Source organism: Heptranchias perlo, chromosome 4, assembly GCF_035084215.1.
Source record: "Heptranchias perlo isolate sHepPer1 chromosome 4, sHepPer1.hap1, whole genome shotgun sequence".
Lineage (NCBI taxonomy): Eukaryota > Metazoa > Chordata > Chondrichthyes > Hexanchiformes > Hexanchidae > Heptranchias > Heptranchias perlo.
This window is the reverse complement of record NC_090328.1, coordinates 135,583,282-135,655,370: the sequence shown is the minus strand read 5'-3', so window position 1 is coordinate 135,655,370 and position 72,089 is coordinate 135,583,282. Positions and strand designations below refer to the sequence as shown.

At 44.6% G+C, this 72,089-nt stretch overlaps 1 protein-coding gene across 1 annotated transcript; it reads right to left on the bottom strand.

Annotated features, from left to right (window-relative positions):
• Window positions 1-29,381: 29,381 nt before the first annotated feature.
• LOC137321290 (5,6-dihydroxyindole-2-carboxylic acid oxidase-like) lies at window positions 29,382-65,644 on the bottom strand. Its single transcript, XM_067983656.1, has 6 exons — window positions 64,865-65,644; window positions 56,977-57,181; window positions 49,650-49,817; window positions 35,343-35,522; window positions 32,380-32,526; window positions 29,382-30,073 (listed from the first exon to the last, which is right to left on the bottom strand). The coding sequence occupies exons 1-6, from the start codon at window positions 65,555-65,557 to the stop codon at window positions 29,901-29,903; spliced, it is 1,566 nt and encodes a 521-aa protein (XP_067839757.1). The 5' UTR covers window positions 65,558-65,644; the 3' UTR covers window positions 29,382-29,900.
• Window positions 65,645-72,089: the final 6,445 nt, after the last annotated feature.

Genomic DNA, 72,089 nt, shown 5'->3' with positions numbered 1-72,089 from the left:
CAGTGCAGAATGAGTTGGGGGGTGGGGGCAGTGATGTGGAAGACAGAATGTAGGAGAATGAGTAAGTGTACTCACTTTTGCTGACCTAGTTAGGTCATTGAAGCGCTTCCTGCACTGGATCCAGGTGTGTGAGATGTTGCTGCTGCTGGTAACCTCGTCTACCACCTCGAGCCAGGCCTTCTTGGTGGAAGAGACAGTCCATTTCCTCTCTAAAACAGATCCCTCCTCCTCCTCACCCCATCCAGTAGCACCTGGAGTGAGGCATCGCTGAACCTTGGAACAGCCTTGCCCCTGTGCTGCTCCATTGTGCTGTGTGGGTGTTTGCTCCAGGAGCAGCCATTGGGGGACTTCCCCTTTAAATAGGGCTCCTCCAGCTGACAGCCTGTGATGCGGGTGCGCAGTCCGCCCACTGCGCAGCTTTCGGATGGCAAACCCGGAAGCCACATTAGGTGGCTCCAATTGAATCGCGATCACGTGGGAAATGGACATTTTTTATTGGTTGGGTTACCCACGTGCCCATTCACCCCCCCCCCCCCACTGCCATCCCACCTCCACTTGATTGGCCCCCCATCCACCACCCTAAACATTCACTCCCTTCACCACCGGCGCACTGTGGCTGCAGTGTGCACCATCCACAGGATGCAGTGCAGCAACTCGTCAAGGCTTCTTCAACAGCACCTCCCAAACCCGCGACCTCTAACACCTAGAAGGACAAGGGCAGCAGGCACGTGGGAACAACACCACCTGCACGTTCCCCTCCAAGTCACACACCATCCCGACTTGGAAATATATCGCCGTTCCTTCATCGTCGCTGGGTCAAAATCCTGGAACTCCCTTCCTAACAGCACTGTGGGAGAACCTTCACCACACGGACTGCAGCGGTTCAAGAAGGCGGCTCACCACCACCTTCTCAAGGGCAATTAGGGATGGGCAATAAATGCCGGCCTCGCCAGTGACGCCCACATCCCATGAACAAATGAAAAGAAACCTCTAATATCGGGGCCAATGTGTCCGCATCAGGCAGAATTCTATATCACACTTCTGATTAATTCCACCTCAAATCAATTTTTTTTTCTACCTGATTGGCTGAGATGTAAAGTTATGAATTCAGATTCAAATTTATTCATTCTAATTTGGCCATAAGCACATTTCTAAGAAAGGAGCTAGAGCTCCATGCAAATCAAACCAATTGCTCAATGCACTTATTTTTCCTTTTTAAAATATTTTCAACCTAGCCGGGAGACCTGGGGCCAGCCAGAAATTGGGCCAAGGGCCTCATTAACATTTTTGGCAGCTCACGCATTTTACATAGAAGAATATCGGGCCACTTGCCTCGCTGGCACAGGCCTGAAGGTAAGTCCTGGGAGGGGATTGGAGTGGGGGCGGTGGGGGGGGCTGCCATCGTGAGGACTATGGAGTCAGGGGGGGTGCACTTCTGCTTCTCCTGGCTCCACAGGAAGGTTTATCAAAAATGTTGTTTAAAAAAACCTGACCTTTAGTTGGGGGCACTGCTTAGGGCACAGCTCGTCGAAGAATCCTGAGGCCCAATTTCTCTGAGGGGACCTAAAACCGCCGTTACGTCCCTCATTTATATACGATGGGGATCTAATGCTATTTTAGGCAGCCGCCAAGGTGGGTCTGAAAAATGGCCCGATCGAATTTCGGTTCGGACGTTGCTCAGGCATCTTTGGGGCACAGAACATTAATCCCTTAAATTGGGCCTTGTTTCACCCATTTACACTTGTGAAACAGGCGCAAAGAGGTCCAATTTCTATGCCAAGCTGTCCCTCTATCCTGCACTCCAACCGCAGAAGAGCCCCCCTCCTACACCAGTGTAGCATTAGAAACAAAATAAAATTGAAGGAAAGGGCATATAAGTCCTATAAGAATGATAAAAATGATAAAAAAGGGGAGTATATCAGAAGATAAGAAAATATGTTATGAAAGGGATAAGGAAAGCAAGGAGAAAGCATGAGGAGAGAATCTCAAAAAAAATTAAAAAGAACGGTAAAGTATTCTACAGATCAATCAGTAAGAAGAGAATGGTTAAGGATGAAGTGGAACCCCCTGAGAGGAAAGGGTAGTGAGGTGAGCTGAGCTTCTGACCCCATATCCTCTCCATCACCACTTCCACCTTCATAATATCGCCCATCTCTGCTCATAGAGTTAGAGTCATAGAGTTATACAGCACGGATAGAGGCCCTTCGGCCCATCGTGTCCGCGCCGGCCATCAAGCCCAGTCTAATCTAATCCCATATTCCAGCATTTGGTCCGTAGCCTTGTATGCTATGGCATTTCATGCCTCAGCCCATCTGCTGCTGAAACCCTCATCCAGATTCGACTACTCCAATGTTGTCCCGGCACCATCTTCCATCCTCCGTAAACTTCAGCTCATCCGAAATGCTGCTGCTCGTATCCTAAATCATACCAAGTCCCATTCACCCATCACCCCTGTATTCGCTGACCTGCAGTGGCTCCCAGTCCAGCAAGGCCTCGAATTTAAAATTCCCATCCTGATGTTCAAATCCCTCCATGGCCTTGCCCCTCCCTATTCCTCCCTATCTCTGTAGCCTCCTCCAGCCCTACAACCCTCCGAGCACTCTCTGTTCCTCCAATTCTGGCCTCTTCTGCCTCCCTGATTTCCTTCACCCCATCATGGGTGGCTCTATCATCAGTTGTCTAGACCCTGAGCTATGGAATTCCCATCCTAAGCCTCGCTGCCTCTCTACGTCTCTCTCCTCCTTTAATACGCTCCTTAAAACCTACCTCTTTGACCAAGCTTTTGGTCACCTGTCCTAATATCTCCTTATGTGGCTCAGTGTCAAATTTGTCTGGTAACACCATGGGGCATTTTGCTCCGTTATAAATGTAAGTTGTTGTTGTTAGTAGAGAACAAGTGAAATTTGGTGAGGATACTTAACAAGTGCTTTACAAAAGAGAAGGCTATCATGGAGGAACTAAATCCTGAATCGGTTAAAGTAAATTTCTGAAAGTATTAGGGAAGTTAGTTAAAGTAAACGAGGACAAAGTGTCGAGATACATCCAAGCATCCTGAGGGAAATGGGGAAGGAAATAGTGGAGGTCCTAGAAATTATATTTCAGGATTCTTTTTAGATTGGATGTGTGCTAGGGGCTGGAGAGTGGCTAATGTAATATCCATTTTCAAAGTGGGAGACAGAGATAAGCCAGGTAATTACAGGCCTCTTTAACATCTGTGGTAGGAAAAAATTTGGAATCTTTAATTGAAGATGAAATGACTAAATAATTGGATGAAGAGGAAACAATTAAAAGTAGGCAACATGACAACCTGATAGAGTTCTTTGAGGAGATGACAAGTATGATGGATGGGGGAAATGCAGTGGATGTGGTGAACATGGACTTTCAGAAAGCCTTCGACAAGGTACCACACAGGAGGCTATTGGAGAAGATAAAGGGGCATAGAACTGGGGAAGGTAGCAAATTAGATTAAAAACTGATTGGAAGGCAGAAAACAGAGTGGGAGTTAAGGGAAGTTTCTCAGTGATTGGAAGTGGGTAGCAGTGTCCCACACGTTCTGTTTTGGGACCACTTCTATTCACTGTGTACATAAATCACTTGCATATAGGGATAGAGGGAGTAATGTGAAAATTTGCAGATGATGCTAAAATAGGCGGCTTAGTAAATAATTCTGAGGGCCAAAGGAAACTGCAAGGGGATATTGATAAAATAGTGGAATGATCAAAAAAGTGGCAGATGGAATTCAATGACAATAAATGTGAGGTGGTACGGTTTGGTCAAAAAAAAAGTAATAGTCATACTTTGAATAGGGGAAAGCTGGGTGTTGTGGAGGTGCAGAGGGATTTGAGAGTTCAGGTTCACTACACATTAAACACAGCATCTCAAGTGGATGGGCCATAAAAAAAAAACAACTAATGGAATACTGGGTTTCATGGTAAGAGATGTTGAATACAAAAGTCAAGCTGTAATGATGAATCTATGTAAAACCTTAATAAGACAATTGGTACTGTGTGCAGTTATGGGTCCTACACTATGAAAAGAATGTGGAGGCAACAGAGAGGGTACGGCAAAGATTTGGTTGGATGCTGCCAGAAATGAGAAAATACAAATACTTGATACATTGAGGCTGTTTCCATGAAGTAGAGGAGAAGACTTAGGAGTGAAGGCATAAGACAGGATGGATAGAAGCAGATTGAGGGGGTCTAGAACAAGGGGACATTGATATAAAATTAAATGTAAGAGATTTAGGACAGAGAGCAGCAGAAAATTTTTTTTTACACAAAGCGTTGTGAGGCTGTGGAATGCAACTATTCGAGTTAGTGATTGAAGCTCAGATCATGTCAATACTTAAGTACAGGTTAGACAGGCAATTGGAGGAAAGGGGAATAAAGGGTCCTGGCGACAGAGTGGGCACATGGGATTAGGACTATTGCTCATATGGAGGAGAAAGATATGCAGACTGGCTGGGCAAATTGGCCTACATGTGTGCTGTAATTCCATTTCCTGTATTAACCATTCTTAGGCCTGTCTTTTTGACATTGTCAATTTGTGCCAAATTATGTGCTGTCGGTCCATGCTAACTCGGAACTGAATTGAAACTGCCCAAACTCATTTCACATAAAATACTTACAGTTAACAGAAGAGACTTTTATACCTTTAGCCTCAGCTGCACCCAGGTTCCAGAGGTGAAAGGCCAGCATCTGCACTGCACCCCCGGTCAATACCCATCTTTAAAAATAAATGGCCATTGTTTTTTCTCTCAACTAGCTGACTACAGCCAGGTAGAAGAACACAATTTATAAAATGAATAACATGCAAAACATTTGCAGAAAATATTTTAGCCTAATCATAAATTTTGCCCAACTCCTGTCGGAAATTAATCTATTAAATTTCTCCCCGAGGCCACCCTCTGTTAGGTGCTTGGAGATTGAATTTATTCTGAATTGCTGTGATCTGATCCTAACCACCCTCCCCCACCCTGACCTGCCGTGACCTGGGGTGTTCCTGAGTGCTGGCCTGAAGCTGTTATATAATGCTTTAGTAGAGAAAGAAACAACTTATATTTATACAGCACCTTTATAACCAATGGATTACACCATTGTTATGTAGGGAGACACAGCAGCCAATTTGCACACAACAAGATCCCACAAACTGCAAATGAATGAATGACCAAAATGATCCATCGTTTTGCTGGTTAAGGGAGGAATGTTTTCCAGGATACCAGACAAACCCCTATTTTTCTTTGAATAATGCCGTGAGATCTTTTATGTCGATCTCAGCAGGTGGAAGAGGCTTCTGTTTAACATCTCATACGACAGAACTTCCGACAATGCAGCATTCCCTCAATACTGTATTCATGCTTTAAGGTTATACATGTACCAAAGCCCAGCATACCACCTGCTAAATATTACAAACCTTCCACACCACTAATGCTAAGGTCCACATGCCTGATCTTTAAAAAAGATACGAGTAGGTAAAGGAGCCAATAATAATCGAGGCCACTCATTTATGGTTCTCATATTTATGGACAGAGTCACAGAATTCCATCCCCAAAACAGAGATAAAAATTACAGAACACAAGTACTCCCAGAACCTGGGACCCCATCCCAGTACTCCTGGACCCCAGAAAACCCTCCTCATGTTTCCAGTCTCTGGGATATCTCTCCCAGTATTGCCATTCCTTGGGACATGCTTCTTAGTGCCTCCAGATAGCAGGGTTCCTCCCAGATGCCAGGATCCCTCTCGCAATATTGAAACTAACAATGCCCCCAGACTCCGCCCCCTTCCCACCATAAACAGCTTCCAGAGTCTAGGACCTTTTTCCACGTGCTGCAAGACCTCACGTTGCAAATTAATGTGCCCAGACCTGTGACGTCCCTCCAGTGCTGCCAAAAGCCTTGACCTCACTCCCGTAGCTTACTGACTCCAAGAACCCTGTGCTTCCAGAATTCAAGATTCCTTCCTCAATCCTCCTGGACCTTGAGACCCACTTTCCTAGTACTCCAAGCTCCCCCAGTACTAGCAGATTCTGGGACTCTTTCTTCCATGGCTAGCAGACCGTGCGACCGCTTTCCCCCAGTACATGCATGCCCCTAACTCTAACACACACAGCCCCCTCCCTAATACTCCAGACCCTGTCAGCCACTGCTGCCACAATCCAGGACCCTCCACCCCCATTTTGTTGACAACCCCAGTACTTCCCCCTCCCCAGTGCTACCAGACCCTGGGATCCCATCGCCAACTGTGCTGCCACACCCCAGACCCAACAAACTGCTGCCAGATACCACGAGTCCATTCTGGAATGCTTTCAGAACTAAGGATATTGCTCCCAGGCTCCAGAAATCCCCTACTCCTTACACAACTTAATATCTCCCTTAGTGCTCCAAACACCATCACTCTCCCCACTGCTTCTACACCTTAGAACCTTTCACCTCCCGTGCTGACGCATCTTGGTTTGCTTCCTTCAGTGTTCCCAGACTCCAGCATTCTGAGTCTGCTCCCACACCCACTCCTCCGCTGTTGCTACACCCTGGGGCTCATCCCCAGTGCTGTCAGATGCCAGGAATCACCCCCATATTTTTCTCATCAGTGTTACCAAACCCTCTACTGTACTGCCCACACTCAAGAACCAGCCCAATTCTACCAAAGCCCAGCACCCCCATAACTACTGCCAGACCTCACAAAGTTACCTCCAAACTAGAGTGCTTTGGTTATCTTCCTGTGCATTTTTTTTCATTCTCGGGATGTGGGCACCGCTGGCAAGGCCAACATTTATTGCCCATCACTAGTTGCCCTGAAAAGGTGATGGTGGGTCTTCTTCTGTCAAGCAGTTTTTGGTACAATTGAGTGGCTTATTAAGCCACTTCAGAGGGCAGTTAAGAGTCTCAACCATGTTGGTGTGGGACTTGAGTCACATATCGGCCAGACCGGGTAAGGACAGCATAAATCGATAGTCCTGATCATACATTCATGTATCGCTTGGCATAACACCCACATTTTTATAAAACAGTGTAATCTCCAATTCGCCATGACTGATGCCACAAGAGATTGCTAATGTATATAATGCCTAGCATGTGCTTTGTCCTTGAAGTTGCAGATCCCTTGTCACATCCTGCCATCATTTCTATATAACTACATTTTTCACAGCTGATTAGCTCCAATTTTTAATTCATAAAACAACAATAATTCACATAGGCAGAGAATATACAAATCAAACAGAAGGGAAGTAGGTAGATAAATTTCCAATGAGGAACTAAAAAGACACATGAATAAATGAATCCAAGCAGTAACAGTCGGGAAAATCCGCTAATAAAGGAAAAGAAAACTAGAAATAAGATTTATAATGTAATGCAGACATAAAAATTACCAAAGGAGATGATTACATATCCCCATCCAGTAGCATGTTATGCATTTGAAATGCCTGTAACAATGTTTTTCATCAGACACAATGTTTTTCATCAGTGCCAATGTGAGAAGTCAGCCTCAAGTTTATGCAGGTTCCCAGACACATCACTGTCAATTGAAGAGCCTCAACAGGGTAGCAAGGTTCATCTCCCATCTCTCAACCTACAAATTGTAGAACTATTTGTGACATAAACTAAATGATACAATTCTAAAGGGGGTGCAGGAACAGAGAGATCTGGGGGTATATGTGCACAAATCTATAAAGATGGCAGGGCAGGTTGAGAAAGCGGTTAAAAAAGCATACGGGATCCTGGGCTTTATAAATAGAGGCACAGAGTACAAAAGCAAGGAAGTCATGATGAACCTTTATAAAACACTGGTTCCGCCACAGCTGGAGTATTGTGTCCAATTCTGGGCACCGCACTTTAGGAAGGATGTGAAGGCCTTAGAGAGGATGCAGAAGAGATTTACTAGAATGATTCCAGGGATGAGGGACTTCAGTTACGTGGATAGACTGGAGAAGCTGGGGTTGTTCTCCTTAGAGCAGAGAAGGTTAAGAGAAGATTCAGTCATGGCTTTCAAAAAGGAATTGGATAAATACTTGAAGGGAAAAAAATTGCAGAGCTATGGGGAAAGAGTGGGGAAATGGGACGAACTGGATTGCTCTTACAAAGAGCCGCCACAGGCCTCCTTCTGTGCTGTAACCGTTCTATGATTCTTTGATTCTATGATATGTTAGCTGATATTGTTAATGGTTCCCTCTGCTCAGATACTCATCCCTTCCCGTTCAATCTGCCGCCATCACCCCTCCTCAAAAAACCCACCTTTGACCCCTCTGTCCTTGCAAACTACCACCTCATCTCCAACCTCCCTTTCCTCTCCAAAGTCCTTGAATGTGTTGCCGCCTCCCAAATCTGTGCCCATCTTTCCCACAACTCCATGTTTGAATCCCTCCAATCAGTTCTCTGCTCCTGCCACAGCACTGAAACGGCCCTTATCAAAGTCACAAATGGCATCCATTGTGACTGTGACCGTGGTAAACTATCCCTCTTTGTCCTTCTCGACCTGCCTGCAGCCTTTGACACGGTTGATCACACCATCCTCCTCCAGCACCTCTCCTCCGTCCTCCAGCTGGATGAGACTGCGCTCGCCTGGTTCCATTCTTATCTAGCCTCGTAACCAATGAATCACCTGCAATGGATTCCCTTCCCGCTCCCGCACCGTTACCTCTGGAGTCCCCCCAGGATCTATCCTTGACCCCTCCTATTTCTCATCTACATGCTGCCCCTCGGCGACATCATCCGAAAACACAACATCAGGTTCCACATGTACGCTGACGACAACCAGCTCTACCTCACCACCACCTCCCTCGACCCCTCCACTGTCTCTCATTTGTCACACTGCTTGTCCAACACTGAATAAGCAAATATTTGCTACAACTAAATCCTTGCCACAAACTCCATTCCTTAGCTATCGATTCCATCGCTCTCTCCCTGACCACTGTCTGAGGCTGAATCAGACGGTTTGCAACCTTGGGGTCCTATTTGACCCTGAGATGAGCTTCCGACCACATATCCGCTCCATCACCGAGACCACCTACTTCCACCTCCGTAACATCACCTGACCCCGCCCCTGCCTCAGCTCATAGAATCATAGAATGGTTACAGCACAGAAGGAGTCCATTCAGCCCATCAAGCCCCATGCCGGCACTTTGTTACATCAATCCAGTTAGTCCCATTCCCCTGCTCTTTCCCCGTAGCCCTGGAAATTTTTTCCCTTCAAGTATTTATCCAATTCCTTTATGAAAGCCAAGATTGAATCTGCCTCCACCACCCTTTCAGGCAGCGCATTCCAGATCATAACCACTCGCTGCGTGAAAAAGTTTTTCCTCATGTCGTCTTTGGTTCTTTTGCCAATCTGTGTCCTCTGGTTCTCGACCCTTCCGCCAATGGAAACAGTTTCTCTTTATTTACTTTATCTAAACCAGTCATGGTTTTGAACACTTCTATCAAATCTCCTCTTAACCTTCTCTGCTCTAAGGAGAACAACCCCAGCTTCTCCAGTCCATAAGTAACTGAAGTCCACGCATTTGCTGCTGAAACCCTCATCCATGCCTTTTTTACCTCTAAACTTGACTATTCCAATGCTCTCCTGGCCAATCTCCCATCGGCAGATGCCCTGCTCCAGCAAGTTATGGCCCATTGAGACTGAAAACCTCCAGGCAAACTATTTTAAAAAAAGATTGGAATTTGTCTCTTTTTATTGTATAATACATCAAAACAGTTAAAGAATGAACTCTTGAACTATTTATGAGATAACTTTGAAAGCAAAATATATATATTAGCTGGTCGCCTACAACTACAGTCAGCAAGTATAGTAAGAGAGACAGATAAATACAGCTGAGAAGAAAACTGGCAAATGGGGAAATAGTGGAGTGGGAATGACTCAGAGCTGGTCTTCATATTTTCTAATCTATTCTATATATTTAATCCAGTTGCATTTATTTTATTTATATTGATACTCAAAACTAAATAGACAGTGGCAACTTCTAGAAAGGCAATATCATTGTTCAGGTTTGGAGGGAGGTTCTGAATAATAGTCCTGAAATTAAATATTAATTTAACTTATTTTAGGTAACGCTAAGTATTTTTGAAGAGATATTTGATAAAGAAGTAAAGATGCAAATTAGTTTAATCTTTTAATATGTCGTTAAATTGCTTGGTATTTGCTATAAAAGCCCATATTTTCTTCTGTTTTAATTCTGATGAAAAAATAGACAGCATACACAGAGAAGCAAGACTTAGGGTGGAGATAAAAACAGATTACGAGTCCTGAAGTATAGCTCGTGAAGTGTCACCACAGCACTGACATCAGTGAATGCAGGGGGAGATTTCCGCCTCTTACCATGGCTGTAGTGGATATTGCCAGGTATTGCTCACTGAGGCAGGAGCAGTTAGGGCAGGAGTTCAGACAGCACCAAAGGATTAAGAAGTACATGACTCCAGAACAACTGTTCCTGGCAACAAGGTTGCTACTTGGCATGATCGAGGAATAATAGTTGGTGTGGCTGAGAGTCAGCAGGGAAGCTGTGATTGAGGTATGCCACCTAGGTCCTGAAGATCTGTAAGGACAGTAAACCATCCACCCTGTCTTGTCACTAGCAATGGATGTCATCACTGCCTTGAAATTTTATGCCAAGCATCTTTGCGGGTGCTCAAAGGGGACACCACAGGAGTTAGCCACTTTGCCATGTATTGCTCTATTAAGGAGGTAACTGAAGCCCAATTCACCACGCGCCCACCTACATATACTTCAGCAGCGACCAGCAACAGTAAAAGCAGCTAGTTTCACAAAGTGGCATTACTGACTGCACATGTAGCAATTTGTTACCTCATGACCATCTTATGACATAATTTAATTGGAAAGGGCTATCATTATATCAACAGACAAATGCAATGCAATTCCTCACAGAAAATACTGTATGCTTCCTGGGGCATACAGTGCCCCACTTTCTTTTTGAGGCAGTCAAACATGATGCAGCTCTTTGAAGGAGAGATGGAAGGTTGGACAAGCTGGTTTGTTGGAAAAATGGCTGTGCGGATGGCACCTCTGTATAATTTCTGTACCCCAGGAGAAATTAAATACAAAGAGGCTCAAGGTTCCTCATTGAGCAGACACTTAGGGTGCTAAAGCAATACCTTAAATGCTTGGAACAATCAGGGGAAGATTTGAAAATATGCTCAGAGAATGTCAGCACCAGCTGCCAGCAGAGGGAGACAGGCATGTGAAGCTCTTGTTGCTGGCTTATTCCAGTAAGCTCTGCAATTGGCTGTCATTACTTTCCATTGGACATATTTGCAATCATGGAACTGGTGGTAATTTTACCTGTTTAGTTTTTCCAAGAACTACGTATGTTACGTTTTATTTGACACTTTCTTTCCTACTGACAAAACAAAGACAGATTGCAAGATGTATTAAAGATTTTGAGGGAGGAAGGGGAACAGCCAGAAGTCATGGTTCATGTGGGAACCAATGATATAGGAAGAAAAAGGGTTGAGGTCCTGCAGTCAGAGTTTCAGGAGCTAGGGAGGAAGTTAAAAAGCAGGATCTCAAAGGTCGTAATCTCTGGATTACGCCCAGTGCCACGCTTTAGTGAGTATAGGACTAGTAGGATAAGACAGATAAATGCGTGGCTGGAGAAATGGTGCAGGAGGGAGGGCTTCAGATTCCTGGGGTATTGGGACCAGTCCTGGGGCAGGAGGGAAACTGTTCAAGATGGACGGGTTGCATCTCAACAGAGCTGGGACCAATGTCCTCGCCGGGAGGTTAACTAATGCTGTGGGGGAGGGTTTAAACTAATTTGGCAGGGAATGAGCACCAGAATGAAACATGAGAGAGGAGAAACAAGGTGCACAGAGAACTGGGAGCGACAAGTAGCACTAGAGCAAAGAATAGTTCAGTAATAGGAGGGATCAGACAGGGGAGCAAATGCAAGGCAGTCTAAGATGAGTTTAGAGTGCATGTGTGTAAATGCACGTAGTGTGGTAAATAAGGTTGGTGAGCTGCAGGTCAAGTCACCACATGGGACTATGATATAGTGGCTCAAAGAAAGGGAGGATTGGGAACTGAATATTCCTGGCTACAAGGTATTCAGGAAAGTTAAGGAAGGAAAGAAAGTTGGGGTTGTTGGGGTTGTGGCAGCATTGATCAAATAAACTATTTTAACACTGGAAAGGAATGATGTAGTTAAGGGGCCAAAGACAGAATCTATTTGGTTAGAATTAAGGAACAGCAGAGGAGCTATTACGCTACTGGGTGTATACTATAGACCACCAAATAGTGGGAAGGAGATAGAGCAGCAAATTTACATGCAAATTACAGAAAGATACAAGAACTATAGGGTAGTGATAATGGGGGACTTTAATTATCCCAATATAGACTGGGACAGTAACTGTGTGAAGGGCAAAGAGGGGGAGGAATTCTTGAAATGCGTACAAGGGAAATTTCTTGAACAGTGTGTTTCCAGCTCAACAAAGAAAGAAGCAGTGCTGGATCTAGTTCTGGGGAATGAAATGGGGCAGGTGGAGCATGTTTCAGCAGGGGAACAGTGATCATAATATCATTAGCTTTAGAATAGTTATGAAAAAGCACAAAGAACAATCAAATGTGAAAATACTAAAGTGGAGAAGGGCTAATTTCAGTGAGTTAAAAAGGGATCTTGCCCAGGTGGATTGGCAGGCAAAACAGTAATTGAACAATGGGAGGCCTTCGACGAAGAGTTGGTTTGAGTACAGACTAAACACATTTCTACAAGGGGGAAAGGAACGGCATCCAAAACTAGAGCTCCCTGGATGACGAAAGATATAGAGATTAAAATGAAACAGTACAAGGAGGCTTATGATGAATGTAAGGTTCATAATACAGTAGAGAACATGGCTGAATATAGAAAGTACAGAGGAGATCAAAACAGGGAATTAGAGGGGCAGAGAGAGAGTATGAGAATAGATTAGCGGCTAACATAAAAGGGAATCCAAAAGTCTTTTATAAACATATAAATAGTAAAAGGGTAGTCAAAGGAAGGGTGGGACCGATTAGGAACAAAAAAGGAGATCTTCTTGTGGAGGCAGAGGGTATGGCTGAGGTATTAAATGAATACTTCACATCAGTCTTTACTAGAGAAGAGGATGCTGCCATTGTAGCAGTAAAGGAGGAGGTAGTAGCGATATTGGATAGGATAAAAATAGATAAAGAGGAGGGACTTAAAAGATTGGCAGTACTCAAAGTAGAAAAATCACCCGATCCAGATGGGACGCATCCTAGGTAAGTGAAGGAAGTAAGGATGGGAATTGCAGAGGCTCTGGCCACAATCTTCCAATCCTCCTTTGATATGGGGACAATGCTGGAGGACTGGAGAATTGCAAATGTCACACCCCGTTCATAAAGAGGGAGAGGGATAAACCCGGTAATTACAGGCCAGTCAGCCTAACGGCAGTGGTGGGGAAACTTTTAGAGACAATAATCTGGGGCAAAATTAATTGGCACTTGGAAAAGTCTGGGCTAATAAATGAAAATCAGTATGGATTTGTTAAAGGAAAATCATGTTTGACTAATTTGATTGTGTTCTTTGATGAAGTAATGGAGAGGGTTGATGAGGGTAGTGTGATTGATGTGTATATGGACTTTCAAAAGACATTTGATAAAGTGCCACATAATAGGCTTGTTAGCAAAATTAAAGCCCATGTGATTAAAGGGACAGTGGCAGCATGGATACAAAATTGGCTGAGAGACAGAAAGCAGAGAGAAGTGATGAACGGTTGTTTTTCACACTGGAGGGAAGTATCCAATGGTGTCTCCCAGGGGTCAGTATTAGAATCACTGCTCTTTTTCATATACATTAATAACCTGGACTTCGTTACAGAGGATATAATTTATAGATGATATCAGTTTGCAGATGATGTGAAACTCGGAAATGTAGTAAACAATGTGGAGAATAGTAACAGACTTCAGAAGGACATAGATAGACTGATGAAATGGGCAGACACATGGCAGACTTGTGCTCCAGAACTAGCTGCGTCTCCAGCCAAGCTGTTCCAGTACAGCTACAACACTGGCATCTACCCGACAATGTGGAAAATTGCCCAGGTATGTCCTGACAACAAAAAGCAGGACAAATCCAATCCGGCCAATTACCCATCAGTCTACTCTCAATCATCAGTAAAGTGATGGAAGGTGTCGTCGACAGTGCTAACAAGCGGCACTTACTCACCAATAACTTGCTCACCGATGCTCAGTTTGGGTTCCGCCAGGGCCACTCGGCTCCAGACCTCATTACAGCCTTGGTCCAAACATTGAATAAAGAGCTGAATTCCAGAGGTGGAGTGAGAGTGACTGACCTTGACATCAAGGCAGCTTTTGACCGAGTGTGGCACCAAGGAGCCCTAGTAAAATTGAAGTCAATGGGAATGAGGGGGAAAACTCTCCAGTGGCTGGAGTTATACCTAGCACAAAGGAAGATGGTAGTGGTTGTTGGAGGCCAATCATCTTAGCCCCAGGACATTGCTTCAGGAGTTCGTCAGGGCAGTGTCCTAGGTCCTTCAGCTGCTTCATTAATGACCTTCCCTCCATCATAAGGTCAGAAATGGGGATGTTCGCTGATGATTGCAAAGTGTTCAGTTCCATTCGCAACCCCTCAGATAATGAAGCAGTCCGTGCCCACATGCAGCAAGACCTGGACAACATCCAGGCTTGGGCTCATAAGTGGCAATTAACATTCGCGCCAGACAAGTGCCAGGCAATGACCATCTAACCACCTCCCCATGACATTCAACGGCATTAGCATTGCCAAATCCCCCACCATCAACATCCTGGGGGTCACCATTGACCAGAAACTTAACTGGACCAGCCATATAAATACTGTGGCTACGAGAGCAGGTCAGAGGCTGGGTATTCTGCGGCGAGTGACTCACCTCCTGACTCCCCAAAGCCTTTCCACCATCTACAAGGCACAAGTCAGGAGTGTGATGGAATACTCTCCACTTGCCTGGATGAGTGCAGCTCCAACAACACTCAAGAAGCTCGACACCATCCAAGATAAAGCAGCCCGCTTGATTGGCACCCCATCCACCACCCTAAACATTCACTCCCTTCACCACCGGCGCACTGTGGCTGCAGTGTGCACCATCCACAGGATGCACTGCAGCAACTCGCCAAGGCTTCTTCGAGAGCACCTCCCAAACCCGCGACCTCTACTACGTAGAAGGACAAGGGCAGCAGGCGCATGGGAACAACACCACCTGCACGTTCCCCTCCAAGTCACACACCATCCCGACTTGGAAATATATCGCCGTTCCTTCATTGTCGCTGGGTCAAAATCCTGGAACTCCCTTCCTAACAGCACTGTGGGAGAACCATCACCACACGGACTGCAGCGGTTCAAGAAGGCGGCTCACCACCACCTTCTCGAGGGCAATTAGGGATGGGCAATAAATGCCGGCCTTGCCAGCGACGCCCACATCTCGTGAACGAATAAAAAAAAAAAAGACCCTCCAAACATATGCTCAAGAGGCAGTGGGAGGCAGCGGGGGACGAAGTCAATGTCAGGTGCACAGCACCATGAACAAGGATGCAGTGCAGGAAGAAGTTCAATGCTTTGACACAAGTGCTCAAGGTGAGTGAGGTCAACTGTCAAGTGACAGCTCCTACCAACTGCACCACTAGCCGCATCCACTGCTCCACACACAACATTCCCCATCACCCGCCTACCAACAAACTCTTTCAATCAGTACTCAACTCTTCCAATCAGATACTTCCTCTCACCCTCACACATGACCACTCTTGCAAGCTGCACACCCACAACTCCCAGGTCACATACACTGGCGGCTATTCATCCATGATAGGCTCATCACCCAAACATCTTGCAGGACACTCACCAACACACGTCCCGCTTTCTTGCAGGAGAAGGTGGTGCACAACAGGAGGCAGCAAGTGGCAGTGGTTCCATGGAACATGAACCTGCTGTCCTCTCTCAGGATGACAGCATTCCCGTCCCACCCCTGCCACTCTGCCAGTGCCTTTGGGGTTGCTTTCTGTCAGCCAGCCAGCCCACTCCCTGTAGAGTATTGAAACTTTATTATAGGAACATAGGGAGATAGGAACAGGAGTAGGCCATTTAGCCCCTTCAGTCTGTTCCGCCATTCAATGAGATCCTGGTTGATCTGTGACCGAACTCCATATACCCGCCTTCGCTCCGTATCCCTTAATACCTTAGGTTAATAAAAATCAGATTTAAAATGAACAAGTGAGCTAATATCAACTGCTGTTTGCAGAAGAGCGTTCCAAACTTTTGTCACCCTTTGTGTGTAGAAGTGTTTCCTAACTTCACTCCTGCAAGTCCTGGCTCTATTTTTTAGGCTATGTCCCTGCTCCTAGTATCCAAGTATATGAGACCTCCAAAAACAGGTACAAATGCATCAGCAGCCAGAAGCAATAATCCAGCAACTAACCTGTAAATCCTGCATGATCCCTTTAAATAGCGCTGATCGGGGGTTCCTCCATGCTGTTTACAACCTGTTCAGCTGTGCGTGGTTAAGACAGTGCGTTGGCTGGAGCATTTAGTTCCAAAAGCGTATCTGTGCCTTTAAATCAGTGTGGGACACTGATCTAATGCATAGTCTCCTTACTTTACAAGCTGTCGGCGTTCGTAATCTGCTCGTGCGCAAACGCCTTTACCATGATGGCGTCTGGCGACGTCATGCTAGAAGCATACGCTCACATTCCAGATGCCATTTTGGATCCTTAGGAGACAATGTAGCGCCTACAAAACGGGCGCTGTGTGGCCTAATCTATAGCCCATAGAGTACAAAAGTAAGGAACTTACGCTAAGTCTTTATAAAACACTGGTTAGGCCTCAGCTGGAGTATTGTGTTCAGTTCTGGGCACCACACTTTAGGAAGGATGTGAAGAAGAGATTTACTAGAATGGTGCCAGTAATGGGGGACTTCAATTTTATGGAAAGACTGGAGAAGCTGGGGTTGTTCTCCCTAGAACAGAGAAGGTTAAGAGGAGATTTAATCGAGGTGTTCAAAATCATGAACGGTTTTGACAGAGTAAATAAGGAGAAACTGTTTCCAGTGGCAGAAGGGTCGGTAACCAGGGGACACAGATTTAAGGTGATTGGCAAAAGAGCCAGAGGAGACATGAGGAAACATTTTTTTAAGCAGCAAGTTGTAATGATCTGGAATTCACTGCCTGAAAGGGTGGTGGAAGCAGATTCAATAGTAACTTTTAAAAGGGAATTGGATAAATACTTGAAGGGAAAAATATTACAGGGCTGTGGGGAAAAAGCAGGAGAATGGGACTGACTGGATAGATCTTTCAAAGAGCCGGCACAGACACGACGGGCCGAATTGGCTCCTTCTGTGCTGCACCTTCTATAATACTATGATACTATGAAATAATTTTATTCAGCGTTTGAGTGCATATGGTGTTTGAGTGAATGTGGTGTATACGTTTAATGTGTTTCTCTCTACCCACTGTGACTTGTGATCTTCTGCACAAGCCTTGTATATGTGCCTCACTCCTAAGTGCTTCCCTAGCTGAGGGATTAGCAGGATAGGCAGCTGTTCAGCCAATTGGTAAGCAGCATGGGATAGCAAGGTTCAAAGCTATGTCTGTTATTAACCCTGAAAAACCTGCTTCTGTGCCAGGAATCCCCTTTGCTGCAGTCACTGTGGGCAGCATCTACAGTCACTCGTGCACAGAACTGCCACTGGCGTAAGTGGCAACTGCCTACTGCTGTGCTTCTTCATACACTCTACAGGTGGATGGAACGTCCTCCTGAGCCCCATTTATCTGTGTGAGCACAGAACACTGGGCATATATGAAATTTCTGAATCCTTCTCTCATGGTCAGTAAATATTCTCCAAGTGAGTTGAAGTCAGCTTAGGCTGCTTGTTGTTATTTCAACCCCAAACTATCCATGCCAGCAGTTTAGCATTCGTTAGAGCTGTTCCTAGTACAATGATTGTGGTTTGCATTAGTGAAGTTGGCACTGTTGTTGCCCCCTACCCAATGGCAGATTACGGTGCAGACGCCTGTTTATCCAATCTCGTTATATTATCTTGCACTGCTGTGTGTATGGAGAGAAGTGACTGCTCAAAACAGACTATATGTTGTAACATCATTAAGGTATATATCCCAGGACCTCTGCCCCACACATGCTGGATCCTCAACAACCACCCCTCCCCTTCTGCCAACCTTCCCCACCATCGTGCTGTGCTTCACTGGGTAGTTCTTCAATCACATCACTATATTAGCTGTGAAGTATCTGTATCTATGCTGCTGCTTATGCCAGGTGTTAGTGATGGCGGTTGGCTTTCTGGTGACTGTTCTTCTGCAGCTGCCCAGCAAAGTCCATCGTTCTTGCTTTCTGAAAAGAGCAGACAGCAAGACTGCCTGTTGGGGATTGCAATTGTGTAAAGTTGGCCCTTATAAGCAAACTTATCCATTTGAGCATTGTATTATCATTATGTGATTTATTGTGCACTTACACACAATCAGTGTGTATGGACACATTCATGTAACATTTAATGTGAATTATGTAACATATGAGGCTAGACGTTCTGGATATTAGGGGGCAGAACTCCAGCGTGAATCTGGAGAGGGGATGCAGTTTGGGACAAAAGCCAAATCTGCCAGGTTTCCTCCTCACTTAAATTCACCCACAATATCCACCCCCCACCCCCTACAATGGGTGCATCTTAAGCTAACCCGTGTAATGTCAAAGAGTAACTTTGGGGTGAACCCAGTGTGTCCCAGGAAATCCACCCAGCTTGTCCCTAACAAGCCCTGGGAGCAGCATATGCTCCATTGTGGGCCTAATGAAGGCCTCATCAAAAGCCATAGACCAAAAGCACTCACCGTTACTCATGTGCAAATTGGACAGTAACTTCCGGCGAATGCACATGCAGAAATCAGGAAGTTGCTGTTTGAGACGCGATGCTGTTCCAAAAGCTGCGTGGAAATGGCATCTCGTCGGCTGGCTCTCCGACTGGGTGAAGTCCCTGTACTTACAGCATAGATACGGACTAAGCTGGCCAAAAAAAGTTAAGTCAAGTCATTTCAAGTCTAAGTACCATTTTAACGACATAGCAAGTCTTACTTACTGCCAAATAACCTCTCTGGCACTGAAAATTAACTTTTACAAGTGTGGAGTCTCATTCCTTCAGATCTAATGTTGGGCAATAAAAAAAATTGAAGTACACTTTTTTTTTACTTTTTCTGTCTCTTTTTTCTCTCTCTCTTAATCCAATCTTTCTTTCCCTCTCTTTATTTCACTTTCTGTACCTGATTTGACATTCAATTCACTATTCTAACTTACACTTCCTGGTTCTGACTGCGCTGTTATTAACATGCTTCAATCTGATTGGTTAAGGAGATACACAGTTGCTTGCCCCGTTCACACAGGTCCCAGATGCCCTGGAGAGGGCACCGTGCTTTTTGGCTCTCTAATTTACAGGAACTTTGCCGTGCAAAAGCTCATAGAAAGTCTATGGGCAAGTGTAAGTCTAAGGAACAGGCAAATTGGACCCAATACATGCAGATCACAACAGAGCTGCAGTTTTATAGACCTGTCTCTAAATGATATATTCAACAATAGGAATAAAATATCATTGCCAACAATTAATTAAACCATGGATTGTTTCCTAAACAGTAGATAACATGTATTTATTGGTATGTTTCTAATTTACATTTTGCAGGTATGTAAACTTTACAATGAGAACACAGAATGCCTTCCTTGGTACCAGGGAGCGTGTACACGGTTAGCTTTTGCACATGCTCTCTAGTCCCAGGCACAATCTTGTGGGTCACGAATGAAGGACACCAGGTCCATTGAAGGCCTGTTACTGTGTAAAGAATGGAGTAACACAGGTCCCCAGGAGATCCACTAAATGCCCATTGCTTTTGAAGTAGCCGCCTGGTAAACCCAACTATCATAATTACCATTCCAATTCTTTGGGGTTATAAATGGCACTGCAAAGAATTTTCAGTGGGATACCGTGCAGTGACCTCTTTCAAAATTAGAAAGTGCATTTTCAAACCATAAATTCTGACAACGTAAAGCACTGAAAAGATAGCCAGTGACAATTTCCATACTGCGTTCAACTTGAGACTTGCAGTATGTATCATCTGTAGGCATCGTGGGTATATACACAGGTAGACACGAGGCTGTGGCAGGCTTCACTTTCTATTCAACTTCCATGGTGCAAGAAATGGCTCACCACTGAAGGCAAACACTGCACACTTTGATGAACAAATGTAACTTTGAATGCTTGGTGACTATGCACAGCTCCTTGTGTTACTGAGGCAGACAGACCAGGAAGGTGCTAAAGAAAGAAAGACTTGCATTTATTTAGCGTCTTTCACGACCCAAAGTGCTTTACAACCAATGAAGTACTTTTGAAATGCAGTCACTGTTGTAATGTAGGAAATGCAGCAGCCAATCTGTGGACAGCAAGGACCCACAAACAGCAATGAGATGATGACCAGATTATCTGTTTTAAGAATTGGTGGAGGGTTAAGTATGGGACAGGACAGCGGGGAGAACTCCCCAGTTCTTCTTCGAATAGTGTCATGGGATCTTTTACATCCACCTGAGAGGGAATTTGGGGCCTCGGTTTAACGTCTCATCCAAAGGACGGCACCTTCAACAGTGCAGCACTCCCCCCAGTATTGCTCTGAAGTGCCAGCCTAGATTATGTGCTCGAGTCTCTGGAGTGGGACTTGAACCCATTACCATCTGACTCAGAGCCAAGGCTGACACCTACTAGGTTTGATCTCGGGTGTCTGCTGAATGAGTTGACTTCAGCTGGGGTAACAGTTGGGACTCTGCAGTTACCCTCCACACCCATCGGGCTGTGGAGAGAGAAAAAATAGGCAAGGAGCTATTTTGCTTCATAGTGCCAAGAATTTCAAAATATCAGTGTCCCCTTTTGTCAATACTAATGTCGGCTCAATGAGAGGAAGGGATCATCTGGTATAAATTCAGTGATCCTTGCTATGAGCTACCAGATACCACCGGAAATCCTGTGTGCATAAGGAAATGCCACTTTGAATTTGTTCTGGATAGGAAAAGTGTCTCCTCCCCCATGTCTGTTTAAGCCCATCCACTCTCAGCAGAAGCAAGTTCTTGAACTCAGGAGCAGTGTCTAGAAGGGAAGTGTTTCTTAGGCCAAGTTGACTATGAGTAACCATTAGCATGGATAGCCGACAGACACCCTGTATTTGTTTTATTTATTGAAACGAGCGTCACAGACGTGATGTTTCAAATGTTTTCAGCTCATTTTGAGAAAGTGATGGAAAATGTTGAAGGCTACGCAGGGACAAACGGGAATGTTTGGCTAAAGGACGGATCAAGAGCCAGGAATCCTGGTGATGAGATGACAGCATTGTACATTCTGGATGTATAAAAGGGAGGAGGTGGGCATTTTATGGGATGACAACAGTCCTTGTGGTGGGCCCTCCAAATGAGACTGGATCCAGCTCTAGACTGCCCAGAATTATCTTACGTAACATCAACAGATGTCAGAAAGAGGAAACCTGTTAGCCCCTCTACTGAATTTGAAATTATACACTACAAGTGTGAAGTTACTCTTTTAAACACATTGGTTCCTTTTTATAAAAATAATGCTCGCTTTGTTTCATCAGTCACTTAATGTTGCTGCAGCTGGAATATTTTTGTGCTGAACTGTGAGTAAAGTTAAGACTAGCAAAACTGCCTCCTTAGTAACTGAACTGGGTTTGAGTTCACCTTTTGCCAGCGAAGCAGTGACCAGTTTCTTAGTCAACTGCACCATCCAGTGGCCAAATTGCAGATTTATTTTCCAGTATCCATTTTGAGATTAAGGGTACTATTTTACTAATATGCTGGCGGGAAGAGTCTGGGGTGGGTGATTTGCGGGGGCCAAACCCGGAAGGGAAGTAGGTGGGTTTGATCGCAAACCTAATGAGGCCAATTAAAGCCTCTTCCAGGTTTCGTGCCCGGCAGCCAGCCTGATTGACAGGCTGGTTGTCGACAGGAGCTGCACATCTCGGGAGCGGGGTGGGGGGGTGGAGAGAGAGAGAGAGAGAGATCTCAACAACCCTTGGGAGAGAGGTGGGGGAGGAGACAAAGATCGGAGGTTGGGGGAGACATTGGATATTGGGGGGGTAGGGGTGCAAGAGACATTGTACTTCGGAGGGGGGGTTCAGGAGACATCGTACATCGGAAGGGGAGTTCAGGAGACATTGTACATCGGAAGGGGGTTCAGGAGACATCGTACATCGGAAGGGGGTTCAGGAGACATCGTACATCAGAGGGGGGTTCAGGAGACATCGTACATCGGAAAGGGAGTTCAGGAGACATCGGACATTGTGGGGGGGCGGTGCAGGAGATATCGCACATCGGAGGGGAGGTGCAGGAGACATTGGATATAAGGAGGGGGGGTGCAGGTGACATCGTTTGTAAGGTATGTTTATTTATTTTTTTAAAAGATGAAATGTAAGTTTATTTAATTTATTCAGTCTATTTTTCACTGATCCGACCCTTCCTGTCTGGTCTCACCAGGTGTGAATCGGAAACTGTAGGAAAGCGCCCAGGAAGGTCAAAATCTTTTTAACTGTGCAAAAGGCAAAAAATAAACTACCTTAAGTATCTTAACGAGGCATATTTGCTGCTTTAAATATCCTCCCGCTAGCTTTAATTGACTCTCGGTCATGCGCGTTCTTCTGCGGGTTGGAGCTGGGAATCCTGCTCGCTCCAAAAAAAATCACGATTTTCTTTGCCCTCCCCCCCTCGCCCCCAACCTTTCATTTTAAAATTGAGCCCTGGGGATGTGATCCTGGCAGTTACACCAAGATTGTGCCTGCCGCAGAACTGTTCTGCTGATGTTCATGGAGCTTGGTGAGGAGTCTTCAGGAGCGAGCCTCGGCGGTGTGGGGGCTTATCTCTGGCACCCCACCCCACCAAAGGTCCCGGAAACCTGGATGGAATCTGGCTGGCTTGCTTCCCTGGCCTTGACGCTCCACCTCCGATGGAGCTCACTTTCATCCATCAGGAGGTTGGTACACCTCAACTCACTTGGCATTCAGAGTCCCAAACTTACACCGAGTCCCTCTGAGACCAAGGAAGGAGGAGCTCTCAGTGTGGGGGAGTTGCTGCCCTTGGTTCTGCATCAGTGGCCTTATTTGGCGTGTGGCCGTTCTGTTTCCAAACAAGGACACAGGAAATTCCATTGCAAGTCTCGGACCTGGCATAGCCAGGCTCAGGCAGAGTCCGCAGCCTTTCCGCCGGAGATATGGCAAGAGTCCACCAGAATGGCCGAGCAATTTCAGGGCCAAAATCTGCATCAATGCTTTCATTGTCTCTCATTGTGATTGTCACAAATTATATTTGGATTGAGAGCAAATTTTTAGTTTTCCTATCTGTTGCTTTATATTTGCAGTTGGTACAATGGATCTGCCAGTGAAAAAGAACAAGCTGCATTGCTTTGAAATATGTCCTCACAGGCCCTCAAATTACACAATGCATTAGCAGCTACAAATGTGTAGTGTGGTTGTCTGGAATTCCTCTCTCCATTATTTTAGTGGAGCCATTAATCTGTTCAAAATAAATGGGTTAATATCTCCGCTAAAATAGTGGAGAAGGGAATTCCAGACAAATGTGTTAACTCTTCGTATTTTAGGATGCAACATCAGAGCTTATGTTTCATAATAAACACATATGCCTAGTATTTCTGTGCGGTTCTCCCAATCTATTGCCATATTCAAGGCTGAGATCGATAGATTTTTGGACTCTAGGGGAATCAAGGGATTTGGGGATCGGGCAGGAAAGTGGAGTTGAGTTTGAAGATCAGCCATGATCTGATTGAATGGCGGAGCAGGCTCGAGGGGCCCTATGGCCTACTCCTGCTCCTATTTCTTGTGTTATGTTCTTATAACTTCAGCAGAAGATCTACAGAACTTCTGAAGCAATGGCATAGATGCCTACAAGCAGCTGTTTACATTGTTTCTTCAGAGCTTCCACCGAAGTTACAGCAAAAGATTGGGAGAACTCCTTGCATATTCTCCCCCACCTACTTTAGTGCAGTCTGTTCTACGTGAAAGAATTAGAAGCAGCTGCCAGCACTGTGGAAAGTACCAATGTAAGAGCAACAGGGCAGTGATTTAAAGGATATGAATAGGGTGAGCAAACTTCCAAGGAGGAGTGAGCCGGGAGTAAAAGAATAAGGAAATAGCACAAGAAATGGGTAAGTTCAGAAGCTCACATTTAGAAATTGATCAGTGTGACATTTAGAACCAGAGGTCTTATCATTCAGAGCATCCAACAGACATGGTTCAGTAAAAGACAAAGCAAAATACTGCAGATGCTGGAAATCTGAAATACAAACAGAAAATGCTAGAAACACTCAGCAGGTCAGGCAGTCTCTGTGCATCACAGATGCTGCCAGATTTGGTTGAGTCATTGGTATTCAGATCTGTTCTAATCATTGATGACTATCCATTGATCCCAAGAAGATTGGTTGTAAAGCTGTGTGAAAATTATGGGATTGAGATGATATCCACATCCACAATATTAAGGGGAACGGATAGGGTGGATAGAGAGAAACTATTTCCGCTGGTTGGGGATTCTAGGAGTAGGGGGCACAGTCTAAAAATTAGAGCCAGACCTTTCAGGAGCGAGATTAGAAAACATTTCTACACACAAAGGGTGGTAGAAGTTTGGAACTCTCTTCCGCAAACAGCAATTGATACTAGCTCAATTGCTAAATTTAAATGTGAGATAGATAGCTTTTTGGCAACCAAAGGTATTAAGGTATATGGGCCAAAGGCAGGTATATGGAGCTAGATCACAGATCAGCCATGATCTTATCAAATGGCAGAGCAGGCACGAGGGGCTGAATGGCCTACTCCTGTTCCTATGTTCCTATGTTACCTTGTGGTCGAACATAGATTGTATGGCTGAATATTCCTTAGAGGGAATGCACAGGCTCACAGGAAGAAAGAACTTATATTTATATAGCACTTTGTCACACCTCTCAGAAACATCGTATACAAGGTACGGTTGCGTGTTGGTTATGTTACTGAACTAGCAATCCAGAGGCCTAGATTAATAATCCAGAGAATGTGCATTGAAATCCCACCATGGCAGTTTGAGAATTTGAATTCAGTTTAAAAAGTATCAGTAAAAATGACTACAAAGCTCTCCAGTTGTCGTCAAAACCCAACTGGTTCACTAATGTCCTTTAGGGAAGTAAATCTGCTGTCCTTATCCAGTCTGGCCTATACGTGACTCCAGTCCCACACCAATGTGGTTGACTCCTTACTTCCCTCTGAAGTGGCCTACAAAGCCACTCAGTTGTGTGAAACTGCAGCAGTTCAAGAAGGCAGCCCACCATCACCTCCTCAGGGCAACTAGGGATGAGCAATAAATGCCAGCCTTGCCAGCGATGCCCACATTCTGAGAATGAATTTAAAAATTAATTACTTTGAAGTATAGTCAGTGTTATGCTGGCAAATGTGACAGGCATTTTGCAAACAGCACGCTCCCCAAAACAGTTGTGACTTACCTTAGAGATGGCGCAATGAAGTTCACTAGATTGATTCCTGGGATGAGAGGGTTGTTCTTTGAGGAAAGATTGAGTAGAATGGGCCTATACCCTCTGGAGTTTAGAAGAATGAGAGGTGATCTCATTAAAACATATAAGATTCTAAGAGGGTTTGACAGGGTAGATGCTGAGAGGCTGTTTTCCATGGCTGGAGAGTCTAGAACTAGGGGACTTAGTCTCAGGATAAGGGGTCGGACATTTAGGACTGAGATGAGGAGGAATTTCTTCACTCAGAGGGTCATGAATATTTGGAATTCTCTACCCCAGAGGGCTGTGGATGCTCAGTCGTTGAGTATATTCAAGACTGAGATTGATAGATTTTTGGACTCTAGGGGAATCAAGGGATATGGGGATCGGGCGGGAAAATGGAGTTGAGGTAGAAGATCAGCCATGATCTTAATGAATGGCTGAGCAGGCTCGAGGGGTCGTATGGCCTACTCCTGCTCCTATTTCTTATGAGATAAATGATAGTTACTTATTTTTGGTGATGTTGATTGAGAGGATGCTGAATAAAGAACTTCCTGTGCTTTTGTGAAGTGCCATAGGATCTTTAACATCCAACTGAACAGCCTAAACAACACAGGACAATGGTTTAACATCTCTTCCAAAGTACTTGTTATTCAAAGTATCATTAAATATATAATCCTGAATTGAATAAACAGTAAGCAATTATTAATCATTTGGATTTTCAGAAGATTTTGATAGCTATCAATCATCAATATTGGCCCTAAGGTGGAACTATAGAATTAGAGGGAAACTATGGTGCAGGATAGAACATTGGAATTGGAGGATAATCCTTTTGCTGCCTGAATGGTTCTCATTTATGACCAGGGTAGCCCAGAGCTCACAGTTGGAGAAAGAGAGCACAAATCAAGACTCTGTACAAAGTGCTGGTAAAAAGCCCTGTGGAGCAATGTACAGTACTGGTTACCTAATCATAGCATCTACATCATTGCCTTTGAAAAGGTACAAAGTGAACAGAGAGGATTTGAGAGTATAAGGAATTTAAATTCAAGAAAGTTTAAGAAGCTGGGCTGATTTAGAAAAAATATAATTGTCTTTGAGAGGATCGGAAATTTATGATATGAAGTGAAGTTATAAAAGGTAACTGGGAGAGCTGATTGAAGGCATTTAAGAAGGGAGTCAGGTCGACCTTTCACACCTAAAGGGTAAGAAAGTTGTGGAAGAAGTTACCGTAAAATGACAGGGAAGCAGACAGTATATATGGATAGGTTTCCAGAGAGAAGGAAAGAGAATCAAGGGATATAATGAGAAGCTAAGTAGGTGGGCCTAATCTCTGAAAAAGTTACAGGCTTGTTCAAACTAGAATCATATAATGGTTACAGCACAGGAGGCGGCCATTCAGCCCATCAAGCCCATGTCGGCTCTTTGTAAGAACAATCCAGTTAGTCCCATTCCTTCGTTCTTTCCCCATAGCCCTGCAAATTTTTTCTCTTGAAGTATTTATCCAATTCCATTTTGAAAGCCATGATTGAATCTGCTTCCAACACCCTTTCAGGCAGCACATTCCAGATCATAACCACTCGTTGCATAAAAAAGCATTTCCTCATGTCGTCTTTGGCTCTTTTGCCAATCACCTTCAATCTGTGTCCTCCGGTTCTTGACTCTTCCACCAATGGGAAGAGTTTCTCTTTATTTACTGTATCTAAACCCTTCATGATTTTGAACACTTCTATCAAATTTCCCCTTAACCTTCTTTGCTCTAAGGAGAGCAATCCCAGCTTCTCCAGTCTATCCACATAACTGAAGACCCTCATCCCTGGAACTATTCTAGTAAATCTTTCAAGCACCCTCTAAGGCCTTCACACCCTTCCTAACGTGCGGTGCCCAGAATTGGACTCAATACTCTAGTTGTGACTGAACTAATGTTTTATCAAGGGCCATCATAACTTCCTTGCTTTTGTACTCTATGCTTCTAATTATAAATGATGTGGAGATGCCGGTGATGGACTGGGGTGGACAAATGTAAGGAATCTTACAACACCAGGTTATAGTCCAACAGTTTTATTTTAAAATCACAAGCTTTCGGAGATTATCCCCTTCGTCAGGTGACGAAGGGGATAATCTCCGAAAGCTTGTGATTTTAAAATAAAATTGTTGGACTATAACCTGGTGTTGTAAGATTCCTCACATTATAAAGCCCAGGATCCCATATGCGTTTTTAACTTCTTTCTCAACCTGTCCTGCCACCTTCAAAGATTTGTGCACATATACCCCCAGGTCTCTCTGCTCCTGCACACATTTTAGAATTTTACCATTTAGTTTATATTGCCTCTCCTCATTCTTCCTGCCAAAATGTATCACTTTGCACTTCTCTGCATTAAATTTCATCTACCATGTGCCCGCCCATTCCACCAACCTGTCTATGTCCTCCTGAAGTCTATTACTATCCTCCTCACTGTTTACTACACTTCCAATATTTGTGTTATCTGCAGATTTTGAAATCGTGCCCTGTAAACCCAAGGCCAAGTCATTAATATATATCAAAAAAAGCAGTGGTCCTAGTACTGACCCCTGGGGACCACCACTGTACACCTTCCTCCAGTCTGAAAAACAACCACTGCTGTTTCCTCTCACTTCGCCAATTTCGTATCCATGCTGCCACTGCCCCTTTTATTCCATGGGCTTCAATTCTGCTGACAAGCCCATCATGTGGCACTTTATCAAACATCTTTTGAAAGTCTATATATATACATCAACCGCATTGCCCTCATCAACCCTCTGTTACCTCATCAAAAACACGATTTGCCTTTAACAAATCCGTGCTGGCTTTCCTTTAATCCACACTTGTCCAAGTGACTATTAATTTTGTCCCAGATTATAATTTCTAAAAGCTTCCCCACCACCGAGGTTAAACTGACTGGCCTGTAGTTGCCGGGTTTATTATTACACCCTTTTTTGAACAAGGTGTAACGTTTGAAATTCTCCAGTTCTCTGGCACCACCCCCGTATCTAAGGAGCATTGGATGATTATGGCCAGCACCTCCGCAATTTCCACCTTTACTTCCCTCAGCAATCTAGGAAGCATCCATCTGGACCAGGTGACTTATCTACTTTAAGTACAACCAGCCTTTCTAGTACCTCCTATTTACCAAATTTTGGCCCACCCAATATCTCCATTACCTCCTCTTTTACTGTGACTTTGGCAGCATCTTCTTCCTTGTACATCAGCCATGCCCCCTGCCTCCATGCGTAGATCTCCTTTTTGGTACCTAAATCAGCCCCACCCTCCTCTTACTACCCGTTTATGATTTACATGCCTATAGAAGATTTTTGGATTCCCTTTTATATTAGCTGCCAGTCTATTCTCAGACTCTTTCTCGGCCCCTCATTTCCTTTTTCACTTCTCCTCTGTACTTTCAATATTTCAGCCTGGTTCTCACTTGTATTATCAATGTGTCATCTGTCATATGCCCCCCTTTTCTGCTTCATCTTACTCTCTATCTCTTGTCATCCAGGGATCTCTGGCTTTGGTTGCCCTACTCTTGCCCCTCGAGGGAATGTACCTAGACTGTACCTGAACCAACTCCTCTATAAAGGCCGCCCATTGTTCAATTACAGTTTTGCCCGCCAATCTTTCATTCACATTTACCCGGGCCAGATCCGTTCTCAACCCACTGAAATTGGTCCTCCTCCAATTAAGTATTTTTACTCTAGATTGCTCCTTGTCCTTTTCCATAACCAATCTAAACCTTATGATACTATGATCACTGTTCTCTAAATGCTCCTCCACTCACACTTGACCCACCTAACACTTCTCCCGTTTCTAAGTGTTGTTTTGCATGATGTTCACACAACAGCACTAACCACCATAAGTCATTACTACAAGTTTATTGAAGATACAATCAACTTTAGCAGAAAAAGGTTAAACATAGAAACATAGAAAATAGGAGCAAGAGTAGGCCATTCGGCCCATCGGGCCTGCTCTACCATTCAAAATGATCATGGCTGATCGTCTAACTCAGTACCCTGTTCCCGCTTTTTCCCCATATCCCTTTAGCATTAAGTTTGAGGCTTATTTAACCAAGGTCTTAAATTAACTCCAATTCGTTTCAATTTTAAACCCTACTAAAAGTCATGACAGCTCCCATTAATGAGTCAGGAGTAATCATTTTCAGTGCAGGCCAATGATAGATGGCTTATTTCATTAAAGGCTGCAGCAGGTCATGAGATTAGAGCTTACTTCTCATTGGATCTTTTATCTAAACAGTCACAGGAAGTCACCCTGTTTTCTTGCTGCACATCATCGGTATGGTATAAAAGCATGAAAAAAAATCAAAGAAGGAGTCAGATAGCAGACTGTGAGGCTTTTCGGATTACTGTTGATGCATCATATTATGAGTAGTGCTGACACGGAGTTTCTAAGAGAGGTTGGTTCAGTTCACTTGCAGCCAAGTTTCTTCTTCTTCTGCGTAAAGCTAACATGGAGACCGTGAAAACAATAGCAACCAACACGAGAGCTGCCACAATCCCCACCGTTATCATTTCCAACAATGAGAGTGTACGATCTGCAGACGATATGCAAAGGTAAAGTCAAAAATGTTTGATACAGTCCAAATTGAGCAGATATTCATCAAGATGCACCTATGGCAATGATTATGCAACTTCAAATGTACATTATAGAAGTGAACTTTGATGTGCAATTGGATATACACACACACATACATACACACATACTACCTCAACATCTCAAAAATACTTCACACAAACAAATTCTTTGATGTGCAGTGACCTATGCAGACAGTGAAGTACACAGATATTTAGAAACTGGAGCTCAGTGGGCCTGAGAGCAGGTTACTCACTCAAATCAACCAAGAGATTCTTCCTCCTCCTGCCCCCCCCCCACCCCCACAACATATTACCAGATTATTAACTGGTATTTTAATTCAACATGCTAAATATATTTAAGATTACATCAGTTGATAATATTTGATCATTTAACAAACTCTGCTTGGTGACAGAAAGATAACTCTGAGCCTGAAAGCCAGAATGATTTTTTACTGAGAATAGAAACTGCTTAATAAGCCTGTTCAACATTACTCATCATCCTTGAAGATAAAAATCCTTCAAAATTGACACGGGTGAGCAAAAAGTAATTGTTTTCCAAAAAAACACAACAGCAATGTTTAGTACTCCGAATTAAGGTTGAACATTGCCACAATGCACTGATAGATTGCCGCTAAACTGAGGCGTTTTGGGATATAAATTCACCCCTGCAATTCTCTTGAGTGAATTTCTGATGGGAGTACTTCATAGTTAAGACAAGTTAATATACCCCACTATTGTATACTTTCTAGTGCTAGCTGCAGTGTATCATTAGTCGAAGGGTGAGAACAGGTTGCTTGGTCATTGTCTCAGGTGGGGAATGATATGCAGTACAGCCAATGTGAAACTAAATTCTGCTGATTAATTTAAACCAACTAGACACTTCAAAACAGATTAGAAAACAGTTCTGGAAAAGTAGATACAATTTCCCTTTGAATAAAAAAGTACCATTCCTCATTATCCCCATTTACTGGTGATCCGCTTAATCTGGTTCTCCATCTTAAAACAGTGGTGCCAAGTATTGAATTCTATTAACCTGCACTAATCAACCTGACACAAAACTTGAAAAGGTAGTAAACAGTGAGGAGGATAGTGATAGATTTCAAGAGGATATAGACAGGCTGGTGGAATGGGCAGACACGTGGCAGATGAAATTTAACGCAGAACGATGCGAAGTGATACATTTCGGTAGGGAGAACGAGGAGAGGCAATATAAACTTGAGGGCACAACTCTAAAAGGGGTACAGGAACAGAGAGACCGGGAGATATGTGACAAATCTTTGAAGGTGGCAGGGCAGATTGAGAAAGCGGTTAAAAAAGCATACAGGATCCTGGGCTTTATAAATAGAGGCGTAGAGTACATAAGTGTGGAAGTCACAATGAACCTTTATAAAACACTGATTTGGACACAACTGGAGTATTGTGTCCAGTTCTGGGCACTGCACTTTAGGAAAGATGTGAAGGCCTTAAGAGGGTGCAAAAGAGATTTACTAGAATGATTCCAGGGATGAGGAACTTTAGTTACGTGGATAGACTGGAGAAGCTGGGGTTGTTCTCTTTGGAACAGAGACGGTTGCGAGGAGATTTGATAGAGGTATTCAAAATCATGAAGGGTTTAGACAGAGTAGAGAGAGAAATTGTTCCCATTGGTGGAAGGGTCAAGAATCAAAGAGCATAGATTTAAGGTGGTTGGCAAAAGAACCAAAGGTGATATGAGGAAAAACTTTTTTACACAGCAAGTGGTTAGGATCTGGAATGCACTGCCCGAGGGGGTGGTGGAGGCAGATTCAATCATGACCTTCAAAAAAGGGAACTGGATAAGTACTTGAAAGGAAAAAAATTGCAGGGCTATGGGGAAAGGGCAGGGGAGTGGGACTAGCTGGATTGCTCATGCATAGAGCTGGCGCGGACTCGATGGGCCGAATGGCCTCCTTCTGTGTTGTAACCTTTTTATCATTCTAATTGTATTGGCTTCTGTACATTTTTAGATTTTACATCAAACCAATATAAAAAGGCATTAAGGTGATAAATAGTAGAACTATGAAGGGGATAGGGGCATTTTTTAAAAAAATAAAGAAATCTTTCAAGTGTACATATCTAGACAGAGGCATTGCAGCTCCAGTTTTTAAAAAGGTTAGGCCTGGACAAAAACTGTACAAATTATTAGAAATTTTATAAGCTAGATGCTCAAGATTGTTCCTCCTCCCCCAGCTCCCCCCCTCCCCTCCCAATAATAGAAAGTAAGTAGATCATTTCACAATGAACTTACTTGGCCATTGAACTTCATAGGTGTAGCCAAGGTTTTCAGGTGCTGTCAAAAACATTTCTACATTGGTTACAGGAGGCCAAAAGGGAACCATATTGTACCCTCGGTTATGTCCTATGGGAGCATTTTCAAATGGAAAGATAGATAAATCTGAAAAAAGGGAGGAGAATAAAGTGGTTTAATCAGCAGCAAGGCACAAACTAGGTGCAGTGGACAGCAATATTTTATTGTATTGCCAAAAAGCAAAATACTGCAGATGCTGGAAATCAAACAAAAAATGTTAGAAACACCCAACGGACCAGGAGAGAACAGATAAGGGGCCAGAATTTTCTGTCCATGAACTTTTGCATTGGAAGTTACAGCAAATTAGAGATCCAAACAGCACAGCGCTCTCTACAAGGCATCTGGGATCTGTGTGAACAGGGCAAATAACTGTGCATCTCCCTAACTAAATCAGATTGAAGAATCATTAATGAGCAGTGCAGAGTCTGAACCAGGAAGTTTAAGTTAGAATAGTGAATTCAATGTTAAATCAGGTACAGAAAGTGAAATAGAGTCATAGTCATAGAGTTATACAGCACGGATAGAGGCCCTTCGGCCCATCGTGTCCGCGCCGGCCATCAAGCCCTGTCTAATCTAATCCCATATTCCAGCATTTGGTCCGTAGCCTTGTATGCTATGGCATTTCAAGTGCTCATCCAAATGCTTCTTGAATGTTGTGAGGGTTCCTGCCTCCACAACCCTTTCAGGCAGTGAGTTCCAGACTCCAACCACCCTCTGGGTGAAAAAGTTCTTTCTCAAATCCCCTCTAAACCTCCCGCCTTTTACCTTGAATCTATGCCCCCTTGTTATAGAACCCTCAACGAAGGGAAAAAGCTCCTTAGTATCCATCCTATCTGTGCCCCTCATAATTTTGTACACCTCAATCATGTCCCCCCTCAGTCTCCTCTGCTCCAAGGAAAACAAACCCAATCTTCCCAGTCTCTCTTCATAGCTGAAGCGCTCCAGCCCTGGTAACATCCTGGTGAATCTCCTCTGAACCCTCTCCAAAGCGATCACATCCTTCCTGTCGTGTGGCGACCAGAACTGCACACAGTAATCCAGCTGTGGCCTAACCAGTGTTTTATACAGCTCCATCATAACCTCCTTGCTCTTATATTCTATGTCTCGGCTAATAAAGGCAAGTATCCCATATGCCTTCTTTACCACCTTATCTACCTGTTCCGCCGCCTTCAGGGATCTGTGAACTTGCACACCAAGATCTCTCTGACCCTCTGTCTTGCCTAGGGTCCTCCCATTCACTGTGTATTCCCTTGCCTTGTTAGTCCCTCCAAAGTGCATCACCTCGCACTTTTCCGGGTTAAATTCCATTTGCCACTGTTCCGCCCATCTGACCATCCCATCTATATCGTCCTGCAGACTGAGGCTATCCTCCTCGCTATTTACCACCCTACCAATTTTTGTATCATCAGCAAACTTACTGATCATACCTTTTACATTCATATCCAAGTCGTTAATGTAGACCACAAACAGCAAGGGACCCAGCACCGATCCCTGTGGTACCCCACTGGCCACAGGCTTCCAGTCACAAAAACAACCTTCGACCATCACCCTCTGCCTTCTGCCACTAAGCCAGTTTTGTATCCAAAGTGCCAAGGCACCCTGGATTCCATGGGCTCGTACCTTCTTGACCAGTCTCCTGTGCGGGACTTTATCAAAGGCCTTACTGAAATCCATGTATACCACATCCACTGTGTTACCCTCATCCACACGCCTAGTCACCCCCTCAAAAAATTCAATCAAATTAGTCAGACATGATCTTCCCTTGACAAAGCCATGTTGACTATCCCTGATTAATCCTTGCTTCTCCAAGTGGAGACTAATTTTGTCCTTCAGAATTTTTTCCAATAATTTTCCTACCACTGATGTTAGGCTCACTGGCCTGTAGTTCCCCGGTTTTTCCCTACTCCCCTTCTTGAATAATGGTACTACATTAGCGGTTCTCCTGTCCTCTGGCACATCCCCTGTGGCCAGAGAGGTTCTGAATATATGTGTTAGAGCCCCCGCAATCTCCTCCTTTGCCTCACACAGTAGCCTGGGATACATTTCGTCCGGGCCTGGGGAAATAGAGGGAAAGAAAGAGACAGAGAAAAAAAGACAGGAAGTAAAAGTAAAAAAAGTATTTAAATATAAAAAAAACTCCAACAACAATTAAAAGAACGAGACGCCACACATAAAAGTTAATTTTCAGTGCCAGAGAGGTTGTTTGGCAGTAATTCTTATCACGCCATTAGAAGGGTTTCCTAGACTGGAATGGACAAGCCCTAACTTTTTGTGTCGCGTTTAGTTTGTATCTACCACGTAAGTACAGGAACTTCATGCCGTTCAATGTATTTGCATGGTGAGTCAGAGGGCGAGATGCCGTTTTCATGAAGCTGATGGAGGGGCAACACATCTCAGGAGCAACTTCCAGATTTTCGCATTTAACTGCGCATGTGTGCTCGCCATAAGTTGCTGTTTGATTTACACATAATTACTGGTGAGCGCTGTGAGTCTCTCCGTTATTTTCACAGTAAATTCAGGACCAAGATTTTTTGGGTATGGATCCTTTCTCAGAACTGAAAGATATTATAGAAGAACAGCATTTAAAAAGGAACGGGACAAGGAGAAGGAAAAAACAACACAACCACAGGAAAAGAAATAAAATGACATGTTGAGTGCTCGACTGGAGAACAGGAGATGGCTAAAGGGCAGAAGTGTTATGATCTGGTCAAGCAGGACATGGAGGAACAAGTGTGCTGACTTGCACATAAAAGTTATCACAAAGTTTAATGCTGAAATTACATTAAAATCGGATTTAACATATGCTCATAACTACGTCCAAGCTCTACTTGAAGTCTGTGCAAATAGATATACAGCAAAAAAAAAAATCGAGCAAACATTAAAATTAGATTGTGTTATATTACCTGCATTACTCCTCTTCAACCACTCATCAAATATTGCATCAGTAAATGTATGCAACAACACAAAGATAGGGTCATTTGGGGACAAGTGGGTTTGCCCACCAGTTCCATTAAGAAATAAATGTGCCAGATTATGCAAACTGCGAACTGCTGGATCATACCTTCCTGAAGGATCACTATAACCTAGAAGACAGACCACAAACAGTTCAAAATACAGAAAAGGTTTACGACGACTGCATATTTCAGATCATTCCAACCTTACACAGGAGACCTGGTATTGGAGAAGTTTGACATCAAATAGAGAAACCTCATCTCTAGGTTTAGTTTATTCACAGATTCATGTCTAAAGGATTGTATATAATAGAACCTTAAACATGGGCTCCAATAGGCAATAAGGAGCAGTGGGCTATGATCATCCCAAAGCAGACTACAATTCCCAGGGAACAAGTTCTTAATGTAAAACAATTATTTAGCTGGGGTGGGGGTAGGGAAAACAAGTAGGAGAAAACACAATGATCAGACTATAATTTACCCTCATATCCCCCTCTCACCTTCCAGGTGAAGTGGATGTGAGAATATATGGAATAGACTCTGAGCACAAGCAGCTAATGCTATCAGAAGCAGCTCCCTTTTGACGAAGAGAGCTGGATAAACTTCTTTAGGAACAGGATTGAAACTTATAAGAATAAATGCAAATGATCACATGCCCTGTGATCGTTTCTGGTACAGGACAATTGATGCGTCTTTTGAGGAATGCAAATGGTGATGGTTGACTAATGTGTTTTATGAGATATTCTTTAAAGGTCAAAGAGAATTTTCAGAGCTTTGGCCCGTGGTTAGTCAGCTCGTTCAAGATCTCAAATGTGTTCGGCAGGTTTGCAGACTGTGCAAATTCTATATGAAAGAAACATATTGGAGGGGCCAAATGACCATTTTCTCAAACTATACTTTATAGTCTTTAAATATTAGGGCTCAGGTACCAATCTGCACAATAAAAAATGAGAACATGTCACATCTAATTAATCCCATACATTGGTTAGTAAATTAATTACCAAGCAGAAAGCATCATTATCATTTATCTTGTTTACGTTAGCACTAGGAGCTCTGCGCTGCTGCATTGTATAACTTTGCAATTGGGCTCCCTATACTTAGAAGTTGAGAGTCTTGAAGACATTTTCAGTTCCAAGTAATGTTATAAGTTTTATAATAAAAATAACAGGATGCATGAATGTTGAGATGCACGGGAATTAAACAAACATTCAGTTTTGTCAGGAAGTACTGCAAGCATTTTGTTGCTCATTAAATGTATTTCCTTCCAGTCTAGAATGGGTGCTCCCAGTTGCCCATAGTTGCAGACTATGGGCATAGGCAGAACAAAAATAAAATCTTAGCCACAATTTTTACTTTGGGCGTGGGTGGAAAACTGGAAATTGATGAGCTGCCCATTATACGCCCCTACCCATTTTTCTTTCCATTTCTTTAAGCATTGATGGCCATTTATTGTGGTAGAACCACTTACAAAACCCCTTATTTGAAGCTTTCTTTAAAAATCAATAATTTAATTCACAACACAACTTCACAGTTATTCAGTGGAAAGAATGGAATGAAGTGTTTAATCTATACAGTTGAACAACTTTCCGTGACCCTTTTACACTTCTATTTTGTTTATGCTCTTTTTTTTAAGAACCAGCTGACTGTTGAAAAATAGAGTCCCCTCTCAATATATAAAAATAAAACCTCATTAAGGGCGTTTTTGTAATTTCATGGTTTGAAAAATCCAGTTCACGCCAGAACACAAACTTTAAAGCTAACAATCCAATACATGTGAAATTAAACCTTACAATAATATTTTTGGGAAATCATAAAATCATACAGCACAGGAGGTGGCCAATTGGCCCATTGTGCCTGTGCTGGCTCTTTGAAACAGCTATCCAATTAGTCCCACTCCCCTGCCCTTTCCCCATAACCCTGCAAATTTTTCCCCTTCAAGTATTTATCCAATTCCCTTTTCAAATTATTATTGAATCTGCTACCATCACCTTTTCAGGCAGTGCATTCCAGATCATAACAACTCGCTGCGTGAAAAAAATTCTCTTCATCTTGCCTCTGAATTTAAATCTGTGTCCTCTGGTTACCGATCCTTCGGCCACTAGAAATAGTTTCTCCTTATTTACTCTATCAAAACCCTTCATAATTTTGAACACCTCTATCACATCTCCTCTCAACCTTCTCTGCTCTAAGGGGAACAACCTCAGCTTCTCTAGTCTCTCCACATAACTGAAGTCCTGTATCCCTGGTACCGTTCTGGTAAATTGCCTCTGTCATAAACTGGATCACCGGGTGGTGAAGGATAGAATACAAGAGCCTGGTCTTCAGTTGCTTCCAAGCCTTTATTCACAGAGCTCCACATTACAACCACACCACACCCTAGATCAGCTCTCTTATAAATGGATAGAGAATTTGCAATTGATACACACCACCTGAATACAATTAACACTAATTGATATAATCACATGGATACAATTAACACTCTGCACACTTTGTAAGACCTTGACATCTTTCCTAAGGAGTGGTGCCCAGAATTGGACACAATACTCCAGCTGGGGACTAACCAATGATTTATAAAGGTGATTTATAGCATAACCTCCTTGCTTTTGTACTCTATGCCTCTATTAATAGAGCCCAGGATCCCATAAGCTTTTTTTAAAAAAAAAGCCTTCTCAACTTGTCCTGTCACCTTCAAAGATTTGTGTATGTACACCCCCAAGCCTCTTTGTTCCTGCACTTCCATTAAAATTATTTACTTTATATTGCTTCTCCTCATTCTTCCTACCAAAATGGATCACTTCACACTTCTCTGCCTTAAATTTCATTTGCCATGTGTCTGCCCATTTCACCAGTCTTGTCTATTTCCTCCTGAAGGCTGTTACTGTTAGAATTGGATAGCCATGTGGTGAAGCATAGAATACTCGAGCCTGGTCTTTGGTCGTTTCCAAGCCTTTATTCACAGACATGCCCCTTACACACCACCCACACCCTTGATAAGCTCTCCTATAAAAAGGATAGAGTCCCCAATTGATACCTATTACCTGAATACAATTAGCACTCATTGGTATAAATCATAGTTACTATCCTCCTCACTGTTTACTACAATTCAGAGTTTAGAAACATAGAAAATAGGAGCAAGAGTAGGCCATTTGGCCCTTTGGGTCGGCTCCGCCATTCAAAATGATCATGGCTGATCGTCTAACTCAGTACCTTGTTCCCACTTTTTCCCCATATCCCTTGATCCCTTTAGCATATATAAAAAAAATCTTTCTCCTCCTTGAATACATCTGATGACTTGGCCTCCACTGCCTTCTGTGGTAGAGAATTCCACAGGTTCACCACCCTCTGAGTGAAGAAGTTTCTCCTCATCTCGGTTCTAAATGGCATACCCCGTATCCTGAGACTGTGACCCCTGGTTCTGGATTCCCCATCCATCGGGAACATCCTCCCTGCATCTAGTCCTGTTAGAATTTTATATGTTTCAATGAAATGACCTCTCATTCTTCTAAACTCTGATGAATATAGGCCTAGTCGACCAAATTGCTCTTCATACGATAGTCTTGCCATCCCAGGAATCAGTCTGGTAAACGTTCGTTGCACTCCCTCCATGGCAAGGACATCCTTCCTCAGATAAGGAGACCAAAACTGCACACAATACTCCAGATGTGGTCTCACCAAGACCCTGTACAACTGCAGGAAGACATCCCTGTTCCTGTACTCAAATCCTCTTGCAATGAACGCCAACATACCATTCGCCTTCTTAATTGCTTGCTGCACCTGAATGCTTGCTTTCAGCGACTGGTGTACAAGGACACCCAGGTCTCGTTGCACCTCCCCTTTTCCTGGAAATGTTACATTCCGTTCCCTCATCCAAATCATTGATATATATTGTGAATAGCTGGGGCCCAAGCACCGATTCCTGCAGTACCCCACTAGTCACTGCCTGCCACCTGGAAAAAGACCCGTTTATTGCTACTCTTTCCTGTCGGTCAACCATTTCTCAATCCATGCCAGTATATTCCCCCCCAATCCCATGTGCTTTAATTTTGCACACTAACCTCTTGTGTGGGACCTTATCAAAAGCCTTCTGAAAATCCAAGTACACCACATCCACTGGTTCTCCCATATCCTATTCTACTAGTTACATCCTCAAAAAACTCCAGTAGATTTGTTAAGCATGGTTTCCCTTTCGTAAACCCATGCTGACTTTGTCCAATCCCGTTAATGCCTTCCAATTGTTCTGTTATCACATCCTTTATAATAGACTCTAGAATTTTCCCCACTACTGATGTTAGACTAACTGGTCTGTAATTCCCTGTTTTTTTTCCTCCCTCCTTTTTTAAATAAATAGTGGGGTTACATTTGCCACTCTCCAATCTTTAGGAACTGTTCCAGAGTCTATAGAATTTGGGAAGATGACCACCAATGCATCCACTATTTCCAGGGCCAATTCCTTTAGTACTCTGGGATGTAGATTATCAGGCCCTGGGGATTTGTCAGCCTTTAGCCCCGTTAATTTCCCTAGCATTATTTTTTTTTACTGATACTGATTTCTTTCAGTTCCTCCCTCACTAGACCCTTGATTCCCAAACATTTCCAGGAGGTTATTTGTATCCTCCTTTGTGAAGACAGAACCAAAGTATGTGTTTAATTGTTCTGCCTTTTCTTTGTTCCTCATTATAATTTCCCCCATTTCTGACTGTAAGGGACCTACATTTGTCTTTACTAATCTTTTTCTCTTGACATAGTTATAGAAGCTTTTACAGTTTTATGTTCCCTGCTAGTTTACTCTCATACTCTGATTAAGAGGGGAAAAATCTCTGTTCTCCTTTGCTGAATTCTAAACTGCTCCCAATCCCCAGGCTTGCTGCATTTTCTGGCAATTTTACGTGTCTCCTCTTTGGATCTAATACTAGCCCTAATTTCTTTTGTAAGCCACGGTTGAGCCACCTTTCCTGTTTTATTTTTGCGCCAGACAGGAATGAATAATTGTTGTAATTCCGGCACACGTTCTTTAAATATTAGCCATTGCCTATCCACCGTCATCCCTTTTAGTAAAGTTCCCCAATCTATCCTAGCCAAATCACACCATATACTTTTGTAATTTCCTTTATTTAGATTCAGGACCCTAGTTTCGGATTCAACTACTTCGCTCTCCATCTTAATGAGGAATCCTATCCCGTTATGGTCGCTCTTCCCTAAGGGACCCCACACAAGATTGTTAATTAATCCTTTCTCATGCACAATACCCAAACCAGGATCGCCTGTTCTCTAGTTGGTTCCTCAAATATTGGTCCAGAAAACAATCACGTACACACTCCAGGAATTCCTCCCCCACAGTATTATTGCTAATTTGGTTTGACCAATCTATATGTAGATTAAAGCCACCCATGATTATAGTTATAACCTTCTTGCATCCATCTCTAATTTCCTGTTTAATGCCCTCCCCTACATCTCCACTACTGTTTGGGGGCCTATAGACAACCCCCACCAACATTTTCTGCCCCTTGGTGTTTTTTAGCTCCACCCATACAGATTCCACATCGTGATTTTCCGAGCCAATATCCTTCCTCACTATAGCATTGATTTCCTCCTTTACTAACCGCTACCCTACCTCCTTTCCCTTTTTGCCTGTCCTTCCTAAATATTGAATACCCCTGCATGTTCAGTTCCCATCCTTGGTCACCCTGCAGCCATGTCTCCGTAATCTCAACTATATCATAACCGTTAATATCTATCTGCGCTGTTAATTCATCTACCTTATTGCGAATGCTCCGCGCATTAAGACACAATGCCTTTAGACTTGTCTTTTTAAGATTGCTAGTCATCTTAGTATTATTTTGCACATTGGCCCTATGTGTTTTCTCTGCCTTCCACTATTGCTTCTTCCCTTTCTGCCTTTTGTTTCTATCCTTGTTTCCCCCTCCTCTGTCTCCCTGCTCAGGTTCCCATCCCCCTGCCATTTTAGTGTCATTGGTAAACTTTTAAATTATGCCCTGTATACCCAAGTCCAGCTTATTAATAGATATCAAAAAGAGCATCAGTCCTAATACCAACGCCTGGGGAACATCATTGTATATTTCCCTCCAGTCTGAAAAAAAACCGTTGACCACTACTCTGTGCTTTCTGTCCCTTAGCAAATTTCCTATCCACTGCCACTTTAATCACATGGGCTTCATTTTGCCAGTAAGTCTACCATATGGTACTTTATCAAACTCTTTTTAAAGTTCATAAACACATCAACCACACCACCTTCATCAAACCTCTGTTATTACATCAAACAACACAATCAAGTTAGTCAAACAAACACAATTTGCCTTTAACAAATCTGTGCTGGCTGTCATTTATTAACCCATATTTTTCCAAGTGGCCAATAATTTTGTCTCGGATTATTGTCTCTAAAAATTTCCCCACCAACGACATTAGACTGACTGGCCTGTAATTGCCAGGATCATCCCTCTCCCCTTTTTTGAACAGGGGTATAACATTTGCAATCCTCCAGTCCTCTGGCACCACTTCCACATCTAAGGAGGATTGGAAGATTGTGGCCAGAGCCTCCATTATCTCCACCTTCAGCTACCTAGGATGCATCCCATCTGGACCGGGTGACTCTTCTGCTTTGAACGCTGCCAAACCTAAATACCTCCTCTTTATCTATTTTTATCCTATCCAATATCGCTACTACCCCCTCCTTTACTGTAACATTGGCAGCATCCTCTTCTTTAGTGTAGATGCAAAGTATTCATTTAGTACCGCAGCCATACCCTCTGCCTCCACCAGAAGATCTCCTTTTTTGTCCCTAATCGATCCCACCCTTCCTTTGACTACCTTTTTAATATTTATATGTTCATAAATGACTTTTGGGTTCTCTTTTATGTTACGCGCTAATCTATTCTCATACACTCTTTGCCCCTCTTATTTCCTTTTTCAGTTCTCCTCTGTACTTTGTTACATTATGCAGGTGTGTATAATAAATATCAAAGAATTGGTTTTACGCACTGCATGTACCATGAAATACAATTAACTGTAACCACATGCTGTATAAATCATAAGCCTATAACTTGGGGCTGTGTTAGAAACTGTTGCAGGCACTCCATAATAAAAACAGAAAATGCTGGAAAAGTTCAGCAAGTGAGGTAGCATTTGTGGCAAAAGAAACAGAGTTAGGGCGACATTTTAGCACCCGCTATCGGGTGCGTTCCTGGCGGGGGGGCTCCGAAAATCGGGAAATCCCGGCGCGGTACCGGAGCCTGCCTTGAACCCGCGCACTTCCGGGTTCCCCGCTGACGTGCGCGCACAGCCCCCGCTGGTGGGAATCCCGCAGGCAATTAAAGCCAGCGGGGTTCCACTTGAAGGTATTTATTTAGGTATTTCAGGTCATTAACTGACCTGATTAAAGGATTATGTGGGATTTTAGAGCAAACTGGGACTGTTTCCCACACTGGGGGAAACACTCCCAGTTCAAATGGACGTGTTGCAGCTGTCAGCCTCTGGCAGCTGCAAAGGTCCATTTGACAGGTGGGGGGGGGGACCCTCACTCATTGCAGGAGGCCACTCTGTCACTTGGGACAAAGTTTGGCCTCCACCACCCTCCTCCTGATAGTCAAAGTCACCAACCTGCACAGTTACCCCGGGGTCCAGAGACATGTACCTACCTTGCGGACCCCCTCAGATGTACATCTTGCGGATGGGGGCCGCCGTAGCTGCAGTCATGACCTCCTCGGAGGGCGAACAGCATCATTAGCCTCGCCATCCACGCCGTCCACCTCTGACACGTGGAGCTCCACAACAGAGTGCTGTGACACATCCACCTGTACAGCAGGAGGGAGAGCAACGGCAGAGAGAGATGCGTCGCAGAGGGCACTACCCTTGCCACAGGGTCCACAGACCGAGGCTCAGCTTCCTGGACCTCTCTGAGCAGCAGTGCACACGGAGGCTCAGAGTCACTCGACATGTAGTCGTGGACATCTGCAGCCCCTTTCATGCCGAGCTGCTCCTGGCTGGCTCGAGCACCATCTTCTTACCTGTCGCTGTCAAAGTCACCACTGCCCTCAACAACCTCTCCTCCGCATCCTTCTAGGGTGCAACCGGGGACATTGCCGATGTCTCTCAGTCGTCTGCACAAAAGAGCCCTGCAAATGCACCTACAACCACTCTGCAGTGACACAATGGGTGGCATCAGTTGTGGGTCCTCAGTGATCCTCAGGAGAGGGCATTATTGCACAAACCACACAGGATTCGCGAAGACGTAGCAGTAGTGGTGCCAATATAATATGTAATGTGAGTTGGTCAGAAATTCAATATAAGTAACACCCATGACAAACCCTCAGACACCCTTGTGCATCCCCTTCATGCTCACGACACGTTTGCCTTACGCTGCCTACTGCACATATGTGATGCATGCCCTGTGGCTGCAGCACAGGTGGTGGCAGGTTGAGTGAGGCTGGCCGTGAGGGAGATGCACGAGAGGGTGAGTATGGGATAGAGCCATGAGATTGTATGAGGATTGGGTTGAGTGGTAGTGGCGGGATGAGTACTGGCGAGGTGAGTAGGTGCAGGTAAGATGATGAGGTTTGAGTGGGTATGAGGGGTGATGTGACAGAGTTGTGTTGGCAGTGCAGAAGGAGATGTGGGGTGGGGGCAGTGATGTGGCAGACGGAGTGTAGGGGAAAGACTACGTGTACTCACTTTGGCTGACCTACTGAGGTCATTGGAGCGCCGCCTGCACTGTATGCAGGTGGGCGATATGTTGGTTGCGCTGGTGACCTCCTCTGCCACCTCGAGCCAGGCCTTCCTGGTGGCAGAGGCAGGCCGCTTCCTCCCGCACGCCGGGAGGAAGATCTCTGTCCTCCCCCTCCTCCTCACCCCATGTATTGATACCTGGAGTGAGGCATCATTAAACTGGGAGCAGCCTTCCCCCTGGGCTGCTCCATGCTGTAATTTTTGCTATTTGTTGCAGCATCTGTCAGTGGAGGACTGCCCCTTTAAATAGAGCGCCTCCAGCTGACAGATCTTACTGTGCATGCGCAGCCCGCCCGACGCGCAGATCAGCAGTGGGGAACCCGGAGGAGCAGGTAAGTGGATCCAATTAGTGGATTGGATCCTACAATCGCGCGGGAAACTGACTAATTTCACCGGGCGCGTTACCCACGCGCCCGATAGCCCCCCCGCCGAGAACCCGCAGCCCTGCTAACATTGGGCCCAACGTTTCAGGTCAAAGATCTTTTGTAAGGACTGGAAGATGTTAAAAGAGTTAAAGTTTTTAAGCAAATACAGAGCCAGGGAAAGGGGGGGGGAGGGAGGAAAGAACAAAAGGGAAGGTCTGTGATTGAGTAGAGGGCAGGAGTGATTAAATGGCAAAAGGGATGATGGTACAAGGCATGGAGGCTGATAATGGGACAGGTTAAGAAACAAAAGATGGGTCTGGAGTAGCTGTGAATGGCAACAGCAGAACCATAACCAGCACTTGCTGTCCAAAAAAATGGGAGCAGCGATTCTGATCTGAAGTTATTGAAATCAGTGTTGAGTCCAGAAGATTGTAAAGTGCCTAAACAAAAAGATGAGGTGCTGTTCCTCAAGCTTTCGCTGAGCTTCATTAGAACAGTATAACAGGCAGAGGACAGAGAGGTCAGAGTGGGAGTGGGACAGGGAATTAAAATGGCAAGCGACCGGCAGGTCAGGGTCACGGTTGCGGACAGAGTGGAGGAAGGAGTGCTTGGTACCCTGGACAGTGGGGAGGTGGTGACGGGGCAGGAGTTGCATCTCCTGTGCTCGCACGGGAAGGGGCCGTGGGGAAGAGAACGAGTGTTGGGGGTGATGGAAGAGCGGACCTGGGTGTCGGGGATGGAGTGGTCCCTTCAGAATGCTGAAAGGGAAGGGGAATGTGTTTGGTGGTGGGATCGTGCTGGAGATAGTGGAAATGGCAGAGGATGATACATTGAATGTGGAGGCTGGTGGGGTGGAAGGTGAGGACAAGGGGGACCCTATCGTGGTGCTGGGAGGGAGGGGAAGGGGTGAAGGCAGAAGTACGGGAAATAAGACGGACACGGTCGAGGGCCCTGTCAACTACAGTGGAGGGGAATCCTCGGTTGAGGAAATAGGAAGACAAATAGGAAACACTGGTGTGGAAGGTGGTATCATCAGAACAGATGCAACGGAGACGGAGAAACTGGGAGACGGGAATAGAGTCCTTACAGGAAGCAGGGTGGGAGGAAGTGTAATCAAGGTAGCTGTGGGAGTCAGTGGGCTTATAGTAGATATTGGTTGACAGCCTATCCCCAGAAATGGAGATAGAGAAGTTGAGGAAAGGAAGGGAAGAGCCAGAGATGGACCATGTGAAGATGAGGGAAGGTTGGAAATTGGAAGCAAAGTTGATGAAGCTTTCCAGTTCGGGGCGAGAGCAGGAAGCAGCACCGATACAGTCATTAATGTACTGGAAAAAGGAGGTGAGGGAGGACCTGAGTAGGACTGGAACAAGGAATGTTCCACATATCCTACAAAAAGGCAGGCATAGCTAGGACCCATACGGGTTCCCATAGCGACACCTTTTATTTGGAGGAAGTGAGTGGAGTCAAAGGAGAAGTTGTTCAACGTAAGTAAAAGTTCAGCCAGGCGGAGGAGGGTGGTGATGGATGGGGACTGGTTGGACCTCCACTCAAGTAAGAAGCGGAGGACCCGCAGCCCGTCCTGGAGGGGGATGGAGGTGTAGAGGGACTGGACGTCCATGGTGAAAAGGAGACAGTTAGGGCTGGGGAATTGGAAACTCAAACTGGCGGAGGGCGTCAGAAGAGTCATGGTTGTAGGTCTGAAGAGACTGGACAAGGGAAGAAAAAGAGTCGATGTAGGAGGAAATAAGTTCGGTGGGCAAGAACAGGCTGAAACGATGGGTCTCCCAGGGCAGTCCTGTTTGTGGATCTTGGGAAGGAGGTAGAAGCGGGCTGTACAGGGTTGGGGCACGATGAGGTTGGAGGCCGTTGGGGGGGGGGCGGGGGGAAGATCGCCAGAGAAGATAAGGTCAGTGATGGTTTGGGAAATTTTGGCTTGATGTTCGGCGGTGGGATCATGGTCCGGGGGAGGTAGGAGGAAGTGTCGGAGAGTTGCCCTTCAACCTCCACAAGATAGAGGTCTGTTCAACACACAACAGTGCTGCCCTTGTCAGGAGGTTTAATGACAATATCAGGGTTGGACCTGAGAGAAAGGAGTGCTGCAAGTTCAGAGGGAGGTTAGAGTGAGTGAGGGGAGCAGAGACATTGAGACGACCAGTGTCACGCTGGCAGTTCGCAATGAAAAGATCAAGAGAGGGTAAGAGGCCAGAGGGAGGGGTCCAAGTGGAATGAGAATTCTGAAGGTAGGAGAAAGGGTCCGCTGTGCAGGGGGAAGACTCCTAGCCAAAGAAGTGGGCGCGGAGGCGAAGGCGACGGAGACAGAAGAGCTCAGCATTGTGTCTAGTTTCTTTGAAGTGATTAGACTAGGGGTGTGCATTGTAGAGACAGCTCATTGTTTGAGATACTGGAAATGGGGAAGCTGCCCATCTCATATTGATGAGGCTGAATACCTGGCCATTGTCCCATGTCGTTAACAAAATCAACATATTGATGAGGGAACATTTAACCCATCTCCTCCTAACGAGGTTGAATGTCTTCCCATTGTCCCAGCAAGTCGATGTCAGCCTGATGCCGGCAAGTGAGATCCTTTTGTCATGCTGATGGACTACTGACTGCCTCACTATCTGGACTGAGATGGATAGTCAGCTGATCACAGGACTTCCTGCTAAACAGTGTATAAGACACAGTTCAACCAAGAATCTTTGTAGGGATCCCTCAAGAGGCAGCAGACCAGTTGTTAGGACAGACGTATTGGCAGGAGCCCAACACCCATGTCGGAAGCAGGAAAGAAGTCTGCAAAAGGCAGGATCCGCGGGATCCAAGAGGATGGGGGCCATGAGGATCGCGAAAGGTCAAGATGTGAGTCCTACCCAGAATGGAAGCAGGTAATATACCTCCAGTTTCCATCCTGTAAACTGCTGCTTACTCTGCGTATTAAACTGTTCTTCATAATAAAGTACGCGCCAGCGTAACCAATTGGGGTTGACACAAATCTTTTGGAACCGGGAAGTGGGTAGCGGAGCAGGGGCTCCCCAAGACTGAATAATAGTTCTGTATTATGAGCGTGACATTTATTATAAGCTTTCTTTTTCTGTTTTATTTTAATCTTTATATCTTTACTCATCCAGGGAGCTCTAGCTTTGGATGCCCTTTGTTTCCCCCCTCATGGGAATGTGTCTGGTCTGTACCTGAACTATTTCCCCTTTGAAGGTCTCCCATTACTCATTTACTATGTTATCTGGCGACGTTTGATTACAATCCACCTGGGCCAGGTCCCCTTTCAACTCCCTGAAATGAGCCCTCCTCCAGATGAATATTTTCATGCTTGATTGTTCCTCATCCTTTTCCATAACTACTCCAAACCTAATGATACTGTGATCACTGTTCCCCAAATGCTCCCCCACAGAAAGATGCTCCACTTGCCCCACTTCATTCCCCAGAACCAGATCCAGCACTGCTTTCTTCCTTGTTGGCTGGAAACATACTGATCAATAAAGTTCTCTTGTAACACATTTCAGCAATTCCTCCCCCTCTTTGCCCTTTACACTGTTATTTTCCCAGTCTATTAGAATAATTGCCATCCCCCATTAACACTACTCTAATGTTCTTGCACCTTTCTGAAATTTGTCTGCAAATTTGCTCCTCTATCTCCTTCCAACTATGTGGTGGTCTATAGTCTACAAACAGCAGAATAGAAAAAAAGGAACAACAGAGGAGCTAATCAAATAGATTCTGTCTTTGAACCCTCAAGTACATCATCCCTTTCTAGTGCTGTAACAGAATCTTTGAACAATACTGCCATCTCCCCTTTTTTCCTTCCCTATTTCTCCTGAATACTTTATAGCCAGGAATATTAAGTACCTAATCCTCCCCTTGGTTGAACCACTATATCATACTCCCATGTGGTAATGTGCCTGCAACTCACCAACCTTATTTATCACGCTCTGTACATTTCTGCATGTGCACTTCAAATCCATCTTAGTCTGCCTCGCATTTCCCCTCTATCTGATCCTTCCTGTTTCTGAACTACTCTTTATTATAATACTCTTTGTCTATCCCAGTCCTCTGTGCACCTTATTTCTCCTCTCTAATGCTTCATCTGGTGCCCTTCCCCCCCGCTCCAAACAATTTAGTTTAAACCCTCCCCAACAGCACTAGTTGTCATCTCTGCAAGGACATTGGTCCCAGCTCTGTTGAGGTACAACCTGTCCATCTATGTACAGGTCCCTCCTGCTCCAAAACTGGCCCCAATGCCCCAGGAAACTGAAGCCCTCGATCCTGCACCATTTTTCCAGCCACTGCTTTGTCTTACTGTTCCTATACTCACTAACACATGGCACTGGGAGTATTCCAGAGAGATTACCACCTTGGAGGTCCTGCTCTTTAACTTCCTCCCTAGTTCCTGGAACTTGGACTGCAAGACCTCAACCCTTTTCCTTCCTATGTCATTGGTTCCAACATAGACCATGACTTCTGGCTGTTTCCCTTCCTCTTGCAGAATGTTCTGCACATATTCCATGATATTCTTTACCCTGGCACTAGGGAGGCAACACATCGGTGGTTGCAGAAACGCCTGCCTATCTCCCCGACCATTGAATCCTCTATGACTACTTCATTTCAACACTTCACTGTGCCCCCCTGTGGAGTCCTTTGCCCCATGGTGTCATGCTCTAGACTGCACTCCTTTGAGATGTAGTCACCCTCAACAGTATTCGGCACTGAAAACCGGTTTGTGAGTACCACATTCCTGCAGGATTGCTGCACTGCCTGCCTCTTCCTACCCTGCCAGATGGCCACCCATCTACTATCGTGAACACTCTGTGGCTGAGGAGTGACCATCTCCTGCAACACACAATCGAGGAAACTTACAGCCTCCTGTTTGCCCTGCAGTGACACCAGCTGCTCAAGTTCAGAAACCCTGAGTTCGAGCAGCCGGAGGCACCGCCTGCACACATGGTAGTCCAGGACACATGAAGCGTCCTGGAGTTCCCACATGGCACAGGAAGTACAGGGAACGGGTCTCAGCTGTCCAATAATTTTACTTAAAATGGGGCTTTACTATATGAGTTAGCTCCTATAAAAGCTACAAATTATTATTGGAATACTTCACCTGAAGTTTTACTAATCAAATATCCAAACTTTCTTTAAGTATACTTGCCTTCCACCGTGTTTCGGAAACTATCGGTTGAATTGGAGTAGAAAGGTGGTGTGTCGTAAGAGGATATGTCTAAACATTGTGCTACATCCTGGGCATCAGGTAGACGCTGCACCATCGGTCTAGCAACATTCCCACCTGGATTCCGCCGAATAGGGCCACCCTCAGTGCCTGGATGAATCAACAGTACGGAGAAGTTAGGGCAGGTTCCCTCTTTATTGCAGCATGGAAGAATCATTACTACTAAACAAAGGTTAAGATTGTAAATAGTGCGTTTGGTAGCTGATCAAGGCTGACTGATTCCTGCAATTTTTTCCCACCCATTTTGATCAAATATTGCAAAACATGGAGACGAGAAACAAAATAAACAAATTATTCATTAAAAATGTGCAATGTAGTCTTGTTAAAAAAAAAGTTTACTGGAATGAACATTTTATTTGGTAGCAATAGGTTGCTTGATTTGAGACAACAGCATAAGGTTTCAATAGTTATTTTCAGGAGAGATGTCTGCACCATGTTTATATAAAAAATATACTGCAGTGACACAGCCTTACTATTTATTCACTGTTCACATTTCCCTATATACCTTTAATATGTAAATATCTCCAAGGGCACATTCATACTATAGCCAGAGTATTGGTGTGAAGCAACTTCTCTTTGCACCAACAATGCAGTTATAGAGTAAATGAAGCTTGAATCTTGTAATAGGGCCAGAAAGAAGCAAAGTGATTGATGCTAAATTTAGCATTGGTGGGAAGCAGTTTGGCTTTGCATGCCATGCATTTTTCAAAAAATGAATTACAACATCTTTGAATTAATATAATTGATATCTTGTACTACAAGTATAGCAATAAACCAATTCCTTTAGTCAAGGCTGGTCCCCACATGGTTGTCTTGAGGTGAAATGGTCTGATCCTTACATCAGCAAATTCCCAGTTTATCCAGCATAAGCAAGCATGTATACCAATGATTGATTCCAGAATAGAATATTAAAGATGGAGACTCCAGGAGAATGTAACCAAACATAAAAGGTTAAAATAGATAGGACGTTGTTGAAGGAAAAGCATAAATCTTGTAAAAACCAAGAACAATTAAGAATATACTATTAAAATTAAAGTTGTCCAGAGCAAAACTAGGGAGTTTACTGGACAAAAGATTAAGCTAAAAGGATACAAAAAATCCAAAATTCCTGGGCCTCGGTGTGCACTACAGGAATGTATGTTGGGCAGTGAGGGGCTTAGTTCTGACCAGTCTCTGCCCCTTTTATGCACATTGAGAAATTCCAGCCGGTGGGGGCTGGTGCTTCATGTGCCCCCATCCCGTGCTAATGCAAGGAGACGACAGGCTTTATGATGTCACCCAGCATGAAATTCCACTTTCTTTGCACCTAATGCAAAGTACACCTTGACAATCGCCAATTTGTTGGATTTACGCCATTATTTGTCCCACAGCCGCTTGGACTGAAAAATAATGCGTCGGTGACCGGGTATTGATATGATTTATGGCCCTCACATGACCCTCAGCCAGGGAAGCCGACAAAGGGACCATTAGAGCTGTGAGCCTCACCCGAGCAGGCTGGACATTGCTCTCAAAAGTTTTCTTTTTCTAATTCTCTCGGTTTTGACAGGCTTTCCTGCCAGTTTTGCCATCTAGAGTCCTATTAGTATCTAAAGGCAATTAATTTCAGGAATCCCACCTCTTTCTACATATTAGGAAGGCAAAAGCATTTCCCTATTCTAGAGTCATGAAGAGGGTGTAAGGCTAAACCCGGCAATGACAGGTCAGTCAGCTTAACCTCGGTGGTGGGGAAACTTTTAGAGACAGTAATCCTGTTCAGAATTAACAGTCACTTGGATGAGTGTGGATTGATCAGGGAAAGCCAGCATGGATTTATTAAAGGCAAATCGTACTTAACTAACCTGAGAGTTTTTTGATAAGGTAGATGAGGGCAATGGTGTATATGGACTTTCAAAAGGCGTTTGATAAAATGCCGTATGGTAGGCTTGTCAGCAAGATTGCAGCCCACAGAATAAAGGGGGCAGTAGCAGCATAGATACAAAATTGGCTAAGTTACAGGAAACAGAGTAGTGGTGAACGATTGTTTTTTGGACTGGAGGGAGATGTACAGTGGTGTTCCCCAGGGGTCTGTGCTGGGACCACTGCTTTTCTTGATATATATTAATGACTTGGACTTGGGTGTACAGGGCACAATTTCAAAATATGCAGATGACAAAACTTGGAAGGGTAGTAAACAGTGAGGAAGATAGTGATAGACTTCAAGAGGATAGAGACAGGCTGGTGGCATGGGCAGACACGTGGCAGATGAAATTTAACTCAGAAAAATGCAAGGTGATGCATTTCCGTAGGAAAAATGAGCAGAGGCAATATAATCTAGAGGGCACAATTCAAAAAGGGGTAAAGGAACAGAGATCTGAGGGTATATGTACACAAATCGTTGAAGGTGGCAGGGCAGGTTGAGAAAGCAGTTAAAAAAGCATACGGGATCCAGGGCTTTATAAATAGAGGTATAGAGTACAAAAGTAAGGAAGTCATGATGAACCTTTATAAAACACTGGTTCAGCCACAGCTTGAGTACTGTGAGCAGTTCTGTGCACCTCACTTTAGGAAAGATGTGAAAGCCTTAGAGAAGGTGCAGAAGAGATTTACTAGAACGATTCCAGGGATGAGGGACTTCTGTTACATGAATAGACTGGAGAGGCTGGGGTTGTTCTCCTTGGAACAGAGAAGGTTGCAAGGAGATTTGATAGAGGTGTTCAAAATCATAAAGGGTCTAGATAGAGAGAAACTGTTTCCATTGGCGGAAAGGTCAAGAACCAGAGGGCACAGATTTAAGGTGATTGACAAAAGAACCAAAAGGTGTTTTGAGGAAAAACTTTTTTTTTTAAAAACAGTGAGTGGTTAGGATCTGGAATGGACTGCCCGAGGGGGTGGTGGAGACAGATTCAATCATGGCCTTCAAAATGGAACTGGATAAGTACTTGAAAGGAAAAAAATTGCAGGGCTATGGGGATAGGGCAGGGGAGTGGGACTAGCTGGATTGCTCATGCATAGAGCCAGCATGGATTCGATGGGCCGAATGGCCTCCTTCCGTGCTGTAACCTTTCTATGATTCTAATGAAATGACCTGGAGGAGGAGCAGATGCATTGCTAGGTTTTCTATGACTGGAGATTGAACCGGTCTCATTATTACCTCTCCCAAGAGAGCGTACAGAGAACTAATGACCTGAAACAGTTGTCTACCTCCTGCAGGGCCTCTTTAGTAAAAAAAAAATAGTAAAATTGGCCGTGGACAGGCTGAAGCAAAAAAGGGCCATTTGCCCCAATTAGTCTATGCTCCACACAAGCCTCCTCCCACCCCTCTTCATCTAATCCCATCAGCATAACCTTCTATTCCTTTCTGCTTCATGTATTTATCTAGTGTCCCCTTAAATGTATCTATGCTATTTGCCTCAACTACACGGTAACAAGTTCCACATTCTAACCACTCTGGGTAAAGAAGTTTCTCTCCAATTCCCTATTGGATTTATTAGTGACTCTTATAATTATGGCCCCTAGTTTTGGTCTCTCCCACAAGTGGAAATATCAGGGGTCAAATTGGTTAACTCCCTAAAACGGACACGGGGATTGCGGTGCACGATTAACCCACACCCAATCGTTGAGATACAGGCAGTACGTAACATTCGTGCAGCCTTCTGTTTTACATGATTGCTGCATGTAACCAGCCCTACCTGCGCTGTTGAGGGGCTGCTCACCAACAGGGGGCTGAGATATCACAACTAGTACCACTTAAAAGCAGCCTGCACCTCTTAAGGAGGAGGTGCACTGTGGCTGTAGGAAGTGGTGGAAGTCAATGGTGAATGCAATATTATGAAGCATGGTGAACTCTGGAATTTTTAACAAGCAACAATTTGGCTGCTCAAAGTTTGCGGGACTCTTATATTTTCAAAATACGGGTTTGAAAGGTCAGAAATCGCATACATAAAACAGATGTAGGTCCCATTTTTATGTTTATAAACTGTTGAGTTCCTTCAAAATATTGAATACAGGTTGCTCACAACTACATCCCACATCCTCCAATCTGTACGCCAGACCCCACAAAACTGCTGATTTGAGTTTGTACCGGGCCTGCAAGACAGCATGCACCAAGGTTCTCTGAAGATGCACTAGAGGTGTAAGAGGTGGACAGAAGGAGGGACATCCTACATCCGCAGGGGGACAAGGCCTCCAGACATATGCTCCTGAGGCAGTAGGGGATGAGGTCAATGCCAGGAGCATAGTACCACGAACACGGATGCAGTGCAGGAAGAGGTGCGATGATTTCACACGAGTGGTCAAGGTGTGCGAGTTCAACTGTCAAGTGGCAGCTCTATCAACTGCACCATTAGCCGCATCCACTGCTCCACGCACTACACCCCCCAAAATCCTTTCAATCTGTACTCAACTCTTCCAATCAGATGTTTTACCTCACCCTCACACATTACCACCATTGCACGCCCTATACCCACAACTCACAGGTCACACACTAGCAGCTATTCCACCATGACAGCCACATCACCCAAACATCTTGCTTTCTTGCAAGAGAAGGTGGCACATAACAGAAGGCAGCTAGTGGCAGAGGTTCCATGGAAAATGAACCTGCTGTCCTCTCTCAGGATGACAGCATTCCTGTCTCAACCCTGCCACTCTGCCAGTGCCCTTCTTGTTGCCTGTCAGCTAGCCAGCCCACTCCCTGTAGAGTATTGAAACTTTATTATAGGAACATGAGTAGGCCATTTAGCCCCTCAAGTCTGTTCTGCCATTCAATGAGATCATGGCTGATCTGTGACCGAACTCCATATACCCGCCATAGCCCCATATCCCTTAATACCTCTGGTTAACTAAAATCTATCAATCTCAGATTTAAAATTAACAATTGAGCTAGCATCAACTGCCGTTTGCAGAAGAGTTTTCCAAACTTCTACCACCCTTTGTGTGTAGAAGTGTTTCCTAACTTCACTCCTGAAAATCCTGGCTTAATTTTTAGGCTATGTCCCCACATCTTAGTATTCAAGTATAGGAGACCGCCACAAAGACATACAAATGCATCAGCAGACAGAAGCAATAATCCAGCAACTAACCTGTAACTCCTGCATGATCCCTTTAAACAGCACTGGTGGTGGTGGGGGGCGGGGGGGTCCTCCATGCTGTTGAAGACATGTTCAGCTGTGCGAGGTTAAGACAGGTTGGCTGGAGTGTACAGTTCCAAAATTGCATCTGTCCCAGCGTTGCACACTTCTATGATCTATCACATAATCTCCCTACTTACATGCTGCTGGCATTTGTTAAGTGCGCATGCGCAAACGCCTTTACCAATATGGCGTCCTACGCACATCACGCTGGAAGTGCATGCTTATCTCGGACATCATTTTCGGACCTCAGGCATCCACGCAGCACCTACATGGCCCAATTTAACCCCCATCTTCTCTACGTCTACCCTATCAAACCCTTTCATAATCCTAAAGGCCTCTATCTGGTCACCCTTTGGGCCTGTTTTCTGCTGAAAACAGCCCCAGCCTGTTCAATCTTTCTTGATAGGTATGACCTCCCAGTTCTGGTTTTGTCATAATTTGACTTATCTCTCAGTTCTGGTATCATTATAATTTGGCTACATTAAAGCCACTAGGGGGGAAAAAGTGTCAATCAATTCTGGGCTTAATTTGAAGAAGCTATAGTTAGCAAGCAACCGCACCAGAGGTGTGGTTCAAAATAAGGACTATAAAAACAACCATGTTGAGGAAGCTCTGCCTCACTGCTTCTTCCAGATTACTTCCTGCACAGCTGCCTTGATTGCGAGGGAAAACCTGTTCAGTACTACAATCCCCGCAAACATTGAGATATTGAGGACCTTGGCAAGCCTGAGCCAACCACGAGTATACGAAAAACCTTTGTTGAGGAATTAGAATGTGATGGGCCTTTGTTTTCTAATAAGGGCCTCCACTTCACAAGTCAAGGTTTTTGTTATAGACGTTAAAACAATTCTAAATCGTGCATGAACTGAAGACAGTTTAATTCTAATGCAGTGTTTTTCTGGTATGTAATGATTATTTTCTTTATAAAGCCATGGTTTTTGACTGGAGTTTATTAGGAACAAGAGCCCACTAAATTACATATATTTCAATCATGTGGGGTTGAAGAGATATTTCCCCAAATTAAAGAATAACATCACATTGCACCTTTTGTCCCTACTCCTCGTCAGTGGAATTGAAGACTACAGCAGCCCTCAATTTGTATGGCTCTGGTTTCTTCTAGTCAGGCAGTGGAAACCTCTAACATCAGTCAAGGAACTGCGAGGACCTGTATTCAACAGGTGACCGATGCCCTCTTCCGCAGGGCATCCGACTTCATTAATAATTACAAGTGCTCGACACAGCAGAGACAGGCCCATCAATTTCTACAGGATTGCTGGCTTCTCCAGGGAGAAGGGTGCTATCAATGGGACCTATGTGCACCTGACGACTCCATTCGAGGAACTGGTCACCTTCACGAATAGGAAAGGGAGCACTTGATGCCCAACTGAGATCCTGCATGTTAACTCAGAGCATTGAGGAGGGACTTAACATCTTTGTCTTTCCTCACTTCACCATCCATGACTTATTCAGCAAAGAAGGACAAGGAGGCAGATGGATCCTGGGGCACAAAATGTTGTGATTTTTTCTTCAAATCATCCTGCGACATTTCTGTGGAAAAAGGGATATGCAGACACTAAATGTGACTCTTTATAGTTAATAACTATAAAGTTGATTTAATGCGATTTCAGAAGTTGCAGCTCACTTACCTGCCAGTGCCACGTCTGTGTCATGGCATCTCTTAGCTTTTTATAGTGTCATGTGGTTGGTCTGTGGGGTAAACCATTGGCTGTGCCATGCATAAGCTCCCTGATGTCATTGACCTCACTACAGCGTAGGTGGATTGACATTCCAGCAAATTGCTGCCAAACAGGTACTTTCAGCAAATTCAGGCCCATTATAAATTTCATATATATTCAAAAATCATGGTTTTAGGTCAGAATTTTTGAGCATAGTTCTCAAAAGTGAAAGACATGAGTGTAGTTCTCTCATCACTAAAAGCCCAAGGAGTAGAGTGAACTTTCCATAAGAAGCAACTTTTATCAGTTGGGGGAAAAAAAAGGGTCATGCACTTTGTCCAGGTGTAATATTTATTTCATGGTATCCTCTTAGAGGGCAAAGTTTTCTAGTTTCTAATCTGATAAAAAAATATTCAAACTTTATTTCATATAATTTTCCCTTCATTATATTCTTAAAGTGGTTACCATTGCATATAGTTCCTAGGGTATCATAGTCTTCCAAACTTTCACATAGATTGCGCCACTGGGAAAAGACAGAGTTAGGACTTAGGAGAGTAGGGTCAAAATTGCTTCTGGCTCCCATTAGGTCATCCCTGCAGATGTCACAGGTGTTTCCTCCAGTGGCAAAATTCCAGTATGGGAGTGCAAACGTGGGGTCCTGCAGCATCACCTACATTTAATGAGATAAACAGTAATTTGGTATATGTGATACAGATGTATTAATCTAAACTTTGATTAGATAATACAAGATGCATTTACAAGACATTAAAGTTACCAGTGGGTAGTTTTCGTATTGATTTTCCAGTGAGTTTACTTGGTAAGTCCAAATTAAACTGGGCACCCAAACAATCTTTAAAGGTCTACCAGAGCAAATTTTAATCCACTTCAATTTTTATTTATTATTTTAAAGCTAGTGTTGTGACTAGTTCAAAACAAAGCAACCCTCATCACTGCAAGAGTTATTATTTTATTTTTGCAACAGTTCACATGGACACAACTGAATTCATGCCCTCAATGGAGCAGTTATGTAATATGCTAAATCAAACTATCTGGTGGAAAAGAGTTCTACAGTTTTCTTTGTCTGCTGCTGGACCATATGGTCCTTGCAGGTATTAATCTTAGTGTCCAAAATAAAAAAAATCTTCAGAACTGCTGGTTATACTTTTAAGACCTAACCATCTTATCCAGATTAGTTCAACTGTCATATCTTAAAATCACTCATGACTAAGTCCAAACTTCCCTTATCTTAGAGAATTTCAACTACCCCCAAATAAACTGGCAAGAGGTAGGGAAAGGGGAAAGTAGAATGGAGTTTTTAAAAACGTGTACAGGATTCCTTTCTTACCCAGTATGCGAGAAGCCCAGAGAGGAATCACTGCTGATTCTAGTAATGAGAAATGAACCAGACCAGATATGAGAAGCAAGCATAGGGGAACATCTAGGCAATAGCAATACTAACATAAGGTTTAAAATAATGATTGAGAAAGACATAAGATAAAGACCAAAGTAATAGATTGGAAAAAAAAAGCAAACTATGGAGGGTATGAGAATGGAACGAGGGAAGGTAAACTGGATAAAGATTGACAAAAGAGAGGTAGAACAGCAGTGGGAAATATTTAAAACAGTGATTAACAGAGTTCGGGAGAAATATATTCCTCTAAAAAAACCAAGAACAAACCAGCCAATAATGAAACACCATGGATGAATAAAGAGAGAAGGATAAAATTGAAATAAAAGGACAAGGCATACTCTAAGTACACAGACAATAAAGAGGATGACAAGAAGATACAAAGAGGTTGTGAAAGAAGTCAATAAAACTGGGAAAGCAAAGAGGAACTACAAAATTAAATTATCAAGGAATCTAAAAAGAAATAATAAAGTTTTCTGCAGACACGTAAATAACAAAAGAAAAATCAGGATAGAGCCACTAAGGGATGCACAAGATGAACTCCCAGGTAATGATAGCAAAATGGCAGAAATATAGTTACTTTGCCCCAGTATTTACCAGGGAGACTAATAAGGAGGGCATAACATTAGAAGATATATAAAAAAAAGACATTTAAGATAGAAGGGGGGGGGGGAAGAGGATTTAGAGAGGATAAAACCATGGATTTCATCCACACATTAAGTTAGGGAAAAGATAGCAGAGGATATATAAAATATTTCAAAAAATCATTAGAAACAGGAATTGTGAAAGGGAAATAGTGTTTGACTAATTTATTAAAGTTCTTTGAGGAAGTAACAAGCAATGTGGATAAAGGGATCCTGTGGATGTGGTGTACTTGGATTTCCAGAAGGCTTTTGACCAGGTGCCACAAAGGCTACTATACAAAATAAGAGCTCATAGTGTAGGGGTAACATGTTAGCATGGATAAAGGATTGATTAGCTACCATGAAACAGAGAGTAGGCATAAATGGGTCATTTTCAGGTTGGCAAGATGTAACGAGTGGAGTGCCACAGGGATCAGTGCTTGGGCCTATTTACAATCTATATCAATGAAGAGACCGAATGTATGGTTGCTAAATTTGCTGATGACACAAAGGTAGGCAGGAAAGTAAATTGTGAAGAGGACATAAGGAGTCTGCAAAGGGATTATAGATAGGTTCAGTGAGTGGGCAAAAATTTGGCAGATGGAGTATAATGTGGGAAAATGTAAACTTGTCCACTTTGGCAGAAGGAATTGAAAAGCAGTATATTATTTAAATGGAGAGAGATTGCAGAACTCAGATACAGATGGATCTGAGCATCCTAGTACATGAATCACAAAGTTAGTATGCAGGTACAGCAAGTGATTAGGAAGGCAAATGGAATGTTGTCATTTATTGCAAGGGGAATGGAATATAAAAGTAGAGATGTTTTGTTACAGTTGTACAAGGTATTGGTGAGACCACATCTAGAATAGTGTGTGCAGTTTTGGTCTCCTTATTTAAGAAAGGAGACAATTGCTTTAGAGGCGGTTCAGAGAAAGTTCACTCGACTGATTCCTGGGATGAGGGGGTTATCTTATGAGGAAAGGTTGGACAAATTGGGCCCAATTTTACCAGGCCTGCGGGTTTCCGGCGGGTTGGGTTTCGGGAGCGTGGTCAACACGCTCAGTGAAATTAGTGGGTTGCCCGCGCAATCGTAGCAGGCAACACACTAATTGGATCCACTTACCTGCTCTACCGGGCTCCGCGGTGCTGGTCTGCGAGTCGGGCGGGCTGCGCATGCGCAGTACGATCTGTCAGCTGGAGGCTCTCTAGTTAAAGGGGCAGTCCTCCACTGACAGATGCTGCAACCAATAGAACAAATTACAGCATGGAGCAGCCCAGGGGGAAGGCTGCTCCCAGTTTAATGATGCCTCACCCCAGGTATCACCAGATGGGGTGAGGAGGAGGGGGAGGACAGAGATCTTCCACCCGGCGGGCGGGAGGAAGCGGCCTGCCTCTGCCACCAAGGCCTGGCTCGAGGTGGCAGAGGAGGTCACCTGCACCACCAACATATCGCCCACCTGCATACGGTGCAGGAGGCGCTCCAATGACCGCAGTAGGTCAGCCACAGTGAGAACACGTAGTCTTTCCCCTACACTCCGTCTGCCACAACACTGCCCCCACCCCACATCTCCTTCGGCACCGCCAACACTACTCTGTCACATCACCCCTCATACCCACTCAAACCCCATCCTCATCTTACCTGCACCTACTCACCTCGCGAGTACTCACCCCGCCACTAACACGCAACCCAATCCTCATACAATCTCATGGCTCTATCCCATACTCACCCTCTCGTGCATCTCCCTCACGGCCAGCCTCACTCAACCTGCCACCACCTGTGCTGCAGCCACAGGGCATGCATCACATATGTGCAGTAGGCAGCGTAAGGCAAACACGTCGTGAGCATGAAGGGGCTGCACAAGGGTGTTTGAGGGTTTGTCATGGGTGTCACCTATATTGAATTTCAGAACAACTCACATCACACATTGTATTGGCACCACCACTGCCATGTCTCCGCGAATCCTGTCTGTTTTGTGCAATGATGCCTGCTCCTGGGTATCACTATGAGGACCCACCACTGATGCCACCCATTGTGTCACTGCAGAGTAGGTGCAGGTGTATTTGCAGGGCTCTTCCGCGCAGACGACTGAGACACATCGGCGGTGTACGCGGCTGCACCCTGGAAGGATGCGGAGGAGAAGTTGTGGAGGGCAGTGGTGACTTTGACAGCGACAGCTCAGCATGAAAGAGGCAGCAGATGTCCACGACTACATGTAGAGTGAATCTGCGCCTCCGTGTGCACTGCTGCTCAGAGAGGTCCGGGGAGCTGCGCCTCGGTCTGTGGACCCTGTGGCGAGGGTAGTGCCCTCTGCGACGCATATCTCTCTGCGGTAGCCCTCCCTCCTGCTGTACAGGTGGATGTATCACAGCACTCTGTTGTGGAGCTCCACGTGTCGGAGGTGGACGGCGTGGATGGCGATGTTGTGCCGAGGAGGTCATGACTGCAGCTACGGCGGCCCCCATCCGCAATATGTACATCTGAGGGGGTCCGCAAGGTAGCCACATGTCTCCCGACCCCGGGGTGAGTGTGCAGGTTGGTGACTTTGAACGTCAGGAGGGGGGTGGTGGAGGCCACACTTTGTCCCAAGTGAGAGAGCGGCCTCCTGCAATGGGTGAGGGTCCCCCCCACCTGTCAAATGGACCTTTGCAGCTGCCACAGGCTGACGGCTGCAACACGTCCAGTTCAACGAGGACTGTTTCCCCCAGTGTGTGAAACAGTCCCACGTTTCTCCAAAATCACACACAGTCCCTTAATCAGGTCAGTTAATGACCTGAACAAGCAAAATAAATACACTTAAGTGGCATCCTGCTGGCTTTAATTGCCTGCGGGATTCCCACCAGCGGGGGCTGCGCACGCACCCCCGCACGTCATCGGGGAACCCGGAAGTGAGCGGGATCGTGATCATGGCGCGATCCGGTCACGTGCCTGGATATCGGGATTTTCGGGGCCCCCCGCTGGAAACGCACACGTAAAATCGAGCCCATTGAGTCTGTATACACTGGAGTTTAGAAGAATGAGGTGATCTTATTGAAACATACAAGATCCTGAGGGGACTAGGAATAGGTGCTGAGAGGATGTTTCTTCTTGTGGGAAAGACTAGGACTCAGGGCCACAGTTTAAAAATAAGAGGTCTCCCATTTAAGACGGAGATAAGAAGAATTTTTTCTCTCAGAGGGTCATGAGTCTGTGGAACTCCCTCAGAGAGCAGTGGAGGCAGGGTCATTGAATATTTTTAAGGCTGAGTTAGATAGATTCCTGATTAACAAGGGAGTCAAAGGTTATAGTAGGTAGACAGGAAAATAGGGTTGAGGTCACAATAAAATCAGCCATGATCTTATCAGATGGCAGAGCAGGCTCGAGCGGCCGTATAGCCTACTCCTGCTCCTGCTCTTAATTCGTATGTTTGTATGACAGCTAATGTTATTCCTACATATAAAAAAAGGAGCTCGAACAAGTCCAGGGAACTATAGACCCCTTAGCTTAACATCAGTGATAGGAAAGATAATGGAATCTTTACTAAAAATTGTAATAAAAAAAATCTAGAAAATGAAAATATAATAAAGTGTAGTCAGCACGGATTTCAGAAGGGAAAGTCAAGTCATGCTTGACCAACCTTATTGAATTCTTTGAAGTAGTAACAGAAAGAGTAGAAAAAGGTAATACAGTAGGTGTAATATATTTAGATTTTCAAGAGGCCTTCGATAAGTTATCGCATACCGTATGACTAAGGTCAGAGCATGTGGAGTCAGGGGACAGGTACCAGAATGAAGAGAGTAGGGGTTACGGGTAGCTACTCAGACTGGCAAAAGGTAGGAAATGGTGTTCCACAGGGATTGGTGCTGGGGCCACTGTTGTTCACAATTTACATTAATGATTTGAACTCAGAAGTACAATTTCAAAATTTGCAGACACCACCAAATTGGGGGGGTGGGGGGGGGGGTGTAGTGTAGTTTATACAAAAGGAAGAATGCGTCAAAATGCAAGATGCTATTAATAAACTTGCAGAATGGGCATGTAATTGGCAAATGAATTTCAATATAGATAAGTAAGGTGTTGCATTTTGGTAGGAAGAATATACTGCTTGGATAATAAGAGTCTAAATGGGCTAGAGGATCAAAGGGATCTCAGGGTACAGATACACAATCACTAAAAGTAGCGATGCAGGTTAATAAGGTCATAAAAAAGGCATACCAAGCACTGGAGTTCATCTCTAGAGGGATAGAATTGAAAAGCAGAGACATTATGTTAAACTTGTGAAGAACCTTGGTTAGATCACACTTGGAGTACTGTACACAGTTTTGGTCTCCATATTATAAAAAGGATAGAGAGGCACTGGAGAAGGTGCAAAAAAGATTCACAAGGATGATACCAGAACTGAGAGGATATACTTATCAGGAAGGTTGACAGGCTGTTGCTCTTTTCTCTAGAAAAGAGAAGGCCTGGGGGGGGGTGACCTGATAGAGGTCTTTAAGATAATAAAAGAGTTTCGATAGGGTAGACAGAAAAAATGAGTCCACTTGTGGGGGGGGGGGGGGAGATCCAAAAGTAGAGGTCATAAATAAGATCGTCACTAATAAATCCAATAGGGAATTCAGGAGAAACTTCTGAACATGAAGAATATGAAATCCACTGCCATGAGGAGTAGTTGAGGCAAATAACAGATGCACAGAAGTGTCATGAACCTGAACCCCTAGGTCCCTTTGGACATCCACTGTTCATAATATTTTACCATTTAGAAAGTATCCTGTTCTATCCTTTTTTGATCCAAAGTGGATGACCTCACATTTGTCTACATTAATTCCATTTGCCACAGTTTTGCCCATTCACCTAATCTATCAATACCGCTTTGTAATTTTATGTTTTCATCTATACTGCTTACAATACCACCAATCTTTGTGTCATCGGCAAACTTAGATATGAGACTTTCTATGCCTTCATCTAAGTCATTAATAAATATTGTGAATAATTGAGGCCCCAAGACAGATCCCTGCAGGACTCCACTAATCACATCCTGCCAATGTGAGTACCTTCCCATTATCCCTACTTTCTGTCGCCTTTCGCTCAGCCAACTTCCTAACCAAGTCCGTAATTTCCCCTCGATTCCATGGGCTTCTATCTTAGCTAACAGTCTCTTATGTGGGACCTTATCAAATGCCTTCTGGAAGTCCATATAAATAACATCCATTGACATTCCCCTGTCCACTACTTTAGTCACCTCTTCAAAAAAATTCAATCAGGTTTGTCAGGCACGACCTACCTAATGGTTTTAATGGGGACAAGGGCATCAAACGTGGAGGTGAGGGTGTGATTTGAGCAGATCGGTAGCTGCAGAAATGTCCCAGTGAATGCAGGGCCAAAGGCTAGGCAGTTGGTAATTTGAAAGTGCTGTTGTAAGTGACCTGGGGGAGAGTTTTTTCCAGGAACGAACACAGAAGGAAATGGGATTGGGAGGGGGAAGGGGAATGTGGATGGAGATGGCCTTATCAGTGATTAACACCACAGGAGATCGCAAGTTCGAGGGGGGTGGCCCTGAATGTGGGTAGGGGAGTTTATATGGAGGGAGAGATTAAGGGAGGATAGGAGGGCAGTAAACTCAGGAGAGAGAGCATGAGTTTAGATGGAGGTTGAAGTCACCGAGGATGAGACGTCGCTCACCGCAGAGGCTGAGGGAGGAAAGCAGCGAAGATATCTCCGTGAGAAACTTGGTGTTGTACTTGGGTGGGTGATCGAAAAATGAGGATTTTAAAAGGAGAAGGTGCCAGAGGAGTAGGGGGACAGACCAAGGTGTGATTTGGTGATAAGGGCCACACCACCACAGTGGTGGTCTGGGTGGGAGAGATAGCCAGGCGGGGAGGTTTCATTACATTTCTAATATACAAAAAGTGTGTACCTATCACGTTGAGGTACATTGGCCATTTAAGTATCAGCCCGCCGGCTTTAAGCAGGAACAGGACTTGTGCGTTTCTGTTGCACACCCGGGTTAAACCCGGAGGTGGGCGCGTTGGAGCCGGGATGCGGTCCCACTGAAGGACTCGACTATTTTTTACTACCCCACCTGTCCCCAGACCAGCTGTTATCGGTGGTTAAAATTACCCCCTTGGTCTGTCCCAAGAATAAGGAGAGCCCCCTCCCTCTACAAGTTAGCATACCGTTAATATACATACATATTAATATATACATACATATACACACATACATACAAAAAAAAAAGCAGCATTTTAAAAAGGTATTGAGAAACTAATTTTGCGTTTAGAAAGATTGCATAAAATTACAAGTTTAAGTGCCAACCCCCGGGCGGGTGAAGAGTGATGCCCTCACCTGCATGTCCCGCTCCAGCTGCAGCAGGTGGTAGCGGTGCCAGGTGAGGAAGGCGGGCCCCTCGTGGGAGAAGTCGATGCCGCCGCCGAAGGTGCGGCCGCCTCCCAGGTAGGTCTTGCTGACGGAGTAGTAGTGAGTCCAGACGAAGAGGTTGTAGATGGAGATGTTGTCGAACTGCGGGCTCCGGCCGTCGGGCCCGTACAGGTCGGCGAGGTGGCGGGTGGCCACCACCAGGTCGGGGTGAGGGGTGAGCTTGGCCAGGTGGAGGGCCCTCACCAGGCGCCTTTTCTCCTCGGGGCTGAGGCGGTGCACGTCCCGCCGGAGCAGGCGCGGGGCCGGCCGCCGGCAGTCGGGCCCGCTCCGGCCGTAGCGGCACAGGCCGCAGTTGTGGCCGCGGAAGTTGGCGGCGCAGCGGCAGCTGCGGTTGAAGAAGCGGAGCGGCCAGCGCTCGCGGTCGTCCAGGCCGTCGTGCGGGTACTGGGGGCCGTGCCGGGCCGGGTCCGCCGTCAGATCGGCGCAGGAGCCCCGGCCCAGGCTGGAGCCGCAGCGGTCGGTGGGGTCGGCGGTGAGGGGCGGGCAGCACTCCCCGCTCCGGAGCACCTCGAACCGCACGCACTCCCTGGGGAACTGTGCGTGGACGGTCGCCGTGCAGAGGACCCCGAGGATGGAGGACACGAGCCCCGCGGAATTCATAATTTTTAAAAAAAAACCGCCACTTAAACCGCCGGTTGGTGAAGAGGATTTGAAAACATTCAGCGGGAGCGGGTTTTTTTTTTTGACTAACGGTCCCAGCTAATCCCTTTCCAGCCGCCTGAAATCCTCTTAAATACCCAGTTAGCCCACAACAGGGTCTGCTGCTCATCTCGTGATCTCTTCTTCTGGTAAGTTTATCTTCTGCTTAATCATGAAAGGGACAATTGCCCAATGGTTTTTTCCCCCCGGCCGCCAAGCCACAGTTGCCGCTTGAAGCGTCTCATGGGTTTCCTCCCCCTGCCAACTTGGTTTGCGCGCCCTGAGGTGTGGGCGGAAGACACGAGTCTCGTGGGAAATAGGAGCCGAGAGTAGGTCGTTCGGTCCTGCTCCGCCGTTCAAAAGACAATCGTGGCTGATCGGCTAACCCAGTACCCTGTTCCCGCTTCCCCCCCCACCCCCCCCCCCGTATACCTTTAGCATTAAGAAATATATCTGTCTCCTTCTACAATGACGTGGACTCCACTGCTTTCTGTGGTAGAGAATTCCGCAGGTTCACCACCCTCTGAGTGAGGAAATTTCTCCTCATCTCGGTTCTAAATGGCATACCCCGTATCCTGAGACTGTGACCCCTGGTTATGGATTCCCTATCCATCGGGAACATCCTTCCTGCATCTAGTCTGTCTAGTCCTGCTGGAATTTTATATGTTTCAATGAGATCACCTCTCATTCTTCTAAACTCTCGTGAATATAGGCCTAGTCGACCCAATCTCTCCTCATACATCAGTCCTGCCATCCCAGGAATCAGTCTGGTAAACCTTCGTTGCACTCCCACCATGGCAAGGACATCCTTCCTCAGATAAGGAGACCAAAACTGCACACAAAACTCCAGATGTGGTCTCACCAAGGCCCTGTACAACTGTAGTAAGACATCCCTGTTCCTGTACTCAGATCCTCTTGTAATGAACGCCAACATACCATTCGCCTTCCTAACTGCTTGCTGCACCTGAATGCTCGCTTTCAGCGACTGGTGTACAAGGACACCCAGGTCTCTTTGCACCTCCCCTTTTCTCAATCTATCACCATTCAGATAATAATCTGCCTTTCTGTTTTTACAACCAAAATGGATAACCTCACATTTATCCACGTTATACTGCATCTGCCATGTTCTTGCCCACTCACCCAACTTGTCTAAATCACATTGGAGCCTCTTTGCATCCTCCTCACAGCTCACATTCCACCCCAGCTTTGTGTCGTCTGCAAACTTGGAAATGTTACATTCCGTTCCCTCATCCAAATCATTGATATATATTGTGAATAGCTGGGGCCCAAGCACGGATCCCTGCGGTACCCCACTAGTCACTGCCTGCCACCCGGAAAATGACCCATTTATTCCTACTCTCTGTTTCCTGTCTCAACCAATTCTCAATCCATGCCAGTGTATTCCCCCCCAATCCCATGTGCTTTAATTTTGCACACTAACCTCTTGTGTGGGACCTTATCAAAAGCCTTCTGAAATTCCAAGTACACCACATCTACTGGTTCTCCCCTATCAATACTAGTTACAGCCTCAAAAAACTCCAGTAGATTTGTTAAGCATGATTTCCCTTTCATAAACCCATGCTGACTTTGTCCAATCCCGTTAATGCCCTCCAAGTGTTCTGTTATCACATCCTTTATAATAGACTCTAGCATTTTCCCCACTACTGATGTTAGGCTAACTGGTCTGTAATTCCCTGTTTTTTCTCTCCCTCCTTTTTTAAATAGTGGGATTACATTTGCCACCCTCCAATCTGTAGGAACTGTTCCAGAGTCTATAGAATTTTGGAAGATGACCACCAATGCATCCACTATTTCCAGGACCAATTCCTTTAGTACTCTGGGATGTAGATTATCAGGCCCTGGGGATTTGTCAGCCTTTAGCCCCGTTAATTTCCCTAGCATTATTTTTTTTTTACTGATACTGATTTCTTTCAGTTCCTCCCTCACTAGACCCTTGGTTCCCAAACATTTCCAGGAGGTTATTTGTATCCTCCTTTGTGAAGACAGAACCAAAGTATGTGTTTAATTGTTCTGCCATTTCTTTGTTCCCCATTATAATTTCCCCCATTTCTGTAAGGGACCTACATTTGTCTTCACTAATCTTTTTCTCTTGACATTTTTAGAAGCTTTTACAGTCAGTTTTTATGTTCCCTGCTAGTTTACACTCATACTCTATTTTTCCCCTCTTAATCAATCTCTTTGTTCTCCTTTGCTGAATTCTAAACTGTTCTCAATCCTCAGGCTTGCTGCTTTTTCTGGTTAATTTTATGTCTCCTCTTTGGATCTAATACTATCCCTAATTTCTTTTGTAAGTCGCGGTTGAGCCACCTTTCCTGTTTTATTTTTGCGCCAGACAGGAATGAATAATTGTTGTAATTCCTGCACACGTTCTTTAAATATTAGCCATTGCCTATCCACCGACATCCCTTTTAGTAAAGTTCCCCAATCTATCCTAGCCAACTCACACCTCATACTTTTGTAATTTCCTTTATTTAGATTCAGGACCCTAGTTTCGGATTTAACAACTTCACTCTCCATCTTAATGAGGAATTCTATCATGTTATGGTCGCTCTTCCCTTAGGGACCCCGATTGTCAATTGTCAATTAATCCTTTCTTATTGCACAATACCCAGTCTAGGATCGTCTGTTCTCTAGTTGATTCCTCAATGTATTGATCTAGAAATCAATCACATACACACTCCAGGAATTCCTCCCCCACAGTATTATTGCTAATTTGGTTTGACCAATCTATATGTAAATTAAAGTCACCCATGATTATAATTGTACCCTTCTTGCATGCGTCTCTAATTTCCTGTTTAATGCCCTCCCCTACATCTCCACTACTGTTTGGGGGCCTATAGACAACCCCCACCAATGTTTTCTGCCCCTTGGTGTTTCTGAGCTCCACCCATACAGATTCCACATTGTGATTTTCCGAGCCAATATCCTTCCTCAGTATTGCACTGATTTCCTCCTTTACTAACCGCTACCCCACCTCCTTTCCCTTTTTGCCAGTCCTTCCTAAATATTGAATACCCCTCGATGTTCAGTTCCCATCCTTGGTCACTCTGCAGCCATGTCTCCGTAATCGCAACTATATCATACCCGTTAATATCTATCTGCGCTGTTAATTCATCTACCTTATTGCGAATGCTCCGCACATCAATACACTTGCCTTTTTAAGATTGCTAGTCATCTTAGTATTATTTTGCACAATGGCCCTATTTGTTTTTCGCCCTTGTTTTCTCTGCCTTCCACTATTGCTTCTTCCCTTTCTGTCTTTTGTTTCTATCCTTGTTTCCCCCTCCTCTGTCTCCCTGCTTAGGTTCCCATCCCCCTGCTATTCTAGTTTAAACTTTTGTATAAACTGCCGTTGGGCCCACAGTAAGCATCCATAGGTGCCCTCTTCCCCATCCCTTACCAAACAATAATACTAAGAAAGGCAGACAGGTTGCCTAAAATAAACTAAAATTTCAAAGTGAATATAAAGTAGAATCATAGAATCAGAAAGGTTGCAGCACAGAAGGAGGCCGTTCGGCCCGTTGAGTCTGTGCCGGATCTCTGCAAGAGCAATCCAGCTAATCCCAATCCCCCACCCTTTAACTGTAGCCCTGCAAATTTTTTCCTTCAAGTACTTATCCAATTTCCTTTTGGAAGCCATGATTGAATCTGCCTCGGGCAGTGCATTCCAGATCATAACCACTAGCTGTGTAAAAAAAGTTTTTCCTCATGTCGCCTTCAGTTCTTTTGCCAATCACCTTAAATCTGTGTCCTCTGGTTCTCGACCCTTTCGCCAATAGGAACAGTTTCTTTCTATCCACTCTGTCTAGACCCCTCATGATTTTGAACACCTCTATCAAATCTCCTCTCAACCTTCTCTGCTCTAAGCAGAACAACCCCAGCTTCTCCAGTCTATCCATGTAACAGAAGTCCTTCATCCTTGGAACCATTCTAGTAAATCTTTTCTGCACCCTCTCTAAGGCCTTCACATCCCTCCTAAAATGCAATGCCCAGAATTGGACACAATACTCCAGTTGTGGCCGGATCAGTGTTTTATAAAGGTTCATCATAATCTCCGTGCATTTGTACTCTACGCCTCTATTTATAAAGCTGAGAGTCCCGTATGCTTTTTTAACCACTTTCTCAACCTGCCCTGCCACCTTCAACGATCTGTGCACATATACCCCCAGATTTCTCTGTTCCTGCACCCTCTTTAGAATTGTTCCATTTAGTTTATATTGCCTCTCCTCGTTCTTCCTAGCAAAATGTTTCACTTTGCACTTCTCTGCATTACATTTAATCTGCCATGTGTCTGCCCATTCCACCAGCCTGTCTATGTCCTCTTGAAATCTATCATTATCCTCCTCACTGTTCACTACACTTCCAAGTTTTGTGTCATCTGCAAATTTTGAAATTGTGCCCTGTACACCCAAGTCCACATCATTAATATATATCAAGAAAATCAGTAGTCCTAGTACCGACCCCTGGGAAACACCACTATATACCTTCTTCCTGTCCGAAAAACAACTGTTCACCACTACTCTCTGTTTCCTGTCACTTAGCCAATTCAGCATCCATGCTGTCACTGCCCCTTTTATTCCATGGGCTTTAATTTTGCTGACAAGCCTATTATGTGGCACTTTATCAAACGCCTTTTAAACATGATTTGCCTTTAACAAATCCGTGGTAGCTTTTATTAATTAATCCACCCTCGTCCAAGTTAATTTTGTCCCGGATTATTGTTTCTAAAAGCTTCCACACCACCGAAGTTAAACTTACTGGCCTGTAGTTGCTGGGTTAATCCTTACACCCTTTTTTCAACAAGGTTGTAACATTTGAAATTCTCTAACGTTGTGGCACCACCCCTGTGTCCAAGGACGATTGGAAGATTATGGCCAGTACCTCCGCTATTTCCACCCTTACTTCCCTCAGCAACCTAGAATGCATCCCATCCGGACCTGGTGACATATCTACTTTAGCCACAGCCAGCCTTTCTAGTACCTCTGCTTTATCAATTTTTAGCCCATCCAGTATCTCAACTACCTCTTTTGCTGTGACTTTGGCAGCATCTTCTTCCTTGGTAAAGACAGATGCAAAATACTCATCTAGTACCTCAGCCATGCCCTCTGCCTCCATGCGTAGATCTCTTTTTTGGCCCCTAATCAGTTCCTCCCCTCTTCCTACTATCTGTTTACTACTAGCTGCCAGTCTATTCTCATGCTCTCTCTTTGCCCCTCTTATTTCTTTTTTCACTTCTCCTCTGCTCTTTCTATATTCAGCCTGGTTCTCATTTGTATTATCAACCTGATAATCAGGTCATAATCATCTGTCAAACGCCCCCTTTTTCTGCTTCATCTTACTCTCTATCTCATCATCCAGGGAGCTCTGGCTTTGGTTGCCCTACCTTTCCCCCTCGTGGGAATGTATCTGGACTGTACCCGAACCATCTCTTCTTTGAAGGTCGCCCATTGTTCGATTACAGTTTTGCCTGCCAATCTTTGATTCCAATTTACACGGACCAGATCTGTTCTCAACCCACTGAAATTGGCCCTCTTCCATTTAATTATTTTTGCTCTAGATTGCTCCTTGTCCCTTTTCCATAACTAATCTAAACCTTATGATACTATGATCACTGTTCCCTAAATGTTCTCCACCATCAACATTCGGGAGGTCACCATTGACCAGAAACTCAACATAAACACCGTGGCTACTAGAACAGGTCAGAAACTGGGTAATCTGCAGCTCACCTTCTGACTACCCAACGCCTCTCCACTACCTACAAGGCACAATTAAGAGTGTGATGGAACATTCTCCACTTGCCTGAATGGGTGCAGTTGCAACAACACTCAAGTAGCTTGACACCATCCAGGCAGTCCGCATGATCGGCACTTCACCTATTAGCCTAAACATCCACCCCCTCCACCACCAGCATACTCTGGGTGCAGTGTGTTCTATCTACAGGATGCACTGCAGCAACTTGCCAGGGCTTCTTTAGCACCACCTCCCAAACCCGTGACCTCCACCGTCTAGAAGGACAAGGGCAGCAGCTGCATAGAAACACTATCACCTCCAAGTACCCCTTCAAGTCACATACCATCCTATCTTGGACATACATCACAATTCCTTCACTTTCACTGGGTCAAAATCCTGGAACTCCCGACTTAACAGCATTGTGGGAGCATCTTCACCACAAGGACTGAAGCAGTTCAACTCCTTCTCAACTGGGGATGAGCAATAAATGCCAGCTTTGGCAGTGATGCCCACATCCCAAGAAAGAAATTTTAAAGATGGATATAGCATAATCAGGTGGGACAGGAGAGATATGCAGTTTAAGATGATAGGAAAAATAAAGAGACTTGAAGGTGTTGGCTTCCTAATAGGGGTGTAGCACACTGCCCATTGATTGCCCTCTGTTATGTTTTCCATGTGGCCATTCTTCATGCTTGAGGCTTGGCAGTGAGTGTTGACAAGTTATTCAAACTCAGGGTGTAAG

Bases quoted from the DNA above. Each gene is read 5' to 3' on its own strand.
- LOC137321290 (XM_067983656.1), bottom strand. From the start codon at position 65,557: ATGAATTCCGCGGGGCTCGTGTCCTCCATCCTCGGGGTCCTCTGCACG. The intron at 49,818-56,976 runs GTAACCACTTTA...TGATTCATCCAG, and splicing joins CCTAGGAACTATATGCAATG to GCACTGAGGGTGGCCCTATT. The intron at 32,527-35,342 runs GTAATATAACAC...CCCTTTTTTCAG, and splicing joins GTTGAAGAGGAGTAATGCAG to ATTTATCTATCTTTCCATTT.